Below are 70,586 nucleotides of genomic sequence, written 5' to 3' on the forward strand. Positions count from 1 at the left end.
AAATACCAAGACAGAACTGGTTAAGGAGAAAGCACACCTGCCTCAGAGTACATGGAGGGTGGGGTAGGGTAAATTTAACATTAGCGGAACCTGGGCCATTGTTTCTCCTTGCTGGTGAGGGGCACGTAGATCACACCCATGAGGTTTTTCTTGGTGACGGAGCCATCCTCATGTTTGTCTATCTGCTGTAACATCTGATTCTCGCCCTGCCCGCCTACTGGGATCACTAACCGACCACCGGGCTTCAACTGTTCCACTAGCTTTGAACAGGGAAGATTTGTTAAGTAAGATGATGAAGTTTCCCATAAGCAACTATTAGGTCAACCTGCAGATATCGGTACTAAATTAATGTTTCAGAGATTTCATGTATTAACTGTTTGTGTACAAAAATGTCTCAAATAAACCAACATAACAGATGCTTTATGAAATTTCATAAAGATTCATCAGTGAAAAAGAATTGAAATTTTACTGTTTCAAAAAAACACTGTTTTGAAATTTATTTCAACTTGTTTTTTATTAAACTAAATCAGACACAAATTAATGATGTTTCTTCTGATATAATACTATGTTTGCATATTTTTGCAACTTAGTTTGTTCACCAAAAAAGACTGAAGTCATTTGAAATTGTATATTCTTTTAGGCATATAATACAAACAACAAGAGCTGTCACAGAGACAGCGCGCTCGACTATTCCGCTGCTTTTCAGTGTAAGGATTGAAAAGTCTTGGCGAAACACATGCCTGGATCACTGTTAGATTACATTTCAATGCAACACACGATGTGCGAAGATATTAACATAAATGTGGTTACATGCAAAATTTTAACCAGAATTTTTAAGTGTAATAATAAAGGGCCATTATTTGCAAAACACAGTTATCTAACTTGATTATTCAATTAGGTTAGGTGGTTGAATACCATTGTATAAAGTCTCAATGCAATACATCAAGTATTTGCTGAGATATTATCCTATGTGTGCTAACATGCAAGACCTTAACCAGAATTTCTAAGTCGCATAATAAAGGTGCAAAAATTATATAATATGAAAGATAGAGTTATCTTACTTGATTAAATAAGAAGGTTAAATGGTTAAGAGCCTGTGTGTAAAGTTTCAATGCAATACATGATGTATTTGCTGAGGTTTTGACTTAAAAGTGGTTACATGCAAAACCTTAACCAGAATTTCTATGTTGAATAAAAAAGGGGCCATTATTTGAATTTAATGCAAACTAGAGTTATCTTACTTGGTTATTTAAGTAGATTGGATGGTTGAGTACCATTTTATAAAGTCTCAATGCAATTCATCCAGTAGTTGCTGAGATATTATCCTATGTGTGCTTACATGCAAAACCTTAACCAGAATTTCTGAGTCAAATAATAAAGGGCTATTATTTGCATTAAATGCAAACTAGAGTAATCTAACTTGGTAAATTAAGTAGGTTGGATGGTTGAGTACCATTGTATCAAGTTTCAATGCAATACCTCAAGCAGTTGCTGAGATATTAACCTATGTATGCTTGCACGCAAAACCTTAACCAGAATTTCTAAGTCAAATAATAAAGGCCTATTATTTGCATTAAATGCAAAGTAGAGTTATCTTACTTGGTTAATTGAGAAGGTCGGGCGGTTGAGTACCATTGTATCAAGTCTCAATGCAATACCTCAAGTAGTTGCTGAGATATTAACCTATGTGTGCTTGCACGCAAAACCTTAACCAGAATTTCTAAGTCAAATAATAAAGGCCTATTATTTGCATTAAATGCAAAGTAGAGTTATCAAACTTGGTTACTTAAGTAGGTTGGATGGTTGAGTACCATTGTATAAAGTCTCAATGCAATACCTCAAGCAGTTGCTGAGATATTAACCTATGCATGCTTGCACGCAAAACCTTAACCAACGGGTGACGCCGACGCCAACGCTTGGGTGAGTAGTATAGCTCTCCTTCTTCTTCGAATAGTCCAGCTAAAAATTGTTTGCTTCAGACTAATATGACAAAATGCTGTATATATCACCTGGCTATGCCACTCTTGAAATACAACTGTAGCTGCTGACTCAGTGAAATATATTGCCATCTTACATAACAAGCATTTATACGCTATAAATTGAAAAGTATACAATAACAGTACAGTCAATCAAATCCCTTACTTACTGCCTGTGGGAGAGTCGGAGCAGCAGCCCCGACATGGATGGCGTCAAAAGGGGCCTCTGGCTGGTATCCCTGTCTGCCATCGCCCGTGACAAGCGTGAGCTGTCCGGTCTCCATCAGTGCTGCCAGGGAATCATCCTTCTTGATGTTAGCCACTGAACCATCCACCAGCTCCTTGATGTGGTCAATACCCACCGCCTTACCACTGGAACCTACCTGAAAAGGAATTGTACATGACTTATATAAGCTGGTGAATGTTTTTGTACCTAAGGAATCTTTCAATATTAAGACTGTGCTTTCAAGACTGAGTTATGTGTCATGACTAATTGTTGATGCATAATGCATGTCTAATGAATAAAAAGACAACATGAATGCCATATAACTTGAATGCATTATAGTGGATATTGTAAAATTCAGACTGAAAATAGTAAAAAACAATCCCAGCCTCGGCTTTCATTAGTTTGGTTTGTGGTCACCTAGCAGGAAAAGTGAGTTTCCTTTGGGTACTCCATTTTCCCAACAACACATGACCAAACTCTCAAACAACATCAGGCGAACAAGAGTATACATAACTTTTTTCACGTGTGTTTTAAAATAAATAAAAGCTTAAACTAAACCAAGACATTGTAAAAAGTGGCTTTTCTAGTTTTTTGTAAGGTGACATTAATGCATGAACTAACATTTCAAAGAGAAGAATGTTAAACACTTGTCAGCATACCATGATTGCCATACAAGCAGTAAGGTATCCGGACCCAGAGCCAACATCGAGAGCCTTTGAACCTTCCTTCAGGTGGTCCGAGAGCAACTCCAGGGCATGTGCATGCTTGAATGCATAACTTTTAATTGAATGCTAGACATGCAATTTGATCCAATATATGCATGAAAGTTACAATTTTTAAAAATGATAACTAACATCTCTCATATCACTCAGGCTCGGATTATATGAGGTAATGAACTGTATTAATTACTTCATTTATCAGTCATAAATTTAGAAGTGTCACTCATAACTGACATTTTTATACTGGTACACACAAAGATAATAAATAAATCTATATGAAGCCAAAAACATGATTAAAGCACACAAAGAATATATCATTGACACTCTCATCAAAAATTCCCATTTACTTACAAGATACAAGAATCTTTATTTAAAGTCGGGTATATGTTAACAAGAATCATTAGCTCAATGAGCTATTTTCCGACGTGAATAACAGACATACATAACATATCAAATAAAATAACAATGAGTTCGTGACCTGGAAATAAAAGTGTATGTTAATATGAACACATATGCGAGCATGCATACAAATACAAATAGGAAAATTGGATCAGAGCCATTCCCTTGTATATTTTGCTACTTACAATTTTGCTACTTCAATGTATATGATTACCCTTTAAGTTATACTTTTGAAACAACAAACCAATTTACAGTGATAACATCAACAAGTTTTCCCGGCTGTACGGCAAGTCCACACTCGCACAGTTCCACTAGTTGATATACCACTGTAAATTGTTTAGTTGTTTTAAAAGTATATCTTAAAAGGGTAATCATATACATTGAAGTAGCAAAATTGTAAGTAGCAAAATATACAAGGGAATAACAGCTTTGTACATCGATGTGTAGTTCGTAAAAAAAAACAACTAATAATTAATCTAGCATGATAGGAAAAATCTTTGAAAAGTATTGCTTAGAGGAGGTATGATATTTATCATCTTATTTTGATATTACACCTACATTGTATCATTGTAAAATAATGTTAATTACAAAAGTAAAGTTGTAACACCTAAAACAAAATACTTGCCTAAAGGAAAACACAAGTAGTTGTATGTGTTCGACAGATGCTATATAAATTTGAAACAATCCTAATTAGATATTAGCCCATGTAAATTTAATTTAATAAGTTGTTATTTTAGTCAAAAAAGTCCGCTGGAATCATTTCTGGTATTTGAATGCCATATCATTTTAATATGACACACAAAATAATGAGATGGGAATAAATTAAATACATTCATAAAATGACATGATGTAAACAGAAGATACTGACCATGTGTGGAGCGCTGATAGTGACCTGGTAGCCAATACTCTGGGGAGAGTCAGCGTACGGGTTGTGTCGGCAAAAGTGCTTCCTGTCCACAGCCTTCATAGCTTCGACCACCCGGGGAGACTTGATAATGCCATTGCCTGTATGCACTCATAAGAATTATTACTGAAGCACATTCATCTTAAAAATATGCTACCAAACTTTCCTCATTCTGTTTGATTTTATCATTTATTCATATTATTTTATGTGTAGTGAGATTAATTGAAATATCTTGGAAGGTTTTATGAGTGATGGTTAAAGTAAGTGTTTGCATTTTCTATTGTCCTAAATAGAAGCATAATTCAACTATTATAAAAATCAAAGTTATGGTTCTTGTTATTTAGCATGGTCTATTTCTTCAATGACAACAAGTGTACCAAGATTTTTTTAAATATATCTAAAGGTCTGAATTATGGCTAAGGTTTGAGTTTTTGCATGAAGTCTAATACAATTGCTCAAGAATTTTCCTGCAAAAAATGAACTTGCTAAAATTGCAACGTTTAAACATTTATTTCATCAATAATATGTGTATCTTACCATGGAGGTTTTCAACCAGGTTGGTATTGCTGTTGCCACTAGATCGCCACGCCATAATACCACGAAAGTTTTTAGCAAAAAAAGCAGAGCACAAAACAAACAGTCCAAAAGTTGTACCGCCTGACAGCAGTGATCTAGTCTTCTGTGTCAAACATCGTCCAGGCATTGGAGAAACACTGGAACGATAAATTTCCAAATAAAAAAATGATTTTTGAATAAAGAAGCAAATTGAAGTATGGAAGACATAATTTTAATAAGAATGCAACTTCAGTTAAGTTAATCTAATACATTTATAAAGGGTGGCTAGTCCAATTTAAATGATACATGCGATGAATAATGTAAGGAACTTTACAGCCTTTACATTTTTTCATGATATATACATTTGCAATCCTTTGGCACTTCTGATTTTTTTTCTTGGCTAATGATACGAAAATGCTTAATTACTACAAATCAGATTATCACATGCAAAACAAGCAAAAAGATAACATCAACGACAATGACTTAATAATGTCTAAAAGTGCTGGTAGTGAACCTATATTATGCATCGTATATAATTAAGTGCACGTGCAGGCAAAAGACTGCTTTTCGTAAACAAAACGTGTAAAAGACCAGCAAATCCAGCTTTTAGCTCAATGTATCACAGAATCCTGTTGCGCATTTACAATGAAAGCTTGCAAATTAGATGCTTATAAACAATAACATATATTACTTAAACTGTCTTCAATCAAACATCCTTATTAAGTCTACAAGCACTCAAAAAATGCAAGGAATCTGTCGGTTTTGAAAATGACCTTCACCTTTCTTTCAGGCCACGGTGCGCAACATTTTTTATGCTGTGAAAAAAGTATTATAGATACAACGTATAATATATCGTTATATTATATAGACTTCCAATTCCAGATGTGTTTTAGGTTTGTCTACCAAATATATATCAAATATAAGCGTCAGTCTTCTTTTCTGCAGTTAATTCAGCGATTTCATTTGGAGGTTACACTACACTATATTTAGCTGAAATAACATTGCACGTGCATTTCAGTGAGATTTTCTTACTCTTACTGCACCGTTTATTGAACACTACACTTGCAATGGGACAGTGGTGTAGCATTTTCCATAAATTTGAGGGCAACTAGCTGTTGAAAATGAAATACTGTAAGGGACATTCCTGAAGCATTTTGAATTGAATGATAAGTTATTCTTTATCTCAAGTCAGTTATGATTTATGCATAATAACACTGCTTCATAGCTATTTTCTGCGGTAGTATGGCTATAATAATACTACATTAGTTGTTTTTTTCAAGATGCTTTTCTAAATTGTTTAGATATACATGCCCACAGTCTTCAGGTTTTTGTATATTGCTGAGCTGCACAATTCTTTAGCATCAACATACAAGATACAACAATCTTTATTTAAAATCGGGTATGTGTTAACAAGAAACATTAGCTCAATGAGCTATTTTCCGACATCTGGGATGCTATTTTGTTTACAAGTGTCCTACCCTACCTGGCGACTTGTATTTACGTGGAAATTTTAATTCATTTTGAAGCTTTCAGGCCATTATGAACAAATCACTATTGTTTTTTTTCATAGAACAGTTGAAAAGATTGAAAGTAATAGTTTGATATTAATGTTTGATGTCTTCGATCATATCATAACATAGAACTAATGTAGTATGCCTAGATACAACCCTGAGGGGAGCTTTACTAATTTTGGTAATACTGGATTACAAACATAACAAGGTACTCGTAGTATTAATTCCACTAAACAGCTAAAACCCCTCTCACACTAGGCCACGTTCCCATGGCGTCCAAGAAAAATCCAGAATATTGACCTACGTGCAGTGGAATCGCAAGCATTGCCACAGTAATGCAGTGGCATCGCCATTGAACGTGGTATGGTTTCATCGAATGCCAAGTGACAGCACGCACTTTGAGCATCGTCGCTAGGCATATTGATAAGAGTGAAGCGGGATCGCCATGAGGTCGCCTTAGCTGTGCAGTAAGGTCTCCTCTCCGCCACAGGATCGCCGCTGGCGCACACAGAGATCGTAGTGCAAGCGCATTTATTATCAGTGGCACTTGCACAGGGATTGTACGGTGTTGAAGGTATCAATTAAGTTAATGATCCTACTTTATAGAAGTAAAGACTAAATTTTCTGGGTTGATGACACTGTGTCTAATGCGCTAAATGCACAGTGCATCTATGGTGGTTATGTGCAGGGAGTTTTATTTTTTTTACTGTGTTCTTTTAAAACGCTTGTACAGAGCTGCCACGGCAATCATTGCGCTCCCAATGCGCTTCTGATGCATCAATTGAAGATTGTATAACATTGAATCAACCCAACAAAATAGTTTAAGGGAAAGATATATGCAAATAAACATTCATTTCACCATGACTGATGTGCAACAGCAAGGGCAGCTTTAACTTGCCTATATGCAGGTCCAGCAGATCCCAGATGATGCAGACCCTGTGGATTTCATTCTATTTTTCACCTTTCCACCTTTTTTGGCTGTTTGAGATGTTTGAGAGCAAATGGAAGAATGAATAACTGGAGATATTGTTTTTATAGGAAGTGCAAAACAACACACCGTCAGAGCAGTGTAAGTGCCGTGAGAGCGCAAAGAAATGCCAACTAGAACTCCTAAGGAACATGGTAGAACCCATTGGAGAGACCATAGTGATCGCCATGAGAATTTAGTGATGTGGCAATCTTCATGGAAAAAATCTTTTTTTCCTGTGATCTTATGGTGCTCTTGGAAATTTAACATCACCGTGCAATCGCAGTGGCAATGCGGCTTGGTGCCACAGGGTCTTAAAAAGGGCCTTACCACACAAGTCATGTTCTCCTATCTTTTACCATGTGTCAATTTTGGGCCCTAGTTTTCAGTACCATTTTGACAGCTAGTTAAATCACAACAATCTTTAGCTTTACCCCTGAAAATAATGTATCATCAAATATACTTAAAGTGTTTGTGTCAATGACAACAACATCGACTTGAAGTCCAGTGCCCCATGACAAAATAACACGACCCTAAAGCAAGCAAACCTGATTAGTGATTATACGTACCTTGCATAAAATATATTTGCTCAGGACTTTCATTCATCAGTTTTGGAATAAAGGTTTTAAGGGTTTTCTAATGAGTTTTCAGGACTCAAGAGGGTGGTACCCAATACAATATGAGCTAATAAATTGACTCTTAGGTTGGTGATTTTTGAGAAGACTGTAACATTTTCATTTCTGGTCTCACCGTTTGAAAACTAATAAAAATTCAAAATAATGAACTTGCAGGTTTTTGTTAGTAGTAATTTTTTTTTTATGGTACAGATGCAAAGCAATATATAACAGCTTGTGATAATGTACATCGAACACATACCACAGAACAATTTGTAGTAAATATTTACTTGAAATGCTCTCATTTGATGGTCAGATCCCTATTAATGGATGTTTAATGACCAATTTGCCAGTAATGTGTAAAGTGTATCATTTTCCTTATTGCATTATGAGAGACGGGTCTGTCTGTTTGTTCTCATAAAAACCTTGATTGATGAACAAATTGGGGATGTTAACTTTATTGATGGGACCCGGCCATGGTTATGGTAATGATATGTTTCTATCTAACAGGCTTTAGCAGTGATACATATAATAATTCTACACAATACATAATAATAGATGAACCTATTCTGTTTTCTTCACATTCAATATAGAGGTATTTAATTCTTTATTTTCAAATTTGAAATTTCATTTCACTTAATGACTGTTACAATACCCAAAAGCTGATATTTTTTCTTGTCTTTGTACCTTTTTGAATATTGCAATGTGAATACCAGGAATATAATATTAAAATATATACCTACAGCTGATTGAATATATATAACTATTCAAGTTTATAATAATTTACTTCAAAGTTATCCAAAATATTTATTGATTGGTCTTTATATATCCAAAAATAACTACTAACCAACCTAAATGTTTTAATGAGTCAACTACTAGCAAAATGATAACTTGTGGACAACTGATGAGTTTTATACTATGGGCTGCAGGTAGTTGAACAGGTGGAGTGGTTGTGATTTTAAAGAAATTGAATACTTGTAGGTAGCAGCATCAACGGAGTAAAAAATAGTTGCTCATAGGACTTGTAGCTTAGATTGTATTTAAGTGCTTGTTGTTCTAATGCCAAGAAGCCTAAGGGTGACTATTAAGTTAGTGTGTATCTATGTTGTGGCCTGACATGGAGACAAGAGGCAGGCTGGTCCTGTCCAGATATCATATCTCCTCTGCCACCTTTGTCTTCCCTATCAACCCCGCCTTAAGTGGCTGCACAAGATAATTGAACATTGTGATATACAGGACTGCATGAGACTGTAGCCATACTGTGTGAGTAAGGGACATATTGTGGGGGATCTGCAGTGTCATCAATAAAAGAGCTTGATAAAAAATGCACTTTTTAATTTTTTAAAGAAAACAATTAAAAGAAAAAATGCATTTCATTTGATCAACAGTTTGTTTGCAATGTCTATGTCGGCTTGTAACTGAATTCGTTGGTAGGAGGGTTTGCTTGTTGGGAGAAGATGGTATGAGGTTGTCATCTTGTCTGTAACAAATGCTCAGGACATGACTAACCTGCATTGTATCTCTGTCGTTAATTACATTAGAAAACAATTTTTTATATCAAGAGTGAATATTTCAGTATCTACTTGTGATAGCTGTACACTGATTGAATTATAAAGCGGTTAAAATGTGCTTTACTTCGAAATGAACATCTTAATAGACAGGAGTGTCATGCAGTATTTGGAAGGCTTGTTGACAGTGTTAAAGCTCCGGAAATGAAGGAACAAACTTGGCCAAACATGGCTGATATCTTATACCCCTCATTCTTGGACAGGAGATAATGTGCATGATGCAGCGGATATTGTAATAGTGTCATGTTGTATTTGTAGCAGTTGCATTCGTCATCATTATGGTTGAACATTCTTATACATGTAGTAACATCCAGTATGGTCAGAAAGGCTGAAAATACATTGTAAATTATGTGATAATATATATTCAGCACTGGATTATTTGCTTATTTTATGTACTGGTCGATGGATGTTTTTGTTTTGCCTGTAATATTTGCCAGTTGTGTGATTGATATCTTTCCAATTAACCTGTCAAATAGACGGGCATGATTTTCACTGGGAATTGACCTCACAATTTACTTGGACTCATAATTTATAGTGTGATTTGTGTTAATTAATTTTGCAATTTTTTCTGCAAGGACTTTGTACTTTCTTATGAGTAATTAATCCATGGTTGAATCATGTTTCCTGTTGGAGAATTAAAAGGCTTTATTTGAGCTTCAGTGAACAAACAGCGGAAATGTGATATACCAGACTTCTAGGCTATGATTTAAATAATATACTGTTTAGAAAGCATGCACGGTATGAATATTATAAATTTTCCTGGTTAAATTGTACTAGGTTTTGTCGGTTATGGTAATCTTATATGGGAGTGTAATACAGTATTTTGATAAGTTCAGTGAAGCATGGAGCAAGATGATGTGCTTATAATCCCTACCGTTTAGGATGTGTCATGTTATCTGACATTCAAAACATACTTTGATAAAGCTTAAGCTACCTTTGCCAAAAATAGAAAAATACCATTTTGGATGATTATCTTTTGATCTATGATGTGATACCATATTTTAGATAAGACATACATGTAGAGGAACACATGTAAACAGTGAGTAGACTGAATGAAACGACACATAAGTTTAATGGTTAAGTGAACATTTCCTTGAAATCTTGTGTTTATGTTTGATCTTTGCTGCATCATGGAGTGGGATGAGCTTTTTTAAAGTGGGAGTACTTGTATTGCAGGTTCAAACGACATAACAGGGCTTGATATCATGTAAGTCAGTATGCCAAACTTAAAATACCAAAGGTGTGTAAATCGTCACAAGTGTTAAATTAAATGTCTTTTATTAACTGTCAAGAAAACTGAATGGAAATGTACCAAGTGTGACAGTGATTAATTCATGGATTGGATGTAAAAATGAATGATAGTTACACTCAAATCTACTCTATCCTTGGAAACAGATAAGTAAGAGTTATGTCTGGTTCAGGACGCGCCCGCCTTATCCGACGCCAGGCCATGAAGAGAAAGGGCTTCAGTCGGGGTGACCCGTCCATGGTAAGAGTGGCAAAATACTTCCATAAGCCAGCAAACGTAATGCTTTATCACTCAGTCTGCTCAGTGTGATAAATATAATATTAGAATAAACAATAATAACATGTAGGTATGTTTGTATCAAAGGTAGCATAATGAAACTAATGAGGGTTATATTCACTCCGTCCCTGTCTGGAATCCACAATTACGCTAAATTTTGTGATGGAATTGGAAAAACATCTTAATTTTGACTAGCAGACTGGAATAGAATTTACTATAAATGTTGCATTTATATTCCAGTGTTGATTGATTTTCATATATTTACATTTTGGCTTCTTGGGTCATTTCTTATATTAATTGATTAAGTTAAAGTGGAAAGAGACGTACCATTACACTTCGTTTTAATAATTAAGACAAGTAACAATTTTATTGGGTATTGTACCAATGCCTACATTGCTGTTGTCAAGTGCCAGCAAGAATTATTATCAAGAACATAATAATACCTTGAACAAGCCATACCATAATATAAATATGACTTTAAGCTTCATCTAGGGAGAAAATCGCCCTTTTCCACAAGTAAGTCTTGGGATTCTTGTATGTGGTTCACTTATTGCCAATCCTGTTTTATTTCTATTAATTACATACTTTATTAAGATATGAGTCATATGATCTGATTCAATGACAAGGTCATTGTCATGACATATATACAAAAGTCATGCACCTTGTTTGTTTAGTTTGCATGTCAAGTTTAATGTCATTAATAAATGCCATACATGGCAGCAGAAAGTAACTGCAGTTTTTATTGCCAGCCTTGAACACTCCTGCCTTTAAAGCTCTAAAGAGGTGTATATTGCTAAATTTGCTGATGTCAGTCAGTTGGTCAGTATCTCAGTAGACCAAAGCTTGTCTGAGTGATAACTGAACTATTCCTGGACGTATGGTCATGAAGGTTGGGCCTGACCAGTAGATGACCCCTATTGACTATAGGGGTCATTGGGTTAAAGGTCAAGGTCACATTGACCTTTAATGGTAAAAGGATTTTAAAGCTTGTCTGAGTGATAACTCAATAATGCTAGACCTATGGTCATCAAACTTGACATGGAGGCTGTCTGAATGATAACTCGACAATGCCTGCACCCATGGCCCTCAAACTTGACTTGGAGGTTGGGCCTGACCGAAAGATGACCCCTATTGATTCTGGGGGTCATTGGGCCAAAGGTCAAGTACACAGTGACCTTGAATGGTTTTCCGAGTGATAACTCAACAATGCCTGCACCTTACTCCTAATAGAACAGAACTCAATTGTTTGGAAAACTGCTGAAAATTTTATTTGTCTTAAAGGGGCAATACTCCGTATGATAAAATAGTTGGCAAAAAAAAAGAGAAAATTGTCGAAAACTGACATAAGCTTGGCATCGATGTGTACAATGCATTGAAACTTTCTGACTGAAGTACTACATAGTTTACAATTTATTTCAGTTTAGCAGTTATTTCGTATTTTTCCATTAAAAATGATTACTGGGTATGTCTACCTGGTAGAATTTCTTCCTTATGCGTGATTGGCTAGTCGGTGTTATCACGTGATATTACCGAGGTTGGTGTATAGCTTAATTATGTCACCCAATTGGAGTTTGCTGTAGTAGCTAAGTGGATACGATGCTGGACTGCAATATTGGCGACACGGGTTCAAACCCGGTCTCCGACTCAATTTTTTTTATATTTTGGTACTTTTTTTTACAATTATGATAGCAAAGCATAACACATTCTATTAGATAATTGTCCTGAGATTCGTTACAGAAAAAAACTTTTTTTGGTGCCAATCTGGTGTACATTCCCTTTAAAGCATAAGTAACACTGTAAGCCTTAAAACATTTTTTTTAATGTAAATATGAAAAAGTGTGATCTGATATATTGTCAGCAGTTGTATCACTGGTTTTCAGACATCTAAGCAAAAATTGGCTCATTGGAAGACAAAAAATTCAAAAGTTGTCAAAAGAGTCAATCTGTGTGAGTGCAGCTTTAAGGGCAGTGCAATAGTTTTGTTGCTTGTTACTATGACAATGATGAGCAGAAGACACAGGAGTGAAAGACTCCAGTTGCAGCATGATACTCTTAATTAAGTTTTAGAACTTAAGATACCATTCACTTGCAACACAGCTGCCTAATCTAAAATAATAGACGTGTTATACTGGATTCTACCAATCCTTAAGGTGGTGAAGGATTTGCCATCAAAAATCCTAAAAAAATCCGTCCGCGTACAATTATTTGAACGACACAGCTGCCTCTAGAGACTATGGGGTAGTAAATGGGAAACTAATATCGTGAATACATTTAATGTGATTTATCACAGTTACTTCCCTTCTTTAAGACTTTCACTAGATAGATGCTTTGTATATTATTTGAAAAACTACGATATGCAATTCTACTATTTGCAAATAATCTAAGCAAAACATGTCAACCAGTTAAAAGCCACTGCAACATGTTTGTATTCACAGTTTTGCCTATTGTTGACTGACACAGTCAATCATTTAAGTGGCAAGTTGAATTGCCTTAAATTTTAGTTTCAACACAGTAAATTGGCAGTTCAAATTTAGAAGTTTTGTCACACAATATTTTTACATTCATTACTAGCAGTCTTTTGCTGTTCCTGAAACTTAATTCGTTCAGAAGGTAATTATGGATCGGGGGGGGGGGGGGGGGGGGTGGTGGAGAAAATATCCTCACTACTAAATTTGTCAAAAAACTTAAAATGCTAATTATATTAGCCAACAATTAAAAGGGCTGCAGGCATGTTCAAAGGTTTATGTGCTGACTGATTCACTGCAATATGTTATAATGGCTGCAATCATGAGATACATGCTTGATGTGTAGTCTGGAAGCCTGCAATGTGCATAAGGGATGTAGTCAAGATAGATGATTGATGTGTAGTCTGGAAGCCTGCAATATTCAATAAGAGATGTAGCCAAGATACATGCTTGATGTGTAGTCTGGAACCCTGCAATATTCAATAAGGGATGTAGTCAAGATACATGCTTGATGTGTAGTCTGGAACCCTGCAATCTTCATAAGGGATGTAGTCAAGATAGATGCTTGATGTGTAGTCTGGATCCCTGCAATGTGCATAAGGATGTAGTCAAGATAGATTCTTGATGTGTAGTCTGGAAGCCTGCAATATTCAATAAGGGATGTAGCCAAGATAGATGTTTGATGTGTAGTCTGGAACCCTGCAATATTCAATAAGGGATGTAGTCAAGATAGATGCTTGATGTGTAGTCTGGAGACCTGCAAAATGAAGTGAGGGATGTAGTCAAGATAGATTCTTGATGTGTTGTCTGGAAGCCCGCAATATTCAATAAGGGATGTAATCAAGATATATGCTCGTTGTGTAGTCTGGAAGCCTGCAATATGCAGTGAGGGGTGTAGTCAAGATAGATTATTGATGTGTAAAATGGAACCCTGCAATATTCAATAAGGGATGTAGTCAAGATTGATGCTTGATGTGTAGTCTGGAAGCCTGCAATATGCAGCGAGGGATATAGTCAAGATAGATGCTTGATGTGTTGTCTGGAGACCTGAAATATGCAGCGAGGGATATAGTCAAGATAGATGCTTGATGTGTAGTCTGGATGCCTGCATTATGCAGTGAGGGATATAGTCAAGATAGATGCTTGATGTGTTGTCTGGAGACCTGCAATATGCAGTGAGGGATGTAGTCAAGATAGATGCTTGATATGCAGTCTCACTCTTTTATTTGATAGAAAATGCATTAACACTGTCTGTCACGCAATGATTTTATTCAGATTAACCAGAAATCTTTAAACATCATAGTTAAAGGCAAGCATTTGTTATTCACACTTATACTGATAGGACATAATTATATTCTAAATAATTGAATGCCTTAATCAAATTCAGACATCACTTTCATTAGTATAAAAATCATGTATCTAAAACTTGTGATTAAAGAGATATTATGTTTAGTTGGCAAGTTTGTTTGAGTGTTGTCCAGATGTTATGGAACATTCGTGCACATTTTGGCAGGGGCTGTGCCGGGTACAGCTTTTGTTGTGTTCTGTACTGGTTTGCACTAATTGATAATAAATGTTGGATACAAATCGTTAAGCTGGCACATGGAGTAACCACACCTTGCTTTCCTGATCTCAAACCCTGTCAGATAAAATGAAACTTATTATAAAAAGTGTCTTGCATTGTTTATAATCTCTTTTTGTATTAAATATTAGCCATAAGCCTGAATTCTGTTTTAGGCTTTTCATTAAAGTGAAGACAATGTCTAAACATGTTGCCATTCAACATTATAAAAATTTAATTGCATAAATGATGGGCTTATTTCTTAAAGATCTTGTAAAGGAGTATAAGGATTTGTTGTATTTTTAGACCCTGTCACGGATTATAGAGTCGCGTAGATGTTCGGACAGTTCCGGGGAGGATGCAGATGATGAAGCACCTCAAGGTAGGGCTGCCTTTTTATGTTCATCCTAACATAAGTTTAAAAGCTTTTCTGTTTTCTTAAGTTCTTAAGAAAGAAAGTTTACTGTCGTAGCCTTGGTGTTGTTGTTGCACATATCATGTTTTCATGGGGTACCAAAACTTTAATGTTTGTCATGACCTGGAAACAAAGATATAATCATGAAATATGTTACACATCTTGAGAATGACTATTCACACATACATGTGTAACTTTACACACATACATGTGTAACTTTAACACACACACATATATATGTAACTAAACACACATACATGTGTAGGAGCTATCATAAATATTTCATCCAGTTTTCTCCTTGATTGACTCCGGTAAACAGATGAGCATTGTCAACTGTGACTGCTTAAGAAGCTCTTGTTAAACATTGAAGCTGCAAGTATTTCTTTAATTGATTTTTGTTTTTTAACAAAACTTTAATTTACCGACAATGCATTAAAGAGGAAGTTTGAATGATATTTCTGCATTTCTGGTTCCTCTCAATTTTGGTTAGTGACCAAAGAATTTGTGATAAAAATAATGTGGACGAGTATTGAAAATGTTATTTTGTTTTGCTTTTAATAAACTTGGTATTCCACTGCATTGGTCGTATATTGAATTGGAATAGCTTAGTTTAATGAATAACGGCTTTAAAGTGTCATGCTATTGAATGGGGTAAATCGTCAGACGGACAATTAGACAGGAAGAATGAGTTTCACATGATCGGGATTTGGGCTGGCTCTTTCCCCCCGTTGTGGTAAGTCGTCAACTGCTAATTTTCATCGGCATGATTCATATCTTGACATGCATGTTGTATTGATAGGTATTTTATGGGTCAAATGTAGAAGGCTGGGCTTACTGGCTTTCATTGTCATGGCAGAAATTATATTATACTATTGAATTACTGTCAAACAATTAAAATGATAAAAGATAAGTTGTCTGAAGAAGTAATGGAACACAGTCACAATATTTCATGCACATTTGATTGAATGACAAGTGTACATTAATGACAATAGCTTTAGCTGATTATGACTGTTAACATTGGCTTGCAAGTGGTTTCATTCAGGTGAGAATATTTCTACTGAAGAAATTAACCAACCAGCAGGAATTAAAATATCAGTAGCGAGATTTTTTACTGTCTTTTAAATGTTGACTGTGTCTAAAGAGGATTAATCAGACTTAGGTAATGTTTATCAGAATTTAGTTGATGTGTTGTTGTATTATTATTGTTAATTTGTAGACATGCAATTTGAAAAACAGCCAATCCATCGTTTATCAGTATATACTGTTGACTTATGATAACAAAACATTATTGGATCACACCACTGTGTGTCTGTTTGTCCAGGGAACATACATTTACATACATTTAAACACAAATATTTGATTATTCAGGTTAAGACCAAAGGTTTAACTATATTTTCGGTGCTTATGTGTATATCACTGAAATGTTTATAATGGTATAGACTTGAAAGTACTTAAGGTCAGACATCTGTTTTTAAATTTTTACTGTGAAGTGTTTGATCTATTCTGCCCTGCATTTGGCACTATTTATTAATGAATGATGAACCACAAGGAATCATCATAGCAGCTGGAAATAACCTAATTTGAAAAGGAAATCATTGTTGAAATATTCAGGTAAGCCTGTTTGTGGATATAAATTTGTACTGAATAAAATTAACATGTCAAAGTCACACTTGCTCAGAAAAGTAATAAAATTATGTATGCAGCCAGTACAAGGATCAAATCCGGGACCTATGCATCCTTCAGGCAGGTGTTTTACAAATTGTTTAAATCTGTGATTATTCACATACTTTCTGAACTGTGCTTTCACTCTTGTCAATTCATATTTGAAAGAAAAAAGCATGGAGTATTCTGCTGCTTCTGTTTTTAGCTCACCTGAGCACGAAATGCTAAGGATGAGTTATAAGGATTGGTCTTTGTCCTGTGTCAGGCCGCCTGTCCATACATTTGTAGGTCTCTCAATATGTCCTTCAACAATTGAAAGACATCTTCTCTGAAACCATCAGGCCAAATCAATGAAAGTTCACAGGAAGCATCCTAGGATGACCTTTTACTAAAATACAGCAACAACATCAAAATAGCCAACTTCCTGTTTTGCTTTTAAAAACATCTCCTCTAAAACAAGTGAGTCAAATTTATTGAAATTTATAAAGAAGATTCTTTAGGTGACCCTCTTCAAAAGTACAACAAGGGATCTTGAGTGACCAACAACTAAAGTCCATCTGAAATATTCTCTTTCTCTAGCTATATATAAGATACAGCAAAAATATTAATACCTGCTTAAATTAAAAAATAATTTCTATTATAATTGAAAATTCCATATGTTATATCTGATAGTAAAGTAAACAATATAGTCTAGAAGCAAGGGGAGCAAATCTTACTACATTGTGCAGGCCATTAATATTCATACAAAGTAATTATTGTCTATTTAATAACCATAGAATAGATTTTATGCTTTATAAATTTAATTCAAATAAGTCACTTCTAAGGTAATTAGTGTTCTTTTTATAAAATACAGGTTAAAGTAATTATCTATATTACTTAAGTTCATAGAATTACATTGATTCACTGAGCTCAATATTGAATTTAATAATCAGACTATTCCATTCAACTAGACCATTGTACAGCTGTCAATCTCTTGCAAAATTGTTATGGTACTGTGCATGTTTCACAGCTATTCAGGGATAAGTAAGTATTTAAAATCAATATTTTCAAAAAACAATAGACAGGGCCGTTAAAATTTTAGACTTCGTTATCAATTAAATTTTATTGGGCAACATGGAAAACATCAACAACATTCTTCTGCAATTTATAAACAGGTCCTTAATAGAAGTTAATGTATGCCATTTAAGTGTATTACCCAACAAATGTTTATAAGCAGTGTTTTTCTTCAACTATCTTAGGTGAGCGATTCGGGGCTATCATAGGCCTCTTGTTACATTTACTGCAGTAATCATTGGCCCTATAGTTCTTTCAAGAAGTAATACATTTGAACCAGTTATCAACTTATTTTCTGCTTTTGTATATTTAATTTTACCTATTATTACTAATAACAAATGGTACCAAATTGAGTAAAATGTATTGACAATGTCACAGGTGTTGCTGCACGGGGTGACAGCCTGAATAAAGTTATGCATGATCAAAATAATTTTCAATCATTAAAGAACATTGATCATAAATGGGGAAGATTTAAGACTATATATGATGTGCAATATATGAGAAATTTTGCCTTCTTATATTTATAAGCCTTTATACCCATGTATGTATATTTTGTCTGAATATCATTCTGGAGGTGCTGCAACGTATAATAAAGCTCCAAAAATGGTAAGGTCTCGATCACAATTGTTGTAAGGTAATGTTAAATACCCAATCCAAAAGAACACCATATATTGGTCCCCTTCAGACAAACATTTGTTTAAGTTAAATATTTAATCTTTCATCTTTGAAAATATTTTGTTAGCAACACTTTTGATTGTAAAATAAAACTCTTATCGTTGTTTTATTGCATTTTAAGAGCAAATATGTGTTGTGCTTTTTTAGCAGTACAGGTAATTCTCTGTTGAAAATAACATGAATAGTTCATCAGCTCATGAACAGATTCACAACGGTTTATAAGGCAAAACTTGTCTTTATTCAAAGCTAGAGTTTCTTATAGTTATTCCCTTAACTGAAGCTCTGAACAGATATCTAGCATTTACAGTATATGTTTCATGTTGTTGTTTTTTTATTTTAACAGTGCAGTTTGGCATTGCAAGCTTTCAGTCCTAATTAACAATGTCTGTTATGTGTGCAAGCTGAAAATCCCTTGGTTAGAATTCTTGTACAGAGATTGCATAGATATTTTGAGGATGAAATGTACACTAATACAAAGAACAACTTTCATGACATTAACAAACCTTCTGATTGCTCAACAATTACCCAGAGATCTCTTCTCTTGTGTATAGTGTGTCTTGATATCGACTTTTGAAAATGCGTTTATTTAATTGAAATGCTTCAAAATGTAAGGTTTTCTTTACAAATAGTTTAACTGTAATGATATCATACAAAGTCCAGTTTTGTTTGGGAGTACTTTAAAAAGGATAATCACTTGTTGGATTTTTATTCGATTGTTCAATGCAAATTAACTGGAGAGGAACATGCATTCTATTCTGTGATCTTTTTATAATTTTGAACAATTTTATCAAAACTTTTATTTGCTGACACTGTTTATTTATGGATTTGCCAGGTTGAATAGGTGTGTAGATGATTCTTTCATTGATAAAGGCAGTCTTGGAATCTTTAAATTTATGCAAAACATTCTACAATACATGCAGGCTGTCGAAAAAGAGGAATTTCAAAATTACCTACAGAATTGACAAGTAAACAGGTAAGTTGTATTTATCAAAAGTATGTCAATATGTTGATTGGCAACCATAATAAAGACCCATGGACTAGAAACGGTTTTGTTTCAGAATGAAGAAACCAGATATAGTTTCTTGAAGTTGATACTTACATTTGATCGGTCACATCCCTTACCTGGGGGATATATTTTACAGATTGTGGAAATATATACAGGTGTGGCCTTTAAGGGTCGGCAGCGATGCAAAAGTCGATTGAAAGACCAATTTTTATAAGCCCGAAGGGTCGTATTATGTTATGGCCTCCATCGTCTGTCTGTCCGTCTGTCCGTCCGTTAGCAATTCCGTGTCCGGACCATAACTTGGTAACTAATAAAGCGATTTTCAAATAACTTTATACAAATCATCACTACATTAAAAGGATGTGTCACATGCAATTTCCAGGTCCATACCTCAAAGTCTAGAATCACCATGGGGGGGGACGTTAGCAATTCCATGTCCAGGCCATAACTCAAAGACTAGAATCACCAATGGGGGGCGTTAGCAATTCTGTGTCCGGGCCACATCTTTGTTACTCGTCCGTTAGCAATTCCGTGTCCGGGCCATAACTTGGTAACTAATAAAGCGATTTTTAAATAACTTTATACAAATCATCACTACATTAAAAGGATGTGTCACGCGCAATTTCCAGGTCCATACCTCAAAGACTAGAATCACCATGGGGGGGCGTTAGCAATTCTGTTTCCGGGCCACATCTTTGTTACTCGTCCGTTAGCAATTCCATGTCCGGGCCATAACTTGGTAACTAATAAAGCGATTTTCAAATAACTTTATACAAATCATCACTACATTAAAAGGACCTCCAGCCGAATCTTCTTCGGGCGTATAATGCTCCGTTTCGCGGTGCTCTTGTTTTTAAATGTTTTAAAAAATCAACTTCTATTTAGTTTTGAGGTTCACTACTTAAGAAGCATGGCACATATATCCGATGCCACATGAAAAGCTGCTATTAGGAGTTGAGCATTTTTTACGAAATAATATTTTATCAGATTTCCAATAAAAAAGAATTTACGTTTTCCCGGAAATGTCTTTATACAAAAAGAATATGATGGTGAGTTAAATTTATCGGAACTGCCCAATCAACAATGTCTTAGCTGATTGCAGCTATTTTAATAAAGATATATGCATTTTGGTAACCTCGAAATGAATTTCATCCACGAAATTTCATTATTTTTCTGAATAGCTTTCTTATTTGACAAGATATCATCAAAATCTCTCTAGACATTGATGAAAAGGTAGTTTTGGGCATTTTGACATAAAAACGAAGTACTATTGTTGACAGACCTTTCCGTAATAATGTGAATGCTTTTTGATCCAAATGATGTAAAATTTGTTTTACCCAAAACATGTCGCCTAGAATAAATGTTTCACCCCCCAAAAAGATCGTTCCTCAAAGCTAAATAAAGCATGTATTTTTAAACATTTAAGTGTTTGACCTTCCCCACCCACTTTTACATTGCTGCCGGCCCTTAAAGCTCAAACATGAAACAAATTGGAAAGTGTATGTTGGAAGACCAGGTAACTGTTGTATATTTATGTGATACTGTTTGTAAATGATGGCATAAAATTATATTAATTGAAGCATGCTCAAGTGTTACTCTTACTTACATTCTTTAAATAAAGTTTCTTCTTGAAATATTTTTTTCACTGAAATATTTAATTGGATTATGTCCCTTGATCAGCTTAAGAGTTTTTTGGTTGGATTCAAAAATAACTTGTTGGCCATAATACAACTTAGATACCATTCCAGATGTTATTATAAATTTATATCTGAAACATGGAACTTGTGTTGACATTGATACTGAGCAGGTTCAACCACTTTGGCTTGAATACTTGCTGAATTATGCACCTTGATTAACTGTGAAAAGCAGCAGATGAGCGTGTCCATGTTGTTGCTCTTATTCCAAGTTAGATTAGTATGTCTTTATGATATCGGACAGATCTTTTTATTTATGGACGCAGGTCATTTGTTCTTGCTTCAATGCTCATGTTTGTGCAGTTTGCATTAATGTCACAACAAATTAATCAAGCTCTGCATCCTGACTATAAAACTTGTACTTCATTCTACATACTGAACCTTTGTAAAATTCATATATAAGTTAACCGAAAGACTATATGTATTTGACTTGCTCTGTCGGTGAAATAAAGACATTCCCATGGTTATTTGGTAAATTGCTCAAATTCAAGATGATTAGCAAAGATTACTGCACAAATAGTCCTTTTCCCTTAGGCTGCTGTAGTATTTCCGACTACTGCTACAAAAAAAACAATCAGCCTGTATTCACTTCAGTGTTTTGTAAAAAATAGAAAAATATATCTTCTTTACAGGCACTTGAGCCACAAAGTTACAATTAAAGTACTGTATATAACCATGAAAATCATTGCATAAATTACAGCTAATTACTGGTTACTTTGACTGACCTGTTGATGTAGCGAGATATGATTTAATTGTAATGATGTATACTGACAATCAAGGGTCAGCCACAAGGTGAGATCGGCCAATTATGGACGTAAATGTTGGGTGTCAAGACATTTACCCTAAATCTATTCTTTGTAATCCTCTTCACTCAATATTCACTGTGTGAGAACTTTTTCAGTTATGTTTTTCGCTTCGTTTGTTCGTTTTATGATTAAATGCTGTGATATAGACTTACAAAAATCTTTTATATTCGGTAGTTCAATGGGTCTGTGGGTTTGTTTTGGTGTCGGAAATTGTGTTTGATTTACATGCGCTTGTGACAAATCTGTTCAACTTCCATTGGAATACTATTTGTGTTTGATCTGTATAGTTTGTGTCAACATTGTGCATAGGGTTAACTTCACAGGTATGTTTATTTATTTATTTATTTTCCCTTTAATTACGGATAACTACATGTGAATTGTTAATAATATACCTGTGTATTCAGGGTTTTGTAACTAGATTCATTATGCAAAGATATACTTTGAGCTGAAACTTCCCTTTTTAATACACGCTATTCACAGACTTTCAGAAAGAACTTGGAAATCAAGAGAGTGGTGCACAGTACGCAGACACTCAACATGTTGTCTTTTTCTGAAGAGAGGTTATACACAAAAAATTAGTGTATCTAAAAAGTGAAGGAGTTTGGTACAGAAGAGGGTAGGGGGCTACACCCTTTAATAAGTAATAATATATTTGTGTATCAGATCAGTTTTTTCTAAGTAATGTGCTTTATTTAGCAAAAGTGGCTGACCAAAAATATGGGTACTTAATGAATCGATGGTGATGCAGTCACTGTGTCTTGTGGTGTACTTTTTTGCACATGGGAGTGATGGTGGTATATATAATAATGGCATTGTTGTCGCCTCTGGCCTCAATTCCCTGTCGACTGTAATTGTCTTATCCTCGCCTGCTTCTTTCTCTGCGTTCTTCAAACTCATGCTACTTTTTGTACAAAACGTAAATAATTCCTTTGAAATATTGCTGTGTTGATGTCACCTATGCCAGACAGCATGCCTGAGTTTGTTTATTATATAGTTTTTGAAAAATAAATTATGACATTTGAATTGAGTGCAACTGAATACATAAGTTATGCAAAAATGAGAGATAAAAAATCACCTTTTAAACTGTTTAGAGGAACTATTTGAGTCAGCATTAAACTAAAATAGCTATGCACCCTGACGACAGTAAACATAGTCGCACTTGCTATTTGGTGGAATGTTGAAATAAAGAGGTGTTTTCAATGTCAATTTTTACACAAATGGAGAATTGCAGGTATGCAAACATGAACGTGTTTCTGGTGTGTATTAATTTAATATCAAGCATCGTTACTAGCTTCTGCACAAAACCCTCATGTCAGATTTTTCAATCCGGACCAAGATACACATGATGCATATATTTATCAAATTATATAAGTCAGAGTAAAGACATACAGGACTATTTCTCACCATGAAGATAGGAATTTGAAAAAAAAAATCTGTAAAACCGTAGCTTTTTCATATGCAAAAGGATTTTATCTCAATCTAGTGTTTTTATCATGAAAAAGTGTGCCAGCTCTCATCAGTATAGACAGAATGAGAATGAAGGTAGTCTAAAACAGGAATGATTGAGCTGTGTATAGATCTAGATGTTGACTTTGATGTTAACCCTGTCATATCAAAGATCAGTCTACAGAAAATGTCAGCTAAAACGTAGTCTGATCGTAAGTTTTCAGTATCATGAAAGTAAACAATTATGTGTTTTAGATTGGTTATCTCAATGCCCTTGTAAAACATTGACAGGATAACGAAATGACACGACAACGAAGTTGACAGTTTTCAGAATATGATGGAAACTATCCATGGATATAATATATATATATAGTGTGCACACTTTCAACACTTATCATTTATGATGTCACATCAAAAGTTATTTTACTAGTAATATATCAATAATATATAATATAGATGTTATTTCATGATGGCATGGTCATTTATGATTTAAAAAGGACTGCAAAATCAACACTCAGATAACAATCCTTCTGTGTTAATATTTCTGCCTGATGCATAGTCTTTTTTATTGAAAGATATATTTTACCAAGAATATTCTATTACGTAAACATACCAATATGTTCTATTTTCATAAAACAATTGAATTGTTCATCATTTGGCATAGTTAATGGAATGTGCATTGTTCGAAATATTGACTGAGGTGTTGAGTTACCTATGTTGTTAAAATTTAGTCAGGTTTGTTATCTTGTCCATACAATATTTTATCTATGATGTCAATGTGTATTGTGCAATGTGAAACAGGGAAATAAACAGAGGATTATTCATTGTTTACATGGGCTATCTCTGGTCTATGGAGGGGCATTCAGGTGCAGAACATGATATCTCTATGGTAAAGGGGAGCTACTGTGTCTGGCTTAGGAAATTTTGCTGTACATTTCAGTAAGATGGAAAGAGTCACCTCCCTTAACATTCTGTTTTTGCAAGAAAATTGAAAGGATAACTGCTTCACTTCAATCTGTGTTATGATTTTGTTGCAAGGAAAAAGATTGCTTCATTGTTTAACACAATATCCCTCTATGAAACTGAAGGCTAAATGACATATTTGGAAAATGGAATAATTATAAAATTTCAAAGAGTAGGCATAGGACTTGACACTCAGCCCCTCAATCCATAAACACTCAGCCCCTGAATCCATATATACCTCAGTATCATAAACTTTGAGTGAAAAATAACAGTATAATAAACTTATAATGAGTAAAAAGTAAGAATTACAGAATTATAACATTTCTTTTAATTACAAAAATAAATGATTGTTATGTCATGTTGGTATTGTGTTCATCAGTTAGTTTAGATTATTATAAACATTTAAGTTGTTTATCCAGACAGTATAATATCAATAGTTTGAAGGAATTACTAATGTTTTGTTTGTTGTCGGGAATGTCCATTTACGTGCATTGTGACACGGGTAATATTGTTTCACAATGGTTTAGTGAAGTGCCTTATCTACCTCTTGATCAGATTAGCGGGATCAGCGCAACTTTTCTCTAAATGGTCTTAATCCAGTAAAATGGGCCTGCTAATCTTGTTTTATTTCATCAAGTATACAAATTATGTGATTGTTTCCTTTATGTCTGCATTTTACATTCCTCTATAGAAAAACAGAAATTTTAAAGATGAAAAGACTTGAAGTTTGAAGTTGAATGCACTTTTCTGTATTGTTATTTGTATGCATAGTTTGGGTATATTTTTTCATCGGATTTTTGCAACACAACAAAAATAATATCGAAATCTTGAACTTTACTTTCAAAAGACAGTCTATCAAATTATTCAGGAATTCAAGTGTCCCATAGAAATCATGAATGAAAATAACAGAATATTACTGTCTGTCAAATGGTCAAGTTATTTTGAATTTTAACAAGCTCTTATGTTTACTTTTGAGCCTCAGATTTCACAAATAACAGAGAAATGTCCACTTGACATGCTCTGAATCAGTATATAAATGGCCAAGTCTGCCTTCATCTTCAAATTCTTCTCACATATTTGGCAGAAAAATCTCAGTGTTGCTTTTGACCTAAAGTAAAATTTAATGACCTGTTTAATTGATGCTCATTTTTGAAATACCGCTATCCAGTTTCAATGGAGATGGGAAGATAGCCCTGTATGTGGGTCTTATATTCATAGATACTCCCTCTGTCTTGGGAAATGGGGATGGAGATTTCACATCACATCAGTGATGGGAGGATGCTCTCCTCCTCCTCTACCTCCTCCCATCACTGCCTCCCCACCCACCTCAACACTTGTAAATTACTGCAGTCATAGACCACCCTAAGCTCTCTTCAGAGGGAATACTGCATGCATCTGTATAAGTTTTACCTTGATTCACTAAATATTAAAAATAATCAGAGAAGAAATTGCTTTATAACACATATGTTGTAGTAACACGCATCTACTGATTTTTATTGTTTATGGAACCAGAAAGGTTATTGCCCATATGGAAATCTCTGCTGCGGTTTTGCAGGGTATTTTATTTTGTGCTAACTTACCCATATAGTTTTTCCGTCTAATTTGAGACATTAAATCTGACATTTGCTCAGGTGGACGTGACTCATACATTCATTTCCGTTTTTAATGTCATGCAAATTGAACTTATGCAGCAATTTCTTCCTTGTTATCTTCCATCTTCTTTTGCTGCGAGGCATATAATGAACTTGATTGTGGGATTACTTTGATGGTATTAGTTTGTTGCAGTTAAATATGCTAGATTAGTTTTCATAATACTGGCATAAACAGATCTAAAAAACCTTCATTGAATGCAATTTGCACCAGAATGTAATAAAGAGTAATTAATACTCCAAAATTCATTTTTCATAATTTGTCAGAGGATATCAAGCAACATCAAATATAGACGGTTTGGGTACCGGCTGGCTTTAACTCCATGGTATCATTGTGTAATTATAAAGTATGATATATTTTAAGTTGCTAATCTGTTAAATGCAAAATGTCACTTATTTTTTAATCATACAAAATATCATGCAGAACTTTTCAGCAGGTGTGAAATGTTTCACTTTTTACTTGTGTCAATTTCAGTATCTTCCGGGTATCATATACTAATGATGTGGGAACATGTCGGAGGGACAAAAGGTCATATAAAACATTTTAAAGCTGCACTCTCACAGACATACCGTTTTTACAACTTTTTTATATTTTGTATTGGAACCAGCCAATTTTTGTGAAAATGAATAGTCAAGTTAAATAAGACTGCTGACAAAAAATTAGTTCACAGATTTTTATATTCAAGTTCAAAAAATGATGTTTTATGCATTTTTCTTAAACTGTTTGTAATGGTTTAAGCTATAAAACATTAATTTTCAAACGGAAATATGAAAATCTGCGATCTGGTCTTTTGTCAGCCATCTTTTATGGTTGGTTTGCAGATATTTACGCAAAAAAATGCTCTTTCCAAGACAAAAAATAAAATAGTTGTAAAAAAGGCTTATCTGTGTGAGTGCAACTTTAAGGTGGTGCTCCTATATGATAAGGTGGTATCTCATGTGAGTGCTGTCCGTGTTGGCTACCAGATAGATACTGTTGGGTCTAATTCCATGTGTTCATGTCCAGATGTGCGTGTGACTAATGTCTGACCCACGTCATATATTGTAATCATGCACACATAAGCTGCTTAAAAAGATATAGAAAGATTGGCAAAAACTCTATATTATGAACAACTAATAAATATAAAAAAAAAACACATAAAAAAGCAAAACACATACAATAGAATGAAAAAGTCTATCTTTGTTCAATTTGAACATTTTTCTAAGAATTGAAACATTTTAATAAAGCTGATTTTGTGATCGCATGTGAAAATTTGTATCAGCATAAATGGGAAAAGCAATTACTATTATCAGATGTTATTTCTACTTAAAGAGACCTGACACCAGATGATACCATTGCAAGAAAAATAGAAAATTGTCAAAATCTTACATAAAATTGATATCGTTGGGTACAACGCATTGACTCTTACTTACTGATGTATCACATTGACTACAACACATGTATCTTTCACAGTTTTTGTGTACTTGTTTTACTGGGCCTGTTGACAACATTAATCCCATTAAATTGAAAAAAAAGCGTCGGTATATGTATCTGTACTAGGGATGCAAACGAATGGCAAAATTGATATTTGAATTTTCGGCAATTCTTTTGAACGAATATTCGATTACCAAAATACATCTTTTAAAAGTTGAAGTAAACTTTTTTAATATTCACTAAAGTTAAAGTAATAGCCAGGACATTTTAGCTCTACATTGTCGTAACCGCTACGCGCGATGGACCCTGAATTTCACTAAATGAGCCTCTGAAGTTCCTCATCTCAGAAAGACAAAAAGTAATACATTATGAACAAAGAAAAAAACAAAATCTTGAATTTATATTTCTCTGCCTTCATATTTGTAAACAACATGCACTTAGATGGACTTCTGGTCGTATGGCGTTATGTGTTTGATCGAATATTTGAATATTCCTTTGCATCCCTAATCTGTACTAATTACATGACTTCAACATGCTAAATATTCTCACTATAAACTGGGAAACCATTATGCGCTATTTTGAAACGGGTAAACTCAGTTGAGACAGCAATGAAACATTCTTTAAATCATGTAAAATGATGTATTATCGACCTCATACTAGTTTGTATTGATAATTCTAGGCTTGTTTTGAGGAAATACTGTATTTGTCGATTTTGGGACCATTTGGTGTCTAGTCCCTTTAAAATATGATTTTGTTTTTAAATGTGGATGAATACTTGCCTAACAGCATCAGTATAATTGGCCTTAAAGTTACATACCTACCATTTCCTTCAGTATGTCCAGTAGCCTGCCTGCCCCTTGACAGTATTTTTAAAGGTCATTCTTGTGCCAATGACCAGAGGAATGGGTCAGACGTCACATCTATGATTTTATGGCAGAGACTTATGACTAAAATATTCATAACATTGCCATCAGTAGATGAAAAGGTTGAAATTATACTGTTCTTGATGAATCACAAATACATGTATATGGATGGATACAAGGAAGGTGACAATAGTGAGTTATGGTCAAAAGACCTTCATGGTTGTTGACAGTCTGTTGACTTAGATTGACCTTAGGACTGTTTTGTAATGAAGTCACATAGTGATACCTTGGTGCACAAGAGAGCCTTTAATATCATGCTATGAAATCCCAAAGGCTCTGCTCATAATGGCCAAACTGTATAGAACCAGTGTTTGGGAGTGAGCAGTCTTGTCCTGGGAAAGGGGGACCTTGTGTGCCAGAAATATTTTGTTTTATATTCATAGCATGAATGATATTTATGTCTGACTGGAAAAACAAATGAGTGTTGGCTTTTTGTTGTTGTCAATACTTCCGAGTCATCTAGTCTGGAAAAGCGATGCTTGTGGTCACTTTAAACTGGGTTTCAATCATGACCTTTAAATCCCTGCCCCATTCCCTTTGGCTCGGTTTCAAACCAACTAGGACCGAAACCTTTAATATCCCAACCTGAGTTATAATTTAATGTAAGGGTTCTTGACTTTTGTGCATTTATTCAATGAATTAATGTTGGTTGCTTGCTGAGGTACACATTTACCTGACCGGGCTCCTGCAAGGCCATACTGACCACAGGAGTGACCATAAGAATTAATTATCCTTGCTCTCAAAGAGATAAACCACTTCAGGCCCTCATTAATGCAAATACAGGATCAACTTTCATCAGCAAAGTGGATTGTAATAGCCCCTGGATTCCTGCATATATATCATTGCAAGTGATTTTGTCAATTTGAAAACTTTCATTAATGGTTTGTATGAAGGACCTGTGAATTGTGGACTAGTTTCAGCTATAATTGCACTCTCAGGTATGTTTTTCAGTATCGTTAAATCTCAGCAAGGTGTCTCCTTTGAATACCTTGGGACTAGAACATACGGTAGTTTATGTTCAAATTACATATTAAAATCAGACTTTTTTCTCCACACATAGAAAGTGGTGTTAATTGGACTCCAGAACAGAAGAAAAAGAGCAGATTTGATAAGATTAAGGTAAAGCATATAGTTTAGCATTAGTGTGGCAAAAAGTAAACATAATCATAAAGTTGTGTGATCTAATTTGTTGAGACATGAGCGTAAACACTAAAGATCACTGGAAGCCCGTCCTGACTTTTATAAGAGATGTCTCAAGATAAAGGGCTCCAGGTGGGTATCAAACCTGGGAGCTCATGGTTTAAAGCAGATGTCCATATATATATAGCTTGAGACCACCTCACTCTCAACATTTCTGTCACTTTGTTGCAGACATGAAAATGACTGGTACCGGTAAGATGTCTCTGTGTTTGATCACCCAAGTTTATAACAAACATTCCTGATCACCAAGATGGTAGTCTGTCTGTGGTCAGTACCCAGGGTGTCCTCATGTTGGCTGGGTTCACAAGTTAAAAGGTTAATTGGCAGTTGAATCGATTTTATGATTTGTTTTTTATCAAAGTGAATTTTTCCATTGCATGTAGAATAGTGGTAATATTATAACTCAGGTTTCATGTTTTTAAGCACTTATTTTTTGGGCTAAAATTCTGTCCCGTGAGTTTGCAAATAGGCGTGCTGTTAATGCTAGTATAGGTACCAAAACCTTCTATATTTTAATGTTGCTTGGTAGCCACTGGTATTAACCCCACAAATGTATGTAAATATTTTCTTTTGTAGAAATTTTCTCTTAAAAAAGAGTAGGCCTATACTTTCATCAATCAGCGAAAACCTGCTAAAATAAACTTCTTCTATCAATCTTGAACTGTGGGCCACATTTCTGACTCTCTTTAATATTGATTGTGATGTCTTTTTTATAAACTTTATTTAAAAATGAGAAACTGATTCACTTTTCAATAATTTAATACCAGTCTAATCACAATAACCCCATCCATGCATTCAAGTGAAGTATGCGGCCGTTATTCGGTTCGGTTGTGTTTGCCAGAGGATTTTGAACCCTTCAAGTGTTTGTTCATCCAGGGCGAGGGGCACTGTCACCTGGCAGCAGTCCACAGTTTCTAGGCCTAAGGTTAGGTCACCTTCAAAGTACTGGGGATCTATTACTGTTTAATCTTCGATGTTTAAATTTGTTGAGACTATTGAAGAGTTTTGAGTTTCGTATTAAAATATAAACCAGAAGATTGGAAGCCCTATTAGGTTTAGATTTCATCTGCCGTATTCTTGTGGTTTTGGTACATTCCTCCTTTAATCTTGTGTTGCCCCTAGTACCACATCAGAAACATGCATTATGATTTATTTAAAACACAGCCCCTCCCTTCTTTAAGAATACCTAAAAGGTGTAAATCTGGTTTCCAAATGTACAAAATGACTCAATTCTTCAATGGGAATGATACATGATTGCGACCACATAATTTATTTGGCTGTGAGCATGCATTTTCAATTAAACCATATAAGTCATCGTAACTTTTTGCACACATTAATGAGAGATTAGTTGAATAGCAGCTTGGTGACATGAGTCTTTCTTTGAAAGGATGGGATAATAGTTTACACCTCTGGAAAGGTTATTCCGATTTATTAGATTGAGAAATTTAAAAGGTACTTATTTCTTCCAAAAATGCATGACATATGAACTCAAATTAGCTTTGTTAAATGTGCCTGATTGACTCCTCTGTGATATTCAAAGCAATATGTGCTATTAACTTCAATATTCCCTGCTGTGGAATAAGAAATAGGGGAAGCCTTTGTTTTCTTGTGTTACTCCTGTAATGTTTTCTGTCTTAAGTACATGAATCTTCTCCATATCATGTAAAGCCATTGGAGAAATTGATGCATTTCTGATCATATGTTCTACACAACAAGGTTACTGTGCAGAACCAATTTTGGAAGGTTTAACTTTATAATATGGTCCGCTTCTCAACAAGGTTACTGTGCAGAACCAATTTTGGACGGTTTAACTATATGGTCCACTTCTCCATAAGGTTACTGTGCAGAACCAATTTTGGATGGTTTAACTATATGGTCCGTTTCTCCACAAGGTTACTGTGCAGAACCAATTTTGGACGGTTTAACTTTATAATATGGTCCTCTTCTCCACAAGGTTACTGTGCAGAACCAATTTTGGGCGATTAACTATATGGTCCACTTCTCCATAAGGTTACTGTGCAGAACCAATTTTGGACGGTTTAACTATATGGTCCTCTTCTCCACAAGGTTACTGTGCAGAACCAATTTTGGATGGTTTAACTATATGGTCCTCTTCTCCACAAGGTTACTGTGCAGAACCAATTTTGGACGGTTTAACTATATGGTCCACTTCTCCATAAGGTTACTGTGCAGAACCAATTTTGGACGGTTTAACTATATGGTCTGCTTCTCCATAAGGTTACTGTGCAGAACCAATTTTGGATGGTTTAACTATATGGTCCGTTTCTCCACAAGGTTACTGTGCAGAACCAATTTTGGACGGTTTAACTATATGGTCCTCTTCTCCATAAGGTTACTGTGCAGAACCAATTTTGGATGGTTTAACTATATGGTCCGTTTCTCCACAAGGTTACTGTGCAGAACCAATTTTGGACGGTTTAACTATATGGTCCACTTCTCCACAAGGTTACTATGCAGAACCAATTTTGGGCGGTTTAACTATATGGTCCACTTATCTACAAGGTTACTGTGCAGAACCAATTTTGGCCTGTTTATCTATATGGTCTGCTTCTCCTTAAGGTTACTGTGCAGAACCAATTTTGGACGGTTTTAATGATATCAGGTCTGCTTCTCCACAAGGTTACTGTGCAGAACCATTTTTGGACGGTTTAACTTTTATAATATGGTCCGCTTCTCCACAAGGTTACTGTGTAGAACCTATTTTGGAAGGTTTAACTATATGGTCCGCTATTCGACAAAGTCATTCTGTGTAGAACCTATTTTGGAAGGTTTAGCTACAGTATTTAGCTCAGGTTTTCAGCCTCTTTTCCTTCAGTGCTCCATATCTCCCAATTGAAGATATCACTGAAACTTGGATCACATATTTTACCAATCACGATCTAACTTGTAATGATGCTGTCTCTTTATGATGCCTGTGCAGCAGAAGGAATATAGCTGTCATTTTGACTGCCTTATTGTTTATTTGATGACTTTTTTCTGCAAGATTTTATCTCATGATCATGAGTCAAAGAGTCTTGAGTATGGCATGGACGCACCCTGGTCAGGATGGCTTGTTTAATTTTCATGTTATGAGAGGTTAATAATATAAGTCATGATTCCAGAGACCCTAGGTATAAATTGTTTATTTCCTGATCCAGAATTAGCTTCATTTGTTTATGGAATCAATACATTTTCCAGGTAAATCATGAGGAGAATAAACCTCATTCAAATTTTTTAAACGATTCTTTTTTCAGAAAGCTTTTTTCGGAACTAGCTGTGCACAGTGGATTTTTTCGAAAGCAAATTCTACATGGTGTTTTATGGTGGATTTTCTTTATTTTTTTCATTTAAAATAAATTCATTTTATCAGCTTAAGTAAATGTCCTCTAACTGTTGTGGGTTTTTTTTTGGTATTTTTTTTATACATTAACTGTTATCATATAGTAGCTTATTGTTTGTTTCAGTGTAAGATCGTAATAATAAGACCAAGTGAGCACCAAAAGATATATTTCCCAAGTGGCGTAGCTACGTGTGGTTTTATCAGTGATTTTTTACAGACGCTAAAATATATTGCTATCTTACACTAAAACAAACAATTTTTTTCTTTTTATTTATATATACATAAAAAAATGCAAAAAATGATCTTTAATTGTACTTTTTTAGAAAACTCAGGCTGCACACCAAATGTTATCGGAACGTAACGTCATTTCAAAAATGAATTCGTTGAAATTGTGTCCCAGGCACGTTTTATTTGGACACAAGAGCAGGCAAAAAAATCAAAACAGTGAAAAATATCCAAATGTTATTTCACTGATTGAATCAGTGAAATATCATTTTTATTTCACTGATAAATATTTTTTAATATTTTTGTATTATCATTTTACCTGAAAACACCTTGATTGTATTGACGCTTTCACATGTGTTGCTTCACATTAACATGTGAAATACCCGCAGTCATTGATTTATTATAAAGTAGCACATATTTAGAATACCTAAATGTATTTAGGTGTTAATAATGAAAAAGGCTATACCAATCTGTCGCCATGGAAATGTGGGAATATATTTGTTGGAAAATCTTATGTGGTTATTTTCTTGTAAGTAAAAGATATTTTTCTTTGAAGTTTTAATGTTAAGCAATATTTAGTCAGCTTCAACAATTGATGAACATTTTCTCTATGTACTAATGTATCATACATAACATTAATTTTAGGGAGAAAAATAATACATACATCAATGTCATGGGAAGTAATGCACACATATGCAATGTTTTAGCCTGTCATCAAGATGGTATTTTTGGTAAAATACTGATTATTTATCAGCGAGACCTTGGACATTTGTGATGGTCATTAATACTGTCCTCCAGTATGGCAGATACTGTTACATTATCATTCATTCTCAAGCTTATATATACTCGACTGTTTTGTGCTGAAGGGTTATGTGTTGTATAACAGTGTTGAATTGAAAAACTTTTTCACTGTTGCTAGAAAGTATGAACAAGTGTAGATCATATGTGTACAAAAGACGATTCCAAATATAAGATTGTCTAAAGCGATATAATGCCATAGCACTACGGTAGTCAGCAAAATAATATCAATAGCTTAAAATTCAACATTTGGCAATATAAACTAAGAAAACAATGGCCAAGGCATTTGTGTGGCATGGTCCTTAACTCTGACTGAAATAATGCTTAAATAAAGTTATGCCCTGCTGATGGGCGTTGGTATAATCGGCTCGGCAAACAATGATATAGGGACCTGATAAAATCATAAAAGAATTGGACCTAAAGCACTCAAAATATAACGAAAATGCATATCAGTGTCCCACATACGTTTTCATCCCTCCTATTGTTTTATTGCCTGTATTTATATTTTATTGCTCTTATTTCTTAAGTCATTGGAATGTAGTCTGTTTGTTTTGATGTAGGAGTGGAATGAAGTATACAGTGTCATAGTGGAAGGACTTGTTTGTTGAACATGATTATAAAACATAATGGTTATACATTTTCTGGTTCAAAACTCTCCAAAGTCCATCCTTTGTTTGTCTCACGACTGTGACTTATAACCGTAGACGAAAGCACAAACCTAAATAATATGTTAGTAGTAATGATGTCTATTTTTATATTCTTTACTATGTAAATGTGAAGAATTTTAAACAATTGCTCTTACAAAATATTAAGAAAAATGATAATAAAAGTGATAAAAAAACCTCTGATATAACAATTATATGAACATTTTGCTTTATGTAAGGAAGTTATTGTGTTACCCATAATATGCTAGAAAAGACCATTGTCAATCGAAAGAAGGATTTCTTTGAAATATGATAAATATTTTTTTCTGATTTCATTTACAATCTTAAAACCTTATTTTTGCATAGCTGCACACTTCCCACGTCTGCCTTTTTTATCACATAACAATGCAAGACATTTTAATATATTCATGAGATTCAAACTTTAATGACAGAAGTCATGCCCTGTTAAATTTACAGCATCATTTATACCTCATCATATTGTTATTATAAGGTGTAGAATGGATGAGAGCCCAGGTGCTAGCGGATATATTTCATGAAGCCCATCTTTTCTCCTTTACCTCTTCCCTCATGAAATCAACCACTTCTTTCTGTTAATCTCTAGTGTCACATGAACCTAAAGACATGATAGATCCTTAATACAAGTGATCACATTTTGTTATTCTTTGATCAAAATCATCCAATTTTTTTGAAATGTGCCATATGGGAATTAATTTAGATATTTCAAATATTTGATGACTTAAGTTTGAGTTGGATCAAATAACATAGCTCCGTAAATGTCTACTGATGTAAGATGTTCGAAAGGTCTTTCATGCTGGCTCACTCACCGTCTTTGAAAACATATGAATACCTCTAATATATATGGGCCAACTTTTGCAAAATCTTATAACATTAATATTGGATTAAATCTTTATCTGCAACTTTCATCTAAATATGGTGTATTGACACAGATTGTATTTGAAAGTGTATCATTATGTACTCCCGCAGATGACGAGAATTGATAACTAAAATATTGACTCCTAATTCTTCATTTTAACAAAACGCAAGTTCCCCACAGTCTAGACTTTAGTGACGGGGAACAGTGGAATAAGCATATTAAATAAAGCTTAAAAAATTACCGGATCATATTATTTCAAATTTAATTCAATTAGTGAAGGGAAACTCTTCGTCCGAATTGGGAAACTCTCCATGGAAATGTTAATGTAATTGTAGCAGAAGGGGAACCGGTATGAAAGGTGTTAGTTCTGAAGTGACAGTCAAGCCAGCGATTGAATTACTCTAGTGGTTAAAGCTTTCCGCCAGTGACAATGACTATTTAACAGACTGTCAACTCTTCCTATTTATCATTTGCGTTATCTCTCTGTGATGGATATCAAACTGAATTCACTTGCAGTACTTTATTGTGTTTTGTTGAAGTTTTCTGTCTGTTTTAATAAAATAATTTAAGTTCCAAATGTGGATAATATTATAATGGATTAATTCTTAAATTATGTTTAAGGTTTGAAGGTTTGAATTTAAATACTACAAATTTTTTGTTGTGTTTTTTTTTGGGGGGGGGGGTGCAATGAAAATCTAGCAGACAGAATAAGAAAATAATTTAAATTTTTCTTCCAAGTATAAAAAAACGTTGCATTTATAAACTATTTTAAGAAAAAAGAAACTTATGCTTTTCTCTCCATAAATATTTGTCTTTGTACAAAAGATAATCTGTATTATGAATTATGAGAAAGTATGTGGAAACTGCCAATTTGAGACTGCATGATAAGAATCATAGAGCTGTTTAAACATGAAATGTTTATCAAAATTCCTGAAAATGTCATGCAGTAAGAAGATAATTTTATTTTTAGAATTTCCCTTTCATTAAGTATCATGAATTACTGAGAAAGTTTTGTCTGTGTTCTATTAATATTCATGTTGTTATACATAGGTAATTTTCAAATATCTTTTTTATATGTATGAAAACTTAATTTTTTTAAATGGACTTATTAAAGCTTTGAAGATCATAAGAATATCTCCAACTATGCTTACAGACATTTTATAACAGGATTATTCAATGAAATTTTTATGTAAGAGGTAAAGCATTTTTATATTCGGGAATGCATTCAAGACTTTTAAAAAATTGTAAGTGTAAGGGGCACAGTTTCAAAGATTCACTTAAATGTATTATATACCTGAATTTGCAATTATTAATAAAATAAATGTTTTCACGGATGACAAATACAATATTGTATATTGGAGGCAATTATATATATACTAAATTTACATAAGATGATGGTACTAAAATTTTCTGACTTTTAGTCTGATTGTTGGCAGTTTGAGTGAATGTTGATAGGTGTATCGAGTGAATGCCCGTGAATAGAGTTGGAGGGTATAATTGTTATTTTTGTGAATTTCTTAAAGTAATTGACGAGGGCATGTCAAGCGACACCCTGGATGGATGGCATTCATTTGCCTTTATATTCATAGTGCATTTCAATTTTAATGATAAGTCAGAGGAAGCTTAACGGCCGGTCAGTGTGATATCTGCCAGTTTTGGACTTTCTTCTTTGGTCACCTCCAATATCAATGTGCAAATTAAATTTTGTTCTGATGGACATTAAAGATGCTGACCTGTCCACTTGCCTTTGAAGTGACATATTGTTTGTTTGTGAATCGCAGTATTGATAGGAGCATTGTTTTAATTAGTCATTTTGTCATCGTTGTGGTTGAGTTTTGAAGCCCGAGGGTAAAAATGGTTGTTCAATATTTATGACAGAATTTTTAAGTCAGACAAATTGTTACCTGACATTACTGTCCTATGGTTTTGCTTCAGGGCAGCTTGTGTAAGATTTTGTAAACTTTTAAGATTAGAGCACAGTTAATTTAATGAACAACGGGCACTAGACGTGAGATGACCTTTGATAGTTCGGACAATTGAGATTATTGGTGATATCAAAATGCAGCAGTGTCTATGATACAATAATCAGGATTAACTCTTGTGTCAGTGACATTTTCTTTCAAAGAAAAACTGGAATGGTATCATTTTGGAAGATTTAAGCAAAAGTTGTTGTTATAAGGAAAACTTACTTTCATTAGTTAGTATGCTATGACAAAATGGATTAATCTAAGGTAACATCACTTTATTTTGAATTCAAGTAATGATGAACAATTAACAGCTTTCATTTTTCATGTCAACTGTCAAAGGGCACGGTATTGTACATTGTACAGGTGTTTGTTGTGTTTGTACATGACAGGAAGCGCATCCAGCGTTGGTCTTGTGTGGAGATATTGGGGTGACGTTGTTACAACTGACAGTGGTGACCTGGTGTTGTGCTGCGGTTTTCCCTGCTAGTGGTCATTCTTGGTCAAGCTGGTCACCCTATGTTATGTGCTATAGCCAGGAGAAATGGGTTATGTTCATGTTAAATTGATGTATATATGCGGGTATGTTATATGGAGCTAGTTAATTTTTGCATCGGACTGTGTTGGCAGTGCAATATGTGCAGGTTTGACTTATAAATGTGTCCCTGGAGCACACATGACATTTAATGATTTGTTATGGTCACTTATGAAAAGAATAATTGTTATTGCAGTAACTTATGACAGTTTTAATGTAATTTGTGTGATTTACGGAAAAAATCACCATTTCCTGCAAATCAGTTGTTTCATTTGCCCATGGAAGTATGTTGATGGTTTTGTTGTTTTGACATTTCATGATTTGCCAGTTAAAAATGAGTTCAGAACTTTTTTGGTGTTTTTTCCTTGCCTCCCATAACGTTGAATGATGAAAGGTCAAGCTGTGTTGTTGGCATTTTAAAAGACTGGGCAGATCTATCAGCAGGGCATTTGTTCTTGTTTGTTTCAAAGATTGACATCTTTGTTACTGGGGGAATAATGTATTTTTGTGGCTATAGGTAAAGTATATCAGCAAAAAGTAGAGAAAGAAAAAAACAGATATTGGATGACATTTATTTGGGAACAGTCTCAGATGATCAGTTTTAGGTGTATTGGTGGTGGATTGTTGTTGTTCACATTGTTGGACTGGTTCTCTATGCTGGTGTTACCAGGTGTTGGCAGGAAAGGTGTGAACCAGTCAGTCTGCCAGCAGGGGTGCGAGTTTGAAACCCAATAACCTGGCAATTGTCGTTGTAGGTCCCCACCGGCTATTATGCTGGCACTGGCAATGGTCTCTGATCTTTTAACATTGGGTATTTGGCAAAGTAGGAGCATTTTTCTGTTCTTCGTAGTGTTGCGAACGGCAAGAGCAACAGAATAAAGTTTTATAGTTATCTTAATAAAACAAAAATGGAATCTTATAAATTATATAATGCTAAATGGAAAAAAGTGTCATCATTAAAATTTCTGTATAAACTTTTTTTCTAATTTATTTTTCTATTCTCAGAGGTGTGTGAAATGAACTCAGTAGATCACTATTATATGTCAAGTTTTGAATGAACTTTCAAACTGAATGGTTATCTAGACAGATAACATTGATGATGAGGCTGAGACTTGAATCAGGCAATATGAGCTGTCGAGATATCACTTACATAATAAACAATGGAGTGTAGTCAGCCTCATTTAGATGCCAGTAATAACTTGGACACATTAACTAGGCCAGTAGTGTGTCTGGGACCAAATGGTTTAAAACGCAACAAAAAATACAACAGTAAATGTGTTTGTTATGAGGATAATAACTGTACATCCGATGAATGTGTGTCTCGTGACAGTGGCTTTGACTTTGAAGCTGACGAACGAATGAACAGTGTTGATGATATAAATTCAAACCATTTGAAAATGAAGGAATCCCCACCCCATTCGGTGTTAAATGAGGGGCGAGGGAATAGTGAGTACACCGGAGGTTCTCTCGTGAAGTGGAGGTTACAGAGCACTAAACCTGACGAGGAAAACGGCAATCAACCACCATCCAGAAACTCCCTCCACTGGGACGAGTTCTTTGGTAAACCAGCATGATTTACTAGATTTTAAATTTTGTATAAAAAGAGTTGACAGAATATGAATGGTGCAAAATGGTGCATTTCTATGACAGAGTATTTAATTAGATTTTATTTATATTAATTAAATATGACATATTATGCACAGACTTGCCAGATATGTTGGACCGCCCTGGGACTTGCTGATTGCATATCAATTAGTCGACCATCCATCATCATTCATGTCTATACATAATGCAGCTTGTCAATTGAGGCTTTAATGTTTGGCCAAAAATGAGTGAAGGTTTATATATTGATTAATGTTGAAGAAAAAATAACAACCAACATGGTTTCTGCTCTGAAGATGCTGTACTGTAACCAAGGTTATAGAGCTGGATAATATGTACAGCTAGATCGTCAGAGATGTGTTTTGATGTTTACAATTTTTCAGAAAGAAATTTAGTCCACATCCTATTAAAAGCTACACCCCTGCTATTTGAAGCATAGTTAACCATGGCCTCAGGTCACACTTCACTATAAGTGTTTGTTATGTTTGTTGTCCATCAATACCGAGACTGTATAGCATTCTAAAATGATCCCATCAGTTAATTGCACAAATAGTTGACTTAGCCCAAGTGATATCATTTGGTCATTAAAATATTACCACCAATGGGCAATTGACTTCTGTATTCCAATAATTTGTGCTTTAGCATGCATTTGTTGAAGCAAAATATTGTGAAAAGAGTATAATGATGTAGGAAATGGAATACAATTGTCAACTTGAAAATAAGAAATGCTGTATAATGGGAAATTGGGGTGGTGTGGTCAATAACAAGGGAGGTAATTTATTCCCTTGGCTGTCTGATTTCTTGCAGTTGATAATTGGTTTACAATGAAGTCATGATTGTGTGGCATGTGTTTTGTCATGAGAAATTCCTTCCAGATAAAAATGTATATGTTATCTAATTTCCTCTAGAAGTAAAGAGGGCACTGCCCTGTTGACTAATCACAAGATGTTGATTACCGTCTCCTAAATTCTAGAATGTAATCAGCACATTGCTAGAATTTGTTGGCATAATAATAAAATATAATTGCAATGAAAAATTCATGAATATCAAATGGTTATAATGTTTTTGCAGTCACTTAAAACGATAGTCAATAAAATGAATGCTAGTTTTCAGAGTATCTTTGAAGTTACGTGTTGTTTGACTTAATGTGTACATGAAACATTATTTCTAATTTTGAACATAATTACTTCAGTGGAATGTAGATGATGTTTGTAATCTCCAAAGTCACTATCAGCTAATGGAGTTTCTGAGGGCCAGTGACACTGGAGATTCCAAATTTTTGATACAGGTCACAAATGGACATAGACCATAGGTAGATAATAGTGGTGATAATTTTCCACCCAGGGGAGGACTTGCCTTTCAAAGATGCTTGACCCACAAGGACACAGTGTCAGAGGGGGATGACACAGTTTTGAAAGCCTTTGTTACTGATAGGGACAATTTGTTTCACAATTAATTCCCAGTTTTGACATAATGGCCATTGTTAACCAGTTATGTCCAATCTGGTCTGTAATTTCTGTATAATTTGATGAAACTCTGCAAGGAATGGCCAGGTCAGTCACCCTTGATTTCTCTTTCTCTCCATATTATATTTTCCTTGCCATATATAGGACAATAATGTCATTTTGAAAGAGGAGGTACATGATGACTGTAACAATGTGAACCAAATGTGGATTTTAACAACAACATTGATATAAAGTCACTACTATCAAGGTACCTTTTGAAATTTGTTTGATAAATTGAAGATGCAAGAGCAAGGTAATGAAAGCCTTAATGGGTTTAATGTCACCTTTGCTAATGGTGAAGACATTGTTGTACCTTCATTTACACATGGTACAAAGCACTTGCAAGTCATTTTGGGATAAATATGTGTGGTATTTAGCCTAAAGGGTCATGTTAGCCTACATTCGGAAATTGAATTCTTGCAGTTTTATGTTATAATTAGGGGTTATCTAATCAACTTTAAGTGTTTCATTTTCTCATAGTTTAAATGCTTTTTTGTTTTCATGTAAATATAAATTCAATCTGTAAAGATAATTCATTTTTCAAATAGTTCTATTCCCATGCTCTTGGCATTGCTTTTAATAAGCCAAATTTTAAAGCAACATATTCATGACATCTTGAAAAAGGATATACAGGTATGACGTTACAGGTATTATGTAAATAAAGAATACCAATAATGACACCCAACTAATAGCCTAGTTTAGAAGTGATAGGCTACATTGTATATATTCAGATGATATTGTAGATTATAAATGCTATCAAAGTGTACAACCATTGTTTAACCGGAAAAGTTTTTGAACCTAGGAAGACCTTGCGATGTAGCAGACCATTTTTAATGATGCTTGATTTTTTTAAATGATAACATACTTATCCAGTGAGTACCTGCTTTTTAACATATTGTTTTTCAATGTGTCTGTTATATGTGACATACCACCCTGGAGTCTCAGCGGGGATGAGGTGGACATCTAGTAAATCACGAGCTCTGCATGATTCTTGTTGGGCCTCAAGTCCACACAGGGCTTGGGCTGTTCTCACTGTAACAAGACCTGGTTTCAAAGGTCCCCACAGGTAACATACCTGTGTTTGGGCATTTGTTATCAGAGCAGATTGATTAATTTACATGTTAGACACAGCAGGCAGATTTGCACATGGAAATGTAATCTACCAGGATAATCTCGGTGACATTTATTACAGGCGTATGGACACCTACACTGTGAGATATGTTTCCACTCTGCAAGCTGTAAAGTTAATTTATAACATTAGCTAGATGTTTAAAACTTCATAGAATGTGGTAGATACAAGAAGATAGATGGACAGAGATCATTATTTATATATCCTCTCAAAAAACAAAGTTTTTGGAGGTTAATTATATGAGTGAGCTTGTCCAGGATGGGCAGTTGGTCAGTCAGTTTTGTCCAGACCAATAACTCGTACAATGGTCGACTGATTAAAACAATTTTTGGTACACATTTTTAACAGCATGAAATCCAGGTCAAGTTTGACTTTGGTGACATACAACTTATATTATTTTTGCCAGAATTATGGTACCTTTTATCTTAGAATTTGCCAAAATACAGTGTCCCGATGATAACTTATGGCAGGTACAACGGATTTCAATAATTTTTGGTACACATGTTCAACACACCATAAAATTCTGGTCTTGAAGTTCGAATTTGTTATTTAAGCCACTACTTTTTATACTATGGAGTAATGGCCCTTTCTCAACTTAGAATTTGCCATTAATATCTTGTTCGTTAACTCATGAAAGGCTTGAAGGATTTGATTTTTGGTACTTATGTTTTAAACAACATAAAACACAGGTCAAGCTCAACGAAGGTAACAAAACACCATTTTTTGACGGACCTATGACCAGTGTAATGTTCCATTTTCAACTTAGATATTGTAAAAGCAAACTGTGTCCCAAAAATATATAACTTTTGACAGGGTCAATCAGGATTCAAATAACTTCTGGTACACATGTTCAACACCATAACATACAGTTAAAGTTTGGCTTTGATAGAATTTGCCAAAATTTGATAACTTTTGACAGGTACATTGTACAATGTATCAAAATAATTTTTGGTGAAAGTGTCTAACACTTTAAAATACAGGTCATCTTTAACTTTTGTTATAATCCATCAATGATTTATAGAGTTCTGGCCCTTTTTCAAGGGAAAAATTTCACCATTCCTTTGTCCAGGCAGCGTGTGGGGACATTGACGACAATCCAGTGACACTGGTCTAGTTTATATCCTGCTCTGTATGAAATCCAAGTGACCTCAACAAGCGTTCCATATACCTAGTTATTGTGCACACCGACATGTCCACTGCGGTTCTTATGTTGCAAAATTTGTCACAAAAGTTGACAGGTCCTAATTATGAAATAAGTAAATTGATTAATTACCAGTAATTCTATATAATATTTTTGCCCACTGGGTTCTTTAGAGTTCCATCAAGTGTAATACACATTCCTTTAGTATTCTTGCAATAATTAAAACATGAAAATAAAACCTTTTGTTAAAAGTAAAATTGAGAGTGTACACTCATGCTCACCAAAATAAATTAGATTATTCAAAAATGTTTATTTTCTCTGAATAGGTGCAGATGTTCTATTATTTACTATTAACTTAACAAATATGACAAACATTCAAGGTTTAACTATCGTTTTGAGCAAATTTGATGAATTAAATCAACATTTATAATTTACAAATATCTGCAGTTGGCACCCATCTGCATTGTCTTGCAGCGAAATGAGGTTCAGGTCTCTGAGAGCTGTACTTAAACAATCTATCCTCTACAAAATGTCAGGTATGAAAACTGCAATAAAGTTAAATTGAAGTTTTACTTTTGAAGTTGACATGTTTGCCTGATTCTCAATCAATGGGTTACAAAAGCTTTTAGCAAATTGTGCTATATATGGAAATCTCAAAGAATGTACGGTGCATTAAATAATTGTGCATGCTTTATATGAACATGTAGTGCCCTATTGTATGTTTGCCTACTCTGCAATACAAGTAAGGCGGTAACTATTTCCAAAATTAAACTTTTATGTCGGAGAATCAAATTTTATTTCATTTCTAAAAGGAACAAGGATATGCATGGGGCATGTTTACGTCAAGAATGTGTTCTAATGGTATACCTCGATGGGATATTAATGCAGATATTGAATAATTTCAGAAATATGCACTGTCATCATGCTCATGCAAATATTTGCTGATATGTTGTATAACCAGCAGACAATTTATCTTTTCATTAATTTCTTGACTCCTGATGACTGTTTTGATTTTTTGTGATGTTACTGGGAATCAGCCTTTAACACAGTCTTTCTTTTACTGTGCAACAGAATGACATATGGGTGTTAAATCATTTTTTTAATATGATACAAAAGTTGCAAATTTGAGAATAAATGCATGGCCATATTGGTCAATTTCCTTTTAACTTTGCAGGTCCTTTCCATGCATTTTTCTCCCTTTTGCTAAGTTTACAAAGTTTGAATTTTGCAAAACCATTTTCTTAGCACTGCTGAGGAAGCAACAAAAAAATAACTTTTCAGCTAAATCCTATAGAATCACTAAAATGCTGTGGTAATGTGAAGCCCTTTCTCAAATAAAATGTTGATTTACAATTGTGATAGCCCACAAATTTGTTCTGATATATGAATTTAGGTATATTAATAAACAGAGAACTAAACATGTATTAAGTTTAAACTATGCATGTACAAAATATAAAAAGTATTTTTGTACCTGCATTATTCATCATATCTTCTTCACAAAGTTGATGCTGATAATCAGACCTGGTGCCATGTTGTGGTAAGATTGGTGAAAATATGAAGGTGTATCGGAGCAGAATACGTTATCATGATCATGACTGTCATGGATCTTGGCTTCCCTAATTACAGCATACAGAGTTTGTTTGGAACTGGTGAGGTACTGCTGACGGCATTATATATTTTATTACGATTTTCCCTCTGAGTTCATGCACAATGTGATTTGCACTGACAGTAAAACGAAAATAAAACCTGATGTAAAAATGATACTGCAGGCTAGTGCCGTGAACATCTGTTGTGGAGATGTAAGCTGCGGGTGCCTGAGTGAGAGGATCAGGGCTAATTCCTCCATTGACTCTGACAGTGCTGCTAGGGCTTTGTAAGACAATAATAATCATAGTTACTTAAATATGGATGGATCCTAATTATTGTTATTTATTGGGACTATATTTGGATTACATTTTGCCTTTCTCAAACTTCAAGAGGTCATGATATTCTCGTGCCATATCTGTCATGTGATGAAAAGGTGACAAGTTGCAACTTTTGCACAAAATGACTATCATGAATTTAGAGAACTTAAAACATATGAGGATTGTGTCATACAATAATGTGTAATTGCGTTAATGGTCTTACACTTGCCTTTGGTCAGTGCGTCACTGGGATAATTAAAAGGATGGGATTTAATGATAAGTTGTTGCAACTTGATTGATAGCAGTGATTGATCATGACTGACTGATTGATGGGTGATTGAATAATGGCCACTCCAGGTGGAGTAAAAATGGATATTAACTCAATGTGGGACCTCTTCTTTAAAGAAGGTAATTACAAGCTCAAATAAGTTCATATATTCATATATTGCTGGATTTACCCTTGTGGGCAAATATGTTCATAAAACCGCAAATACCCGCAGGGGTAAATTTACCCTCGGGGGCAAAATTACCTCATGTCAAATATTTCCATGTTGGTATTTCATATCATATGAAAATTCATTTGCCCCTGGAGGTATTTTGAAATTGGCAGAGTTTTATAGTAATAGTTGACAAATAAAATAAATCTGTTTCTGCAAAGGATTGAAAGGACTGAAATGCTTCATCATTATGTTTCATGTACCTTTCAACACAAACTATAAATTAAAAAAATATCAGTTGCCATATAAACATGTCGAAAACATTTCCCAGTGGCAAGTTTACCACCATGGGTATATTTGCCATGCGTTGGGGCAAATTTGTCCCATGGGCAAATGTTTGGCATGTGTATGCAACATAAGTAAACTTAAATATATTTTGAGACTGGGATGTGATTCAATGAGTAATACTTGTAATAATCTGTGTTCTGCTGTCTGAGCAGCTTATGTGACATTTCTAAAAGGTTCAGAGACCTTGTATTATTTGATCAGTCAGCTTTAATATGGTGCAGCAAACTTGTAGAAATGATAATGCAGACAAATTATATGCCATGTAATTGTCAATATTGCATGTGAATTGAAAATGAAATCTCTTTTGATCCAAAAATCTATGAGTAGACTGATAAATGCCTGGCGAGGTATGCAGATGTTTAATTTCTGTGGTTATCACTAGCATATTTAAGATTTTACACCCAGCGTGCACCCACCTCTTAAGTTGTCAAAGTGATCTTATATGTCAATATCTGAGAAAAAATATGTTTAGAATACCCCAGAATGAACGTTTTAGAGATAGCACATTTTTATCCATCAGGTACCCTGACCCTCCAAACCAATTAAACCATACATATCGGTTCTGACTGGGGCTCAGCACACATTGAAAGTTGTTCCCATTATAAGTTACCCTCCCTCCCCCAAATCCTGGATCTTCCTCTGGGTATTTATTGTTTTATGTAAATGCACATTGCATGTCTTTGCATGATAAGAGGGGTAAATGTTTGCTCACACTTAGGACTTGAGATAATTGGGCTAATGGGGTTTTGATCTTCTTAATTTAAAGATAAACCTTTGTTATATTTAAGTGTGCACAACAGTTCAATCTTTATAATGACTTTGAATTCAGTTCTGATTAGATTTCTAATGACTTTTTAATGCATTTGAGGGGTAAAAGTATACCTATACACTATTGAGACATTTTCATTACATTTGATCAGTATCTGAGTGCGGCAACCTTTTTGGCTCAACTTCACTGTGGATCGTATCATGTCAGTTCCCTTCCATTACTTGAAAATGTATTTGAAATTTCTTCGTTATAATATAACAGTTTGATAGGAAAATATATTTCTATATAAAAACATATGTTTTATGCTTTGGTCTGAATTGAATCCTTAACAATCTTGATCTGAAAGGTGTGTATAAGATTGCATTCATGTGAAAAGCATAAAATGACTCAGAATGGAGCATAATAAACAATAGCAGAGCTTGCAGACTTCCAGGAAAGATGCCTTTTGATGGTATGACATTGATGTGGCATTACCAGAGCAGCTCTGTCAGTCTTAGCAGGAGTAGGTCCCAGATATAAATCAGTGAGGACAGCCTACACACTGGGTGCTGAGTAAGGTTGTGGGAGGCTTTTAGAACTGTGATGTTTCTAACTGTTCATGTTTGGTGGTGATGAAGTTGAAAGTGAGGGGCCACATTCAGCCACAGTTGGGATGGGATGGGATGGGGGCCTACCATGTGATCTTTCTTCAGACCTGGTGGAGTTATGTGACAAAATGATCCGTGTGCAAATGTGATAATGAGCCGTTTGGGAAAGGGCTGGGTGGCCGAGGTATTGACAGTTTGGGTGATATGACATGAAATGTACTGATGAAAAGTAATTCAAGTTTGATATTTGTGGTTTGTCCTCAGTGAATGAATATGTTATGAATATATCAAATTACACAGATATTGAAGTCAATACTGGTTTGCACAATAGCTCATAGTGTGCACATGCAAAACTTGTAATTTAGAAAATTGCATCTTAATATAATCTGATGACCACCCAAAATATAGAAATGAAACTTTTTTGACCAGAAACCCAGAAAAGAGCTTACTATTTCCTGGCTTAGTTTCTTTATAATACTGTTTATTCAACCTGTGGTGGAAGGCTATCAAAAAGAAAGGAGTTTTCTAGCTCATATATCCAGGTGGCCAAGACATTATACTTCTTTATTGCCACACTTCCCCTCTCTCAGGACAAGAGAAATGAGGGAATGGTACAAAAATGATGCGTTTGTTTATATTGGCTTCTCAGATGTTAATATAAGATGTAAGCCTTGTTTGTTTTACTGCTAACAAGATGGAGACCGAAACATATTGTGTTTGGTCAGCAGTAATTATGTGCCTTATGATTTACTAAACACTTTCCAGGAATTGTTACAGTGCCTCATCCCTGGAGACTCAAACAAGATTAGTTGGCAACATCTGCCATTATTGAACTCACAAGTTTAGCTCCTACCTTTAGCAGACTATGTGGCGAACTTTATTTACAAATTTCCTTGTTTTATTAAAGGCCATACTGCAAGAGTCAGACAGTTAACATAGTATTTTAAATAAGTAATTTGTGTATTTTCAGGATCTTCATTGGATTTGACACCAACTCTGTTGGGCATCTATGACAAGATAGCATCAGCCAGTCACAATGAAGAAAACTCAGGAAATGACCAATCAGACTTTGATTACTTTCCTGCCAATGAGAATCTAGAGGATGGCAAGAACAACCGTTGCCATTCTCCAAAACCTTCACCTCCTCTAAACAGTAGGCTGCCTAGCAACAGAAAGGTCAGGAACATTCATGAGCAATCAGTCAGTGGGAGACCTGACTGGGACCAGTCTGTTGTAAATAATAACAAGCAGAAGATGGACACAGGAGAGAACGAGTCTGCTGACAACAAGAAACGTCCACTCAGCATCAGCTCCATGTCCTCCTCCTCCACATCCTCATTGCCACGGCAGCGGAAACGACCAAACCTGAGTGAGTACAGCAGCTCAGCGGCATCCAGTCAGCTGGACATTGAGAAGCTGGACAATCTGCTGTATATTGATGACAACCCTGAGGCTGAGGTCCCAGAACAGAGTGCTGATGAGTTGTCTCTATGCTCAGAGGACAAACGCAAATCAGGCGGGGACTCAGACTCTCAGACATCCACAGACCAACCAGAACAGGACCAAGAACAGACAGCCGAAATGTTAAACAGCACATTGTCATTCCACCAATCAGATTCCAGCTTATCATATGCACCAACTGATTCGGCCAGTTGTAGCACAGCAGATTTGTCCTTGACCTCTGACCTTATATCCTGTGAGAAAGGAGTAGACAGAGTGAAAAGGTCACCATCTAGGACATCACAGAGGTCAGGGGTCATGTCAAGGTCAGGCTCTCAGAGGTCTGGTCACTATGTGAGCCACGTGCAAAGGGTTGTTACAGAACTGGTGGAGACAGAGCGGACATATGTACTCAACCTGCAGGATATCAAACAGGTCTGTAACTTAAAGAAATTGAAAAATCAAAAAGGTTATCACTTCATTGGCCAAGGTGTTCATTAATAACATACATGTGAACCAATCAAGTCATATTTCAATGATAACTGAACATTTTAAAACTTGCACTAGATATGACAGTCTTGGAAACATTTTGATTTAAAAGAATGTGAAATTCTAAATTCACAACGCCTATTTAAAGATCTGGTTTTATTTAGTCCAAGAAATGGCCATAGATTAATTTTGATTAATATTAAGGAGTCCCCATTTGGTGTCAAGAAATTTGATAAATGGTCTAATATTGCAAACCATTAACAATTTTATATAATACAAAGGCATTAAATTAACCAATAATTGGCGTAAGCTTGATTTTATGGCAACAACCAATATATGTAGAAATTAAATGTATCAGATTGATATCAACATAGAGTTTATTACCATGTACCCAAAAATTTCTGGGTTAACTTAACCACAATTTATTTTTTATTTCCAGCTGTAAGTAATAACCTTTTCTAAATTAACTCACAGAGGCTTTATGACCTACCTGATGGTAGCTAGGTTTGCTCATGCAGATATGCAAATAAAATATAGTGTTTCTGTAAGAGATTTTCACAAACATTTTGAGCTGTCTGTTTTATGAGACATATTTATTGCATAACATCTATAGATGGTACACGTCTGCTGATATAAAAGGAATATTTGAAATAAAGTTGGTATCAATTTCAATACATTTATGTCACAAAAAATGCAAGATGAATTTCTTCTGGTGAAATGCACTTTTAGTTAAGTTGTATGATACATACATGTAGTCTGATTTGAGATGTGGGACAGGATGGCTTCTACTTATAATATCTGGTCCCACTATATCTATGATAATATTAGGTCCATTTGAAATAAGATTTCGACTACAAAATTATAGATGTCTTAACAATATAAACATTGCAAAAAAACATCCATCGTGTTGTTTCTTTTTTCAGTAGTTTGAAAAGCACCAAATGCTGAGATAACATCTTTATTTCATTTTGCACTAGGGGTTTTAATTTTTGTTAATGTCAAAAAAGCAGGAAAATTCTATGATAACTTCTAAATGTAACATTAAAGGAACATATAACTGCTCTCTCTGCATCTAATGGTAGTTTAAAAGTACTTTTAAGCACTAGATTTAAACAGAAAACTTGACAAAGTGGAGAATTTTACGATAAATAGTAAAAACTGTTGTGCTGTACTCATTTTCACATCATCAATCTCACTCACTTCAGTGAAAAAGAGGCTCAGATATGTTGATATAATAAAACATTAGGGCATTAATTCACAAAGTTTGATAGAATTATATGCATGTATGTATATATCTTTAATCACTTACATTCTAAATGTACACCATGTGCTTCGTTGAAACCTTTTATTGTTAAAAAACAATTTGTCTTCAAAATACCAAGAAGTCAATGCATTTAGTCTGTTTGCCTTGAAGATTCTTTTAAAGTTTATCTAAATTAATAAAATAACCAATTATTATAAAACAACGTCAACAACTTATTAAAAAGGTCTATGTATTGTTTTTAATGGCCCTGCTATGCGCATGAGTTGTTTTTTGAGCATCATTTCAAATAATAAGCAAGGGGAAAAAGTGTCATACCTGTCATACCATTAAATTGATGATTTCACCTTGACAAGAAATAACATGGCAAATAAAATAGAACAACGTTAGGAACTCATTCATATCTCCCACTCCCATTCTTCATTTAAGGAGACATTCATGTTCAAAAGATGCACATAGAATATTAGTTTCTGCCAAATAAGAACTATTTTTATAATTTGTGTAAATCACCACTATGACCTCTGCTCAACATCCTCTTTTCAGGGCTACTATGAGTACCTTCGGGCCAGTCCTGATCTGCCGATCTCACCAACTGACATGGAATGTCTCTTCAGCAACATTGTCCAGATTTATGACTTCTCATGGTATGGCTCTCATGATGCTTACTATTAGTTGTTACTTTAAAAGGATTTCAAACTAGTATCTGAACTCTCATTTTTTCTTAAGTTCCTCATGTTTCCTGCAATTTCTTATTTTTGTTTAATTTTAAATCTATACCATGCAGATATTTCAGTATGCATGACAATTTAACCCATTAAGATGACAATTCATTTTCAATCCAATAAGGAAAAGCTTAGAGCTTATGTAAGAGACACCCACATGATTTTCTCGTGTATATTTCAGTGAATTCCTTCAGCACCTGGAGGATTGTGGGATGGATCCCATCAAGGTCGCTGACTGTTTCGTGGACAACAATGCTGGCTTCGTCATTTATGCCGAATATTGCACAAACTACCCAAGGTACACAGGATTCTCGGTACCTTTAAGTAAATGTTACTCAAAAAGAATTCAAAATGGTCATTGCATGTTGGGTCTAAGGGAGAAAACTGCTTCCTGTACAAAATGGAGGACTTTCATATTCAAGATCTTGATTCTGCTGATGAAAAGATTAATCTGCATATCTTTCTGACTTGGTGAGGTGAGAACAAGGTGAGAGGTTCTGCTCTACCCCCTCTACTCTCAGATGACACAGTAACATACCTCCCGCAGTGAGAGGTTCTGCTCTACCCCCTCTACTCTCAGATGACACAGTAACATACCTACCCCATTTGTTCTCAGACATTATGGTGCATGATTACATGTGGGATAGATAGTGCTGATAGGCCTGGCTGACTTTCTCACAAATCCTGGAACACTTTGGTTTACCCTTGGCGTTGGTTCAGGGGGGAAACCCTACATCAATTTTAATTATATTATCTTGACTCTTGTATTTTATCTGAGAAAAGTATTTATGGAAACAATGGTTACCAGAGTTTGAAGAAATTTCTCAAATGCCGGTAAATAGCCTGTGAACTGTCACATATCATTGTACCAGGTTATGGCACAAGGTACTAAGCATCTTTAAAAACAGAAGGCTTTAGGACCTTCAGGCTTTAATCCCACAAATTAGAATATATATGTCACAATTTAGTTTTACAATACCACATGTATTAAAGCATACCAAGCCTTTCTTTCCCTAAAATTTGTTTACAAATAACATGAGTCATTTAACAGTATTTATGCACCATCGCATTTTGTCTATTTAAACTTAAGTTATAAAAGTACATTTTCTCTGATAACAACCACACTTATGCACATTTAAATATTTCAGTGTTTAATGTATTCCATGTATGCTTTGATCAAGGTGGTGTTTAATAATTGGCTATGAAAGTATGCATTTAGTTAAGATAATTTACAGGAGTTTATATTATTTAATTTAGTTAAATGTACTAATAAATGTAAAAATGTCATCCCAAAATTTAAATGTATCACTATGATTATCATTATGTCTCTCAAGTCTAGAAGTTTCTATGATCACTAAATGAATCACTTTATTGGTGTAATTTAGTTCTCTGGTTTATTAACTAAATTAGCTCTTGCTTTGATGTAAAATTTCTGTAAGAATAGTTCACATGAATCTTTTATCACTCAGAAAACATGTTACAATTGACTGCAGCAATTCATTGATTTCAAGAAAATGTCATATAACTATAGTGTGTTCCACTGTATGTCATGTCCATGGCGAGGACCATATTTTATGTTGCGATAACTTGTCTTCCCATCTACTTTTATGTCTGTACTTTATATTGTTCATGCATTGAAACATTTCTTTTTGTATATAATTGTTTGAATCAAAAGGTTTTGAATGAGATATGTTCATACAATAAAATATGATTAAATTTTAAAATGTCTCTTGTGTTTCAGTGCAGTGGATGTGCTGACACGTGTGATGTGTGATGGGAGACTCAGCGAGGTGTTTAAGCAGCGGCAGCTCACCCTTGGGCATGGGCTTCCCCTCGGGGCCTTCCTCCTCAAGCCTGTACAGAGAATCCTCAAGTACCACCTTCTCCTACAGGTACAGGCTGTTACTAAGCAGCTTTTGGGGGTGGGGTGTAGTACACTGAGTTGTGTGTAATTCTATAAACATTAATTGTTGGTGATAATGATATAAAGCCCATATTTCCCTTCTTGCAAGTGTAGTTGGTGACGTCACATTTGACAACTTTTCAGGAAATTACCTGTACCCCGAAATTGTCAATTACCGGTAATAGAATTGAACAGATCATGATTTCATTTAACCTTTTTTGTTAATTATTTCATCTAAATTTGATTGAAACTGAACATGACAAAGAAAAATCATAAGGATTATATTACCTTTTTAGTGGTGCGATGCAGAATCGAACCTGCAACCCCTGGATTGACATTATTTTATTCATTCTTTCAAATGTATTACAATGTTTACAATACAGTTAAGAATGCATCTCCTATTTCCAGAACATTCTGAAGCACTACAAGAAGTCAGACATAGGCTACACCCAACTGGTGGCGGCCCATGACCACATGACAGCCATGTCGCACGAGATAAACGAGATGAAGCGTCGGCACGAGCACGCTGTGCGTGTCCAGGAGATCCAGAGCCAGCTGGAGGACTATGAGGGTGAGGACTTCACACAGCTTGGTGAACTCCTGCTTGAGGTAATACTTTATAATGAATCATCACATGAAGTTCATAATATGAGTTCTTTTTTTATAAATGACTCAAAAGAGTTAAATACCAAAGATAATTGTACAATGAACATGATAAGATCTTTGGTATGAGATACTCCTATTTAGAACTTAAATACATGCATGTTAATCAGCAAGGTTAATGTGTACTATAAATTTGTGTCTGAGGAGATTAGAGAACTACTTTTTTTTCTTCAGTTATATGCAATATTTTTTTTCATGCAATACCTTAAGTTAAATGAAAGCTTTAATGTTGTTATTGATTGAATATGTATGTTTTGACTTGTATCTCTTGCAGGGTTCATTTCGGATGTTTGGAGTGAAGGCTTCTCGTCAGATGTTCCTTTTCGCGAAGGGCGTCATCATTGCCAAGAGGAAGGAAGATGGCATGCTGAGCTGTAAAGCCTATATTCCTGTAAGTTAAATATCCCTGTAAAGCCTATATTCCTGAATGTTAAATATTGCTGTTGTAGTCAAATCGGACTGTATTTTTGTATGATGTAGAGTAACTGTTATAGTCAAATAAACCTATATTTCAGAGTAGCAGCTGGTCTTCTATTTCATTTTTCATTTAAGCACACTAAGACCATCTATTGGATCTTCTGTGTTTTTGTAGGATCCTGTAAACATGTGAGTCCTATCAGAGTTCTAACTATGTACTTTTGTGCTTGATTTTAAGTGCACTTATGGTCTATTTTACAAACATTTTAAAATATAACAAAGCTTTTTTGTTACGCTGTAGTGTGCGACCCTAATGTTGGTGGAGAGTATTCCCCGTGAGCCACTCAACTTCCAGATCCTGCCCTTCAATAACCCGCGCAATGCACATACCATACATGTAAGGGATTAGTTTTGTGCTTTTCATTCCTTTAATTGAAAACAGCAACATCAGTACACAAAATGAATTAAAAATGCATTACATTATTAGTTCACAAATTAATTTAAATTATTTTCCATTGAAATAGTTGTGTTTGCATTATGGATATAAATACAAAATGGTTATATTCTCTTTATAATATTTTGTTTATTATCTGACTTGGGTTGTCTGCATCAGCAGCAGTTTAATGTTTACAACATTAAAATTAAAAATTAAAACTTTTTCTTTTATATTCATTTATAGCACTCAACTGTACCATATATTGTTTATTTATCAGGCTCGTAATCTTGACCAGAAGCGTAAGTGGTGTACAGAGATGAAACGCCTGATTATGGAGAGCTTTTCCAGCAAGATTCCCGACAGTGTCAAGGACCTTGTCATCGAAAAACTTGGGAAAAGCAAGGACGAAGATGGTAGGTATAATACACATAAGGACTGGTTCAGAACAGTATAGTTATAACATTGTGTGATGGGAAAAGGCTAAAACCAAGAGTTTAAACAAAACGTGTGAATATTGAGAATCTATTTCATTTTCTGACTATAGATTTAAACAACAAGATCAGAACTGTTATCTCTGGGTAAGCACAGAATGTGTCAATCACAATTCTCTAAGACAGGTAAAAAGAAGCTTTGCTCTGAAGATTTGAACTAAGACTTTCATCAAGTTGTGATCTTTTTGTTTATTATTGTTATGCAACATTTCAGCGCTGGCTCAGACAGGGAATGCTGACTCCGGAAAGAGTCATGTGACCACGCCAGACTATCTGGAGAAGAGGCTGAGAGCACGGAGAAAATCAGGGACTGCTCTTTTACAAGGTAATAACGGGTCCAGAATAGACTGACACAAAGATGCTTTCTTATGTGTCTTAGCATTTTTGTTAATCTAATATATTATAACATTTTTGTTGAGAACATGATACAAAGCTTAATGCTGTTTCATTTGAATTTGAGTGATGAATTGTTATGTGAGATTTGCATACATCAGGTACTATTTTATTTCAGAAATCCTGAGACCCCAAAGAACTAAGAAACTGCAGGGAAAGTCTAGGGTAAGCTCACTTTTTACAATTTCTTCTACCGGTATGTTTCTGCAGTTAAAAATAGATTACTTGACTTGGTATGAGCTATCATATGGCATATGTTGACCTGAGTTACATCAGCATCCTTGTGTAAGGCTGGTTAAGAAAAAATATATAAATTTATAAGGGCAGTGAATCAGACTAGTGTTCATGCAGTATCAGAACTGGTCAAACGTTGGCTGCTTAACAGCTGAGGCACCATAATTATCCTTTCATGTTTTACTGGTGTTTCTGCAGGCGGAACCCCGAGTCCAAAGCCCGGTGTGTTGGAGAGCCTCATGTACAAGGAGGCAACCCATTCCAACAATGCTGTGGTCAGTACTATTGGCACTATCATTATGCATGCTACCATATAACTATTGATAAGTTCATCATTTCTTTACCCTTAATACTTTGTAAGAAAAGTGTTGTCTTTGTGTACTGGTAGCTCTACTATAATGGATTATCCGCTTTTTAACCTGTCCAGTGGGAGGGTAGTCAATCTTACCAGTATTGATAAAATTTTACACAGGATTTGTTCAACACTGGTGAACAGCATTTTGGCAAAAAACTATTGGAACCTACTGACTATGACTAATAATATTCAGTAACAATCACAAATTCACTTTTAACACTATTTCATCCATGCATTGTACATTATGATAGTAATTAAAAACAAAAACAATTTTTTTTTTGCTATTTCAGGAGCACTATGGCTTTCGTAACAACGTCCCCGGCATTCACAAGGCCGGTAAGACCAGTACTCCAAGAGCAAACCAGGAAAATGTCTCCCCTGCTCGTAAATCACGCCGGCCAGTCAGCATCCAGCGCAGTCAGAGCTTTCAGGACAGTGGGCCTGCAGAGGAGTATTTGTCAGACAGACATGGAATGGATGCCATTTCAATGGATAATCTCATTAACTCTGATGGTCCGGTGATTCGTAACCCTAGTTTTCGCATGGCCACACAAGTGTCTCCTATAAGGTTTGATACCACAGACGGTTTAATACGAGAAAGCCCAGAGAAGTCACCAGAAAATGTGTTTGTAAAAGGTGTTCTTGTTGATCAAAAGAATGTGGACAACTTACCGCCATCTGTGAGGAAAAGTATTGAAAACATTGACAGTGTAGATTCTGGAAGGAAACTTACCCTCAGTCCACAGGATGTGTTCATAGATAACCAGGAAAACTTGAATGGTAGTTACCTGGAGGAGAGCAGCCTAAGGAAACGAGGTCGGTATGCCAGCATGCCTGCTCTGTCTGGGGAGCCACCTGGGTCTCCCAAGATCTCTCGTCTTCACTCGGAGAGGCTTCCGAACAGCCCCTACCAGCAACAGAAACTACCCGTTCACCATGCACGGAGGATAGATATCAAGCCTTACTTCTCCTTTAACAAAGACAGTCAGTTGACCAAACATGGTGGGAACAATGAACAAATAGGGAACAATTTAAGCAAAGACCAGAGACAAATTAATGCTTTTAATGATACTTTCTCATTGATAAGGAAATCTCAGGAAAACATTTTTGATAAGAGTATGGGAACAAGACCATTAGCACTTACCCAACCTAAACCATTTACATCTACATTAAAATCCTCAGCTGGTCTTTTGGACTCACATGCCAGGCTGAACAAGTGGGGCCATGAGAAATTCACTAAAGGCTCCATGTTAGATTTGTCTCACCTCAAAGAAGATCCATGGGTGCCAAATAAACAAAGATCTTACACTGAGTCTCAAGTCACTGTTGAACACAACTATAGTCCAAGCCATGATAGGCCCTCACCAGTGAAGCAAGCCAATAAACAGATCAATAGACTGAGTTTAGAGCATAGTGAAAGAAGACATGTCAGAACTAGATCTGTTGGAGGTATTGAGGCAAACTCAGACTCTGCTGACAATCTGGACTGGATTGTTTATGCCAACAGGAATTCCATACCAATCTCAGACTTCTCAACTGAGGAAATGAGCAGGAAGTTTAAGTACTGCACCCCACCTCGTGGATCCATGAACCCCCCACCAGCTGGTAGCCACACCACTGACACTACCCAGACCAAGAGCTCCGTCCCTTTGCCCACCACCCCGGTCCGCCAGCCCAGCTACCACTATAACCGGTTCACAGACGCCACCATGTCGGGTGACAGCAGCATCTCACTCTCGGCCACTACCAGCAGTGACACATGCAGCAGCCCTGACGTGCTCAAGGAGGCTGTTTTTGATGATTCCTCGTTCACGAGAGACCGCTCCAATGTGTCACGCTCATTCTCTAGCCCCATTAAACATGCAAAGGGCAGGCGACACATGCATGATGAGAGGCCGGCCTCTGCTGATCTGCTTTGTGATGCCGACCATGTTTCTGACAGTGAGAAGCTTGTAGCAGAGATGGAGCATTACCTGATGCGTTCCACCTCCTCCAGTGGCAGTCTAAGCTCCTCAAATCTACGCTTTCCCACATCCGTTCCTACATTTGAGGTTAAAGCCGAGCATCATCATAATAAGAACCGTGATTCCTGTCTTTCCACTGGGTCCAATTCATCATATGACAGTACTGGTGAACTTTCATCTGAAGCTCATTCAGAGGAAGGCATTGTGGATTCTATAAAGACCAAAATCAGCAACATTGCGTCCAAGTTTACAGGCAGGCGTGTGCAACAGTCAGAGGGTGCTTTGTCAAACCTCAGCACTTCACCTTCTAAATTGAGCCATAACTTAAGTCTTAAAATGAGAGGGGCTCCCTTAAAGTCTGGGAAGACAGACCTGCCAACTCTGCTGAGGGAGATGGAACCTGGTAGTGAGGCCATAGGCTCTAGGATGGCCAACACTGACCTAGATGACTATGCCACATTCTCTATGTCAAAAACTGAGGGCTCTAAAGATGAGACCAAGCCACAGCAGCAGCCAAGAAAAATTCAGTATGGGAGGTTTTCAACATCGGACCTGATTGCCAAACATAACACCCCAAGTCACATGACGTTCCAGTCAGAATCCAGGCTTTGTCCTCAAGTGCCTTCTTTTAAGAACATTTCTGTGGAGCAGTCTGATTCCGCATTTTCCATTCAGAGTGCTGATGTGGATGGGAGTTCATCAGATGACTCCCCCAGGAATGAAGTCCGCGTAGAGCCAATCAAATCTGTGCCAAAACCCGATACCAGTGATACATTCTATGAGCGGAGGCTGTCAGAGGCCCTGAATACTGAAGAGGCTTTTCGGGACTCGGCCATCTACTGCGATGAGGTCGATCCGCAGGCGACTTCTCAGCCTGGGGGTCACCAGACACTTGCTTCCAGACACAGCATCAAGTCATTTGTGCAGCAGCTAGAGGAGAAGAACAAACAGAAATTGCCTCCGCCAGTGAAGGTACGCCCTAAGGAGCCAGGTGCGATGATCAAACAACGAATGGAAAGCCTAGCGGCCAGTACTGATTATCGCAACAAGAGTGCGGCCACCAGTCGCAGCATCAGTACCACCACAAGCCTTACACACAGCAGGTGCTCTAGTCGTGCCACTAGCGAGGAGAAAACCCAGCCCATGACCTCAGCCAGTCTGCAGGCATACATTGACAGTAAGTTCCCTGCCAACCCAGACATACAGCACACTGAGGATGACCTGGGGTTCCGGGGTAGAGGGGGTGACTCAAAATTTCGTAGTAGGGCCACATCCACTGGCGGATTGTTGAAACCAGCTTTCTCTCTTGGAAGGTTGGACATGCAAAGCTTTGATGTGGATAATCTTATCATCATGAAAGGATGGGTAAAAGAGCTCATTGAAAAGTTTCAACAAGGGAAGAAGTAAATATGCAAATGTAATGATGATGGTGCTATGATGTTTGTGATAATAAGGAGACTTGTGTAGTTTTGGGTTTATGGTGTTTTATTTCGTTCTGGCAACAAATTTCATTTGTTTATTGTTTGACTGATAACGGAAAAATCTTGTTTTACTGTTACATGTACATTGTTTCTTGCATATTTCTTGATTTTGAGTACTTTACGTTGGTTCAATGTATATATGTTATCCTAGAAGAGTCATATTGTTTTGATTTGCAGAATATGTATCATTAACTTGTTATGTCAGAATGTTTTTCTCTCTTCCTTATTAATAGTGCAATTTATATGTTTTTTATTGTTTTAAACATATTGAGATATGTGACATAAACTAACAAATTTCTCATGTTTTACATGTTTTATATAGAATATATTTGAATAATTATGTACATATAGAGTATGTGCCTTTTGCAGTTCTTCATTTCTCATTAAAGTTTTTACATGTATCTTATAAACTGTCACAGAAATAAACTGAAGAATTAGGGTATTCTCTGTGTGCTTCTCGTTCATTAGTGTATCTGTTTTCCGAAGAGAAAAATTACTGTCTTAGACTTTTTGTCGGCGGCATTTACTTAACCTTGGTCATACAGTTCAATACATTCACAGGCTACTTTGTCTACATGTTGCCAGTAACAATACACTGATTTTAATAATTGTCGAGTTATGTCACGCCAATAATGAACCTTGATCTTCTAAAAAGGCTTGTACAAAAACTGTTGAATTTTCACCATACTTCAATATCCTGGCGCAGGATTAAACGCGGATAACATTTCAGACATTATCCTTTCATGAGGTGCAGACGACAATCATGCAATTTGTAGCAACCCCTACAATTGTGAAGTTATGCCCTTTGAAAGTTCTGCTTAAACACAACTAGAGAGTTCAGACACTTTGAACGCATGGTTTCAGTGATAAAATAACCATTGATGGCAGGGTCCGTACTCCGCATTTAAAAAATGTTGAATTATGTCCCTTTCATTTATTGAAAAGGGACTAGTGTTAGCATCTGCTTGCTGTGTTCCTGTTTGCTCACTCGAGTACAAATTGCTCATGGTTAGTTACTGTGATCGGTCACCATCCCGATAGCTCAGCGTTCGCGTTGGGTGCGGAATGTCGGGGGTTCAAACCCGTTGAAATATGGTAACATCGCCTAGCGCTCGGTATTATAACAGTAATACTGGGGTAATGGTGTACTCACTACTGGTTTAACCTAAGCTGTATCCCGTGTATCCAAGAACCAAATGGTCACTTCGTAATGCACAAGTCAATTATAACCATGGCCCCCAGGTCCGGGGGTATACCGGGGAAATGGGCAGTGTTTTTACCTTTCATGTGGCCCCGCAGTGCCGGGTGAATGCGGTGGTTTTGTCTTCGCGGGGAATGGGCCTTACCTATGGTCACTGGGGTGCGGGGGCATTTGTCGGGGATTTTACCATCAGTTCGTCCCCACAAGGCGAGGATATTACCCGGGGTTGGCTGGACCGAAAGTCAAAGTCCCCGCTATTTCTCGGACCTTGGGGGGGGGGGGCGTGGTTACAATTGAACTGTGCATAAGGAGCTAGTGTATCGCACACGGATCTCTTGTATCTCACACTGTTTCTCCAAGTCTTCTAATGTCTGGATTGTACTTTGAATCATGATCACTTATATTTCATATAAATACGTTTTAAGTCGTCATGGCGAGGCCAAGCCATTATGCAGCCAATGTGCGCGGGCAGACCTTGATGAACTCAAATAAACAAATCGTGATCGGTCATCCGTCATGAACAGTTTGCTTGTTAACACTATCGGCCACATGTTCAAACCAATCGTCCTGATACTTGGTCAGAATGTCGGTCTCCATGTAAAGATAGAAGTAGGTATTGCAATACATCACATATTAAAAAAAAACACAAAAAATGCGTCATCAGAGTTAGAAATATTGTGTTTCTATGAATTCAATGTCAAATCAAGGTCAATTTTAACTGTGGGTCTTGTCCAGTCAAAACGGTAGGTCACTATTTCACACCTATATTTTATACCTATTCCTTATGAAGATCTCCAGCTGAACATGGATAAAGACTGGAGCATTTATTTGGATCTCACTTAACACAACTGTTACGGTGTTTGTTGAGGACATAAGGCGAGTTTTGTGCGCACAACGAATGCGTAATAATTTTAAGGCCATAGTATGGCAAGGTTTAGTATTTAATGAAATAGCCTCAATTGTCAAGACAGCTTTGATTTGATCCGAATCAATCTCGATTCCGTAACAGTCAGTAGCCAGTCCCATTGACTTGTTTTAGAGGCCAAAACAAACTCCCTACAGGTGTGACGCATACCCAATGAACGTTTTACCACTACACACCGTCCCCTATCAACCTCCACTCCTGGCATAGGTTATTGTTAATAACTTAATATATAAGTGCATTTAGCTATTCATGTGCATTGTGCCTCAGTATACCCCAAATGGCATAGTGAAAGTACTATGGCAGTATGCCTGGTTAGAGAGCTGTATACCGCCTCAGTGGCCTACTTGTAAATGAATACCGCACAAATAGGCTAGTGGTAGAGTTGTATTACCCCTTATCTAAGTACCCCTTATCCCCTTAGCCGTATACCGCCCAAAACCTTAGTGGTAGGGCTGTATTTCCCCCGATAGCCTATGGTAGGTCTGTATTACCCCGGATAGCCAGTGGTAGAGCTGTATTCCGCAAGATACCCTATAGAAGAGCTGTATTCTGCCCGATAGCCTATGGTAGAGGTGTATACCGCCCGATAGCCTATGGAAGAGCTGTATTCGGCCCGATAGCCTATGGTAGAGGTGTATACCGCCCGATAGCCTATGGTAGAGGTGTATACCGCCCGATAGCCTATGGTAGAGGTGTATACCGCCCGATAGCCTATGGTAGAGGTGTATACCGCCCGATAGCCTATGGTAGAGGTGTATACCGCCCGATAGCCTATGGTAGAGTTGTATACCGCCCGATTGCCCATGAAAGAGCTGGAAACCGCCTGATAGCCTATGGTAGACCTGTATACAGCCCGATAGCCTATGGAAGAGCTGTATTCCGCCCGATAGCCTATGGTAGACCTGTATACAGCCCAATAGCCCATGGTAGAGCTGTATTCCGCCCGATAGCCTATGGTAGACCTGTATACAGCCCGATAGCCTATGGAAGAGCTGTATTCCGCCCGATAGCCTATGGTAGAGGTGTATACCGCCCGATAGCCTATGGTAGAGGTGTATACCGCCCGATAGCCTATGGTAGAGGTGTATACCGCCCGATAGCCTATGGTAGAGCTGTATTCCGCCCGATAGCCTATGGTAGAGGTGTATACCGCCCGATAGCCTATGGTAGAGCTGTATTCCGCCCGATAGCCTATGGTAGACCTGTATACAGCCCGATAGCCTATGGAAGAGCTGTATTCCGCCCGATAGCCTATGGTAGAGCTGTATACCGCCCGATAGCCTATGGTAGAGGTGTATACCGCCCGATAGCCTATGGTAGAGGTGTATACCGCCCGATAGCCTATGGTAGAGCTGTATACCGCCAAATAGCCTATGGTAGAGTTGTTTACCGCCCGATAGCCTATGGTAGACCTGTATACAGCCCGATAGCCTATGGAAGAGCTGTATTCCGCCCGATAGCCTATGGTAGACCTGTATACAGCCCGATAGCCTATGGAAGAGCTGTATTCCGCCCGATAGCCTATGGTAGAGGTGTATACCGCCCGATAGCCTATGGTAGAGGTGTATTCCGCCCGATAGCCTATGGTAGAGGTGTATACCGCCCGATAGCCTATGGTAGAGGTGTATACCGCCCGATAGCCTATGGTAGAGCTGTATACCGCCAAATAGCCTATGGTAGAGTTGTATACCGCCCGATTGCCCATGGAAGAGCTGGATACCGCCTGATAACCTATGGTAGACCTGTATACAGCCCGATACCCTATGGAAGAGCTGTATTCCGCCCGATAGCCTATGGTAGAGCTGTATTCATCCCCCTCCACGAAAGTCTATGGTATAGCTGTATAGTGCCGCCGCCCTACGATAGCCTATGGTAGAGCTGCATACCTCCACGATAGTCTATTGTAAAGTTGTGTACCGCCCCCACGATAGTCTATGGTAGAGCTGTATTCCCCCTGCCGCTATAATCTATGTTAGAGCTGTATAACCCCATCCCCCATGATATATGTATACCGCCCCGATAGCCAAGTGGTAGAGCTGAACACAGCCCTGATAGCTTCGTGGTATAGCTATATACCGCCACGAAAGCCTACTTGTACAGCTCTTAACCGCCCTGATAACCTAGTGACACAGCTGTATATCGTCCCAATAGCCCATAGTAACGGTATGGTTCTATACCGTCCTGATAGCCTAGTGGTACAGCTGTATACCGCCCCGATTACCTAGTTGTACCGCTGTGAACCGACCCGATATTCTTTTGGTACAGCTGTATACCGCCCGACAGCCTAGTGGTAAGGCTGCATACGACCCCAATAGTTTATCGGTTGAGCTGTATAGCACTCCGATAGCTTAGTAGTACAGCTGTATACCGCTCATATAACCTAGTGGTACAGCTGTATACCGCCCATATAACCTATAACCTAGTGGTGCAGCTGTATACCGCTCATATAACCTAGTGGTGCAGCTGTTTACCGCCCATATAACCTAGTGGTACAGCTGTATACCGCCCATATAACCTAGTGGTGCAGCTGTATACCGCCCATATAACCTAGTGGCACAGCTGTATACCGCCCCAATTACCTAGTTGTACGTATAGCTATATGCCGTCCTGATTGCCTAGTGGTACATCTGCTTACCGTCCCGATAGCCTTGCGGTCGAGCTTTAAACCTTTCCGACTACCCAGCGGTAGAGCTATATACCCGAGAGCCTAGTGGTTCAGTTGTATATCGCCCATATAACCTAGTAGTACAGCTGTATACTGCCCAGATAACCAAATGGTACAGGTGTATATCGGCCCGATAGACTAGTGGTAGAGCTGTTTACCGCCTCAAAAGCCATATGGTACAGCTGTATACCGCCCGATAGCCTAACGATATAGTTGTTTACAGTACTGGCAGCCTACTGGTACAGCTGCATACCGCCCCAATAGCCTAACGGTACATCTGTTTACCGTCCTGATAGCCTAGTGATAAGGCTGAATACCTTCCCGATATCCTAGCGGTACAGTTGCATACCGCCCTGATAGCTTACTGCTACAGTTGTATACCACCTCAATAGCTGTATACCGTCCTTATAGCCTAGTTGTACAGCTATATACCGTTCCGATAGCCTAGTGGTACAGCTATATACCGTCCTGATAGCCTAGTGGTACAGCTGTATACCGTCCTGCCAGCTTAGTTATACAGCTGTATACCGTCCTGATAGCCTAGTGGTACAGCTGTATACCGTCCTGATAGCTTAGTGGTACAGCTGTATACCGTCCTGCCAGCTTAGTTATACAGCTGTATACCGTCCTGATAGCCTAGTGGTACAGCTGTATACCGTCCTGCCAGCTTAGTTATACAGCTGTATACCGTCCTGATAGCCTAGTGGTACAGCTGTATACCGTCCTGATAGCCTAGTGGTACAGCTGTATACCGTCCTGCCAGCTTAGTTATACAGCTGTATACCGTCCTGATAGCCTAGTGGTACAGCTGTATACCGTCCTGATAGCTTAGCGGTACAGCTTTATACTGTCCCGATAGCCTAGTGATACAGTTGAATACCGTCCTGATATCCTAACGGTACAGCTGTATACCGTCCTGATATCCTAACGGTACAGCTGATACCGTCCTAATAGCCTAGCGGTACAGCTGAATACCGTCCTGATAGCCTAGTGATATAGCTGTATACCGCCCTGCCAGCTTAGTGATACAGTTGAATACCGTCCTGATATCCTAACGGTACAGCTGTATACCGTCCTGATATCCTAACGGTACAGCTGATACCGTCCTAATAGCCTAGCGGTACAGCTGAATACCGTCCTGATAGCCTAGTGATATAGCTGTATACCGCCCTGCCAGCTTAGTGATACAGTTGAATACCGTCCTGATATCCTAACGGTACAGCTGTATACCGTCCTGATATCCTAACGGTACAGCTGATACCGTCCTAATAGCCTAGCGGTACAGCTGAATACCGTCCTGATAGCCTAGTGATATAGCTGTATACCGCCCTGCCAGCTTAGTGATACAGTTGAATACCGTCCTGATATCCTAACGGTACAGCTGTATACCGTCCTGATATCCTAACGGTACAGCTGATACCGTCCTAATAGCCTAGCGGTACAGCTGAATACCGTCCTGATAGCCTAGTGATATAGCTGTATACCGCCCTGCCAGCTTAGTGATACAGTTGAATACCGTCCTGATATCCTAACGGTACAGCTGTATACCGTCCTGATATCCTAACGGTACAGCTGATACCGTCCTAATAGCCTAGCGGTACAGCTGAATACCGTCCTGATAGCCTAGTGATATAGCTGTATACCGCCCTGCCAGCTTAGTGATACAGCTGTTTACCGTCCTGGTAGCCTAGTGGTACAGATGAATACCGTCCTGATAGCCTAGTGGTACAGCTGATAACCGTCCTGATAGCCTAGTGGTACAGCTGAATACCGCTGAATACCGTACCGATTGTCAAGTGGCTACGTTATATATACCTCTGATAACGAAACAACGTTAAACGTACGGGTCGGACATCCAATTTAACTATTTGTGAAACGAAACAAGATTTCGTATGATCAAAATGTTTGTCACAACGATAATACAAGTGCGTTTGTGTATTTACGGACAAACAGGTTGGGTGCATAAAGGACATTTTTCAACAAAATACTCCTATCGTTTTCATCGTTTCATACATTTAGTAGTTTGTGTGACTGGTCAGATATTGTTGCTTTTCTTCCGTCTGTCCGTCTGGAATTATGTCTGTCTGTCGGTTACTTGACCATACCTCCAATTGCTTGGTATCTACACATTACATTAGGGTAATATTTCTGAGTAATTCGATTGGCAGTTTCACTGATGTTTGAAAACTACTAGAATACTAAATAATTTATAAAAATCCCAAACACAAATGATTTTTTTTAAGAATACAGTCGTAAGTACACTGTACTACGACAAATTAGTATACTAAATTCATAAACTCCGGACAGAAAAAAAAGAAAGTTTAACTGTCGAAGTGAACATGTTAAGGTCATTACCGGAAAAACGATTATTTTATGGAAGATATACACCAAAATGCATTTTTTCAAACCTCTATCCTCCAGGGGGAGGGGCGCACATCTCAAATTGTGCACACTAAGCTGCGCCTCTTCCAACACTAAATCTTGTAACCTCATTCTCATTAGCTTTCAGTACCACCCATTCAAGTTGCACAAACATTTCAGTTTTGTGTATTAAGAATCATGCAAGGGGCGCTACCGCGTCGAACAACATTATTATAAATTAACGATTTACTTCCCTTCTGTTGTGGCTCAAGAACAAATCGGGGTAAGAAATATAGGACATGCAATATATTTTCCATTGTAAATTTAGATATTTGTTGCTTGAGTTAGATGCTTTCTTTGACTTTCTTATAACCAAGCTCCTGAGACATTGAAATCTGAAACATTCTTCCGTCATGTCCGATGGCAGTGTCACGCTGGCCTCTAGATTTAATGCCCCATGACACAAATCCCTGACTTTAGCGAAGTCGGCCACATATGCTCATTATCAACATTATTACTGAGTTTGTTTTACGACAACTGCTGACCGCCCCGGGTTTCAAGAAGCGGCGATGCCCGTGTCATCGGAGCAGTCCCGCACAAAATACCGCACGCGACTTGCACGTGCGTTTTCTGTTAGCAAACGACACTGTAATGATGAAGCGCCGTTTGATATTCATTTGTACAGTAATTTGGAAATCCTGTTTTACAGTAATTAATCGGAAGTGATACGAGTACTCAATGACAGTAAATGACAATGTTTCTCCCGTGATAGTCGAGCTGTCATTTCTGCTGTTTAATTACTTGTGGGTAATAAGGATACAATGAGACTTTGATTGAGATGTTGTTTTATTTCCACCGCCAGATGAACACAGAACCATCACGACCATCAGAAACGCAAGAAAGATTTTCGTAGAATTTGTCACAATTGCATCAAATATCTTGTATGTCAATAATCCAGTCGAGGGACACGTGGTTTGAGAATCTCTCGACGCATGCGTGTATTTATTTCAAACTTTTTGAATTCTTGGAATAAAGGTCTGTAGTTTTTCAGTATATTAAGTTCATGTGTATCCATGTTCAATAGTGCATAGCCACCCGGTGAAACTCTGACAAGCGGCTTAAACACTTTCAATTTAAAGAAATATCATAAAAATACCGTGAGAAATTAAATTTCACAAACTGAAAGGAAATGTTTGTTAATTATTCAAGCTCGATTTGAAAGAGTTTGTGTTTTGAACTTTGCAATCTTTATTAACTTTAATCCATCCAACAAGATCGTCGTCCTTTCCAAATAAAAGGCTCAATATTTCCCCTATTTTTCTATATATGATGTGCCATTATATTCATTTATTTAAAATCATAGCTCGCGTGACAAAAACAAAACCTTTGCAACATTCCGATTGCTTACAGGCATGTTTACAAATGTGTCGGCAAGATTAAAGCGAACATCTCGTGTATGAACAATAACGAACATAAATTGGAAAGCCATATGTTACGAGAAATGCTCGGTTCCATTGTCCGTCTCACGGTATGTTTTGAACACAGAAAATAACCAAGAAATTGGAACTAACTGGTGCAAAACAAACTAATTCATTAGTTTATACTTAACAGAAAATATGTTATTGGCGACACATGTGCATTCAGGGGTTGCCTTAAATTGCTCAACTGACTTGGAACATGGGATCTCACCATACTGAAATCGTTAGCCAACAACTAACTTGTCGGAGTGTGCTTTGTATACAACTAAGTAACATGTTTGCACTGTATATCTATCTACTTGCAGCACAATTCACTGGCAACAAATATTTATAGAACGCAGCAATTAAGTATTTCCAATTAACGGACACTCGACGCCTTTACCGATGTTTTGTGCTTGCAATACAGCTAACCCCTAATTGTCATGTCAAAGTGACAAGTTTTATCCCTAAAACTGCCCGCAAGGGTGTCTAATAAAATGCAGTTTCCGGAAAATTGCCAATGCAAAGATTGACAGGCGGTGTAGGAATAATTCTGACATTTTACAACAATTATTATCCACTAAATGGAAGCTTTTAGCTACATCCAATTCCGTACGGCCGACGCTTAAACATAATTCATGCTCAGAGCCGCGTTTTTGTCTGTAATTATTTACGGAAAATTAGCAAACATTTAAAACGTGGCTCTATCAGTTTGGTAGGTTCCATAATAATTTGTTTCGCGTTATTTTGCCTCGATGAATTTACAGAATTGTGTTTGGTTTATAAATATTGGTTCTGCTAGTGCCAGCAGCCATCTGAATAAAATGCTCTAGTAATTGGAGGCACGGAGAAAATGGTGGGGTTTTGAATGCAGGGGTGTGCACAGTCTCTAACAACTCACAATTAGAGAGTGCCGGAAAACTGGTTACTAATTGAATGGCGATGATAGCTCTCTCCCATCCTAGATGAGGATGATTACAAAGAAAAACATGATTGTGCACACATGATTTAATTTCACTGGTTTCGTTTAAATACTGTTAAATATTGTCATAAACTGACAGTATTCAATGATCACATAATTTAAAAGAGTACAACATGTTTTGGATGTTAGCAAACCTCTTTGATAGTTTGAGACAAACACGTACATATTGTGTCTGGACTGATCTGACGTTACTGGTGTGTTTTACTGACTTCACCACTGTAACTACAAGGTAACCGTGACGTGAGGCCTACAAAACCAGAAACTAAAGCATTTTGAAATAATCGACTACTAGTATCTCACGAATTGTTGACCAGCTATTACGTATGTGCGTTTACAAACAACATCTAGCTTGGCATTACCCAGCTGACCACATACATTATATTCTCATTTATAATGAGTGTTTAGACATGTGCACGTACAGCTGGACACAGTCTCATGCAGACATTTTCCCAGCACCAGGCGCAGTTGTTGGCCATGACTTTTACCGTCCGTTTCCCCTTCATTTCTCCTCCCCGAGACCCCCGGGCCGGCACGGCCTTTCAGACAGGGAGACATCATTATTGCTTAATTATGATCCCTGGGGAGATTTTACCACAGTGTTCCCTATCTTGTCCCAACCTGCTCAAATAAGCTAATTTTTGAATGATCTCGAGCTTAATTTACTGTATAACAACTTTACTTTAAGAATGTTGGTATATACGGGGATCTGTGTACAAAATAATTACAGTGGCGGTTACGGTTTGTGATGAGCGTTCCAGCTTGGTGGCTCAATAGCTGAGTACCGTACTGGAGCTATAACGACCTGGGCACCACCAGGAGGTCGGGTGGTTGATATTGAGATAATATGAGCGTCACCTTGTTATGAGTTATTGTCAAATCTCTGCTCTGTTGTGACTAACTGGTGGAGATACACCGATGATACTCTAATAGACGCACCAAACCGCTGCTGCGATGATAATTTCTTTTAAAACCAAAGTGGTAAATGTTCCGGTGTGTCGTCAAGCAACCATAAAAGAGAAAAGGAATT

General features: G+C 36.5%; 2 protein-coding genes across 3 annotated transcripts in view; one reads left to right on the plus strand and one right to left on the minus strand.

The window, feature by feature from the left end:
• The window catches only part of LOC128208960 (protein-L-isoaspartate(D-aspartate) O-methyltransferase-like), an 11,826-nt gene extending 6,254 nt beyond the window's left edge, over positions 1-5,572 (minus strand). Inside the window, exons 1-6 of one of the 2 annotated variants that reach the window (XM_052912711.1) lie at positions 5,471-5,572; positions 4,762-4,937; positions 4,189-4,325; positions 2,862-2,966; positions 2,147-2,359; positions 91-260 (exon numbers count right to left, since the gene is read on the minus strand). In XM_052912711.1, the coding sequence (XP_052768671.1) occupies positions 91-260; positions 2,147-2,359; positions 2,862-2,966; positions 4,189-4,325; positions 4,762-4,927 (791 nt within the window). In that variant the 5' untranslated portion in view covers positions 4,928-4,937; positions 5,471-5,572. Of the gene's footprint in view, positions 1-41; positions 261-2,146; positions 2,360-2,861; positions 2,967-4,188; positions 4,326-4,761; positions 4,938-5,470 lie in introns of both variants that reach the window. The other variant, XM_052912712.1, reaches the window with a different exon arrangement.
• Positions 5,573-39,304: 33,732 nt separating this feature from the next.
• On the plus strand, positions 39,305-60,410 carry LOC128208347 (uncharacterized). The gene is made up of 13 exons (XM_052911905.1): positions 39,305-39,857; positions 48,690-49,594; positions 51,453-51,553; positions 51,813-51,929; positions 53,373-53,523; positions 53,943-54,143; positions 54,472-54,588; positions 54,916-55,011; positions 55,328-55,463; positions 55,756-55,866; positions 56,053-56,130; positions 56,367-56,443; positions 56,814-60,410. The coding sequence occupies exons 1-13, from the start codon at positions 39,458-39,460 to the stop codon at positions 59,892-59,894; spliced, it is 5,571 nt and encodes a 1,856-aa protein (XP_052767865.1). The 5' UTR covers positions 39,305-39,457; the 3' UTR covers positions 59,895-60,410.
• The last annotated feature ends 10,176 nt before the right edge of the window (positions 60,411-70,586 follow it).

Source organism: Mya arenaria, chromosome 11, assembly GCF_026914265.1.
Source record: "Mya arenaria isolate MELC-2E11 chromosome 11, ASM2691426v1".
In the NCBI taxonomy this organism is placed as follows: domain Eukaryota; kingdom Metazoa; phylum Mollusca; class Bivalvia; order Myida; family Myidae; genus Mya; species Mya arenaria.

Bases quoted from the DNA above. Each gene is read 5' to 3' on its own strand.
- LOC128208347 (XM_052911905.1), top strand. From the start codon at position 39,458: ATGGAGTGTAGTCAGCCTCATTTAGATGCCAGTAATAACTTGGACACA. The intron at 39,858-48,689 runs GTAAACCAGCAT...GTGTATTTTCAG, and splicing joins CCACTGGGACGAGTTCTTTG to GATCTTCATTGGATTTGACA. The intron at 49,595-51,452 runs GTCTGTAACTTA...TCCTCTTTTCAG, and splicing joins ACCTGCAGGATATCAAACAG to GGCTACTATGAGTACCTTCG.